General features: G+C 40.1%; 2 protein-coding genes across 3 annotated transcripts; one reads left to right on the plus strand and one right to left on the minus strand.

Moving 5' to 3' along the window:
• Positions 1 to 245: 245 nt before the first annotated feature.
• mgat2 (alpha-1,6-mannosyl-glycoprotein 2-beta-N-acetylglucosaminyltransferase) lies at positions 246 to 6981 on the minus strand. 2 transcript variants are annotated; one of them, XM_012854503.3, is made up of 2 exons: positions 6772 to 6981; positions 246 to 2066 (listed from the first exon to the last, which is right to left on the minus strand). In XM_012854503.3, exon 2 carries the CDS (start codon positions 1799 to 1801, stop codon positions 389 to 391), a length of 1413 nt encoding a protein of 470 aa, XP_012709957.2. In that variant the 5' UTR covers positions 1802 to 2066; positions 6772 to 6981; the 3' UTR covers positions 246 to 388. The 2 variants fall into 2 exon arrangements, with proteins under 2 accessions (XP_012709957.2, XP_012709958.2); XM_012854504.3 differs by lacking the exon at positions 6772 to 6981 and adding an exon at positions 6226 to 6343.
• A 2905-nt stretch (positions 6982 to 9886) lies between these two features.
• On the plus strand, positions 9887 to 10980 carry rps29 (ribosomal protein S29). Its single transcript, XM_012854505.3, has 3 exons — positions 9887 to 10028; positions 10448 to 10547; positions 10826 to 10980. The coding sequence occupies exons 1-3, from the start codon at positions 9967 to 9969 to the stop codon at positions 10832 to 10834; spliced, it is 171 nt and encodes a 56-aa protein (XP_012709959.1). The 5' UTR covers positions 9887 to 9966; the 3' UTR covers positions 10835 to 10980.
• The last annotated feature ends 61109 nt before the right edge of the window (positions 10981 to 72089 follow it).

The raw sequence follows: 72089 nt of genomic DNA on the forward strand, positions 1-72089 counted from the left end.
GGGTGCTACTTTTATGTTACTGTGCATTTTTTAAACATTTTAATGTGAACTGCAATGAAATTCTGACATTAAAAGTGTCATCTATAGAGGTGCAAGCGGCCCTTTTAATGACTTCATGATGGCAAAGTGGCCCAATATTGAAATGAGTTTGACACCCCTGGCCTTTGACCTGTCAGCCGAACCTCGTTAACGTTAACGCGGTTATCAAGAGGGGAGCCCCCGACGTCACGAAAAGAAGCCAAAAATTCAACATTCGTCTTTATTTGGAACAATCCAAGAAAACAGTCCAATGAAACAGGCAATATGGAGAATAGTCCATAAAGATTTAATCTTTTTTTTATATATAGGATGCAAAAGAGAAAAGAATACATAATAGTAGCAATTAAGGTCACTGTAATCGAACGTAACTCTTGCAGAGTTCATGGTCCCTGATATCTCCCCAGCCCCCGTTTTTCACATGCGGGGCCACTCCTCCGGCTCCGTTCGCCGGCAGTCTCTTTGTGATCAGGAGGTTCTTCGGGAACAGCTGGTTCCCGCTGGTCTGCAGGATGTTCTCGATCTTCGTCTTCTGGCTCACGGGCATGCAGGAGGCCTTCTTGTGGTGCATGCCGCAGTCGCCCGCGTGAAAGACCCTGGGCGCCTCGCTCACCATCACCTTCCAGTAGGAGGGCAAGCAGGCGACGGTCAGGTGTTGCAGGGACCAGTCCCAGTTGTAGTCGTCGTAAGTGCAGAACGTGTCGGTGCATCGGAGGAGCTTCTGGTACGTCTCCCTGCTCAGGGCCATGCCCATGTTGTGCTCCGTCGACTTCCAGGCCTTCACCTCCACCTTGTTGGCTTTGCTCGAGTAGCCGATGTGGCTGTAGGTCCCGAGCGAGAGGATGTCGCAGTCGGCGCACTGCTCCCTTCGGAGAGACCTCATCAGCTTCAGGAGGTGGATGAAGTCCGGCGACAGGTAGTGGTCTTCCTCTATGAGCAGGACCAGACCCTGGTGGTCTTTCAGGGCCCTGACTCTGTCCCAGACGAAGTGCAGCTTCCACCACCAGTGGTGCTTGGTCTGGGAGAACTTCGCCTCGCGGTAGTGGCCGAACGAGTCCGGATACTCTGCGTTGATACAGCCGAGCTTTAAGGCGTCTTTTTTGGGAATATCTCTGGGGCAGTCCCTGGGGTCGTTCCCGGGGAACTCTTGCGGGTAGAGCTGGATGCTGAAGGGGAAGAAGATCTGAAGGACTTGGCAGAAGTCGACAGAGGCCACCACTTTGTTAATCTCCGGGGACCAGTAATCATGGCTGAATATCAGCAGTATGTTCTCCACGCCTCTGGCCTTTCGCAGGCTGTCCACCAACAGCTTCAGGTAGTCGGGTCGGTTGTGGACCTGGACCACCACCACCAGGTCGTCTTTCTGCCGCGTCTTGTGCCTCTCCGCGTTTCTTATCGTCTGGTCGAAGTTCAGCTGGAAGACGATGCCGCGATAGACGAGCGTGGCGTTGTCCACCTCCGGCGGGTTCACTCTGGCTTTGTCCTTGGCATTCTCCAGGTGTGTGCCGTTGGCCTGGATGACGGGCAGAGGAACGGGCGCCCGGCTGACTGCAGGGGTGGCCTGCGCCTGGATGTGATTGTTGAGGCTGCCACTGCTGCTGCTGCTGCTGCTCTGGCTGCTGCTCCTCTTCACCGCCTCAAACTCCTTGGGGAACTGAAGACCGAGGTTCTTTTTTTGCCTCCCGCTGCTCCAGAAAGCCAGGCCACAGATAACAACCACCAGAGTCAGTATCACCACCTTCCTCTTGTAGATTCGGAATCTCATGATAGGGGATCGGCCTCTTGCAAAAGGGGATAGAAATTTTATAAAAATAAAAATAGAAACACAACCCAAAAAAAAAATAATATATATATGGTGGTGTGTGTTTCACGGGTGGAAAAATAAGTGACCTAAAGAGGTTTAGGGGGTGGCTAATTGTTGGCAAAAATAACTATTAGTGTAAACATTTATTCTTCTTGGAATGTCATAGGCGGTTCATAAATACTCCATAAGGCATGACGGCTTCAGGGAGGCAGTGTGCGTGAGCCACCTGGATGGAGAAAAAAAAAAATGGAAACCTGAGTTAAGGAAGCTAAAAAAAAAAAGAAAAAGATCACAATGGTAATTAGAAACAAAAATACCACTTTACAATAAGGCTCCACTTATAGAACATAGTTTATAGATATGTTATTAATTCATCTGTAAACACTTTACAGCTAATTCATAAGTGATAAGTAAATGCTAAAGCACGTTATAAGTCATTCATAAGTGTTTATTATGCATTAATTAAGGATGAGCAAAAGACACAACTGACCAGTTTGTGCTTACAAGGCAGACTTGGTCTGAAATGTTCAACATGAGCCATTCTAGACAAAATACAGTTTAGATTAGGCTCGCTATTTGGCAAGAAACCAGCAGGTTGTGTCTCTTGCTCACCATTAATTAATGCATAATAAACACTTATCAATGACTTATAAAGTGCTTTAGCATTTAAAAGCGGGTATTTTTGGGAGGATGGGTGGGAAGTTGTTGGAATAGCTGTTGGGCTATGAACAGCTGTGCTTTGCTGTTTTAATGTGAATCGGCACAGGAACTACAGATGTCAAATGGCTTTAGAGCAAGCTGGCTTATTTTCACGCAATTGTCCATTTGCGACGTCCCACAAGACGACAAATGTTAGATAAACAGTTCTGCACAGCAGTACACCTTTATACGTGCATAAAAAGACATAAAAAGAAGACCAAAACAAAGAAGTGTAAGTGATCAACAAAAATTGCTACCATAAACATGCCACCACCACACAGACTGTAATACAGTTAACCTTACAAGGGAAAAACATGGGTGTGTAAATATATTTTTAGCATTTTAATTAACTTCCCCCCCCCCCCCCCCCCTCCCCCAAGTTTGGGATTTTTAGAAGCACAATTTATGCCAGGGCCAATGGGATTAATGTTTATTTTAAGGCTCCTAGTTTTCAGCATATACTGCCCCAAAAGGTTTCTAGGGTGCAGACATTCTAGTGCCCCGTGGTTTATTATTAATATTAACGCAGCCATCTTCTGGGCTCGGTCATAGTATTAAGTAAATCACAATGATGGTTCTGAATCAAACAAGTCAAAGCATTCAAATTCTTTCAACTGCAGATGCAACAAGTGTCCGACATCAACTTCCTGATTCACCGGCCAAGCTGGCCGACAGATGCAAGAATCAACCAGCCAAGCATGTTTCTTACCGGCAAAAATATTAATTCTGACTGACACCAGCTAAATGTCTCCACGTATTCCCGCTACGTAATTAGCCTGAGCTAAACACTAGTTGTTAGCAAACATGACGTACTTGCTGTCGTTCCCGTGTAACATTTAAATCGTTTACATAAATTGCTGCTGCATCTGGATACCGTGAATATCATACTGTCTATTTCCCATGCATTGTTTGCATTGTTACATTGTTTTACATTTCAATTGTTTACATAAATCGCTGCTGCATCTTTATCCTGAAATAATTGCAATCTACTATGATTCTTCAAGCTGTATGCAAACGAAATTTAGTTCTGTACGCACATTGTGCATACAAAATGACAAATAAAGCTATCTATCTATCTATCTATCTATGTGAGTGCTGTTGTCATATGAGCTGAAAGCCGAGGAACATAAAGAAGCGTCCACCCAAATGATGAGTGAAAAACACGACTTATTTGGGGCCAGCATTTACTCGCCACGCGGCAGCTAGCCCTCTGACATTTACTCGCCAAACGGAAGATTCACTCACATTCGGCGTCTGTTCATGTCGGACCCTGGATGCAGCGTCATAACAGACGATACAAACCATTAGGGTCAACCGAAACGACTCTTGACTGTACTAGGGCTGGGTGATATGGATTAAAAAATAAATCTCCGATTTTATCATACCGAATCCGATTAATCGATGTTTTCCTCCTTTTTGTTTCATAAAAAGAAATTAAAGAAATTATTTTAAAACCTTGCATTTATGTCAACCATTTCGTCAGGGAGTTGACCTGAATTCAAAGTGCAACTAAAAACAAGCTGTGAAACATGCTTGTAAAACAAGATGGCAGCCGTGCCATTATAAACAATGATAATATAACAAAACATTTGCTGCTAGTGGTATTACACATTGAGCTAAGAACAGGCTTCACTGCACTTGTGAACTTCAAACTAAGTTTAAAAAAAAAAAGTAAATAAGTAAATGAAGTACCTCGTATTATGGTAAAAAAAAAAAAAAGTTTCCACTTAACAATATTTTGACAATATATTTGCCTAAACATATATTCAGCATCACATGCTGTTCTCTTCATGGAAACCCAATGAGTGTATTGGCAAAATAAAATCCAGATTTTCCAAAAATGAAATCTTAAAGAATTGTAAATTCAAATTAATCGATTAAATCGATTTATCGCCCAGCCCTAGACTGTACTAGATCATATTCGACGTTTTCAGCTTTCTAATCAGAGCACGTCATTTTTCAAAACACGCCTTCCGGACACATTGAGAGTTTTTGGAGGCGGTTACAAAGTGCCTCAACTCTTCAGAAACTTTCGGCTGCATGACAGCTGCTTCGTGCAGGCTCTCTTTCTTTTATACCATTGCTTTGGAATATTTATGACTTCGGACGTGAAAATGAAGCCAACAAGCCCGAACAACTCAAAACTGCAAGCTGCTGTAAAATCAAGACCCAGTACTTAAAAATCTGTACTGCTAAGATTACAACATAAATAGAATGGACAGGAATTGTCATTTATTGTCATTCAATGGGTGGAAATTCAAGATGAATTTGAAGAAAACTTCCTAAGCATATAAACTGTCCATAATGCCTCTCATGCAGGATTTCAACCCCCAACCACTTGAATGAACTCTAATTAGTTTAAGCGTCATAAATGGCAGATTCATTTGACCTTATCCCTAAACGTTTACTTCAAATGCACACACTGACCCAGTTCCATTTAAGAGGACAAACCCACTTCATGTCAAAGCACATCTGTACAACTAATTCACTTACGATCACAGAGTATGGATCACTTTTGACAACTGCTGGGCAGAGGTGTCAAGCAACTAAGTACAAATACTTTGTTGCCTTACTTAAGTAGAAATTTTGGTTATTAATACTTCAGTGGAGTAAATATTTTTCAGCCTACTTTTTACTTCTACTTCCTTACATTTTCATGCAATTATCTGGACTTTCTACTCCTTACATTTTGAAAATAGTCTTATTGCTTCTATTTTATTTCACCATGCTTTCGTTCTGGCTTGTCAATAAAAAAACAAACAAACAAAAAAATATTCAGATAAAGAAGTGATTTTGTTTGTGGTTGGAGGCAGTACGCTTTATTTGCACTGTACCAAATTGTTCGTTTTCAATGGACGTACAGGTGGGTGAAACAGCCAATCTAATTTTTGTCTATATTAACATCATACTATACAATTGTAGTAATGGGATGAATTATTGTACTTAAATTACTTCTACTTTAATACTTTAAGTAGTTTTATATCCGGTACTTTTATGCTTTTACTTGAGTAAAAGGTTTGAGTTGATACTTCTACTTCCACAGAAGTATGTGTAAACCCCAGTATCTATACTTCTACTGGAATATTAGATGTTAAAACTTTTGACTCTGCAGCTGGGGCAACTTCTGGTCCACGGTCATGAGCTGCGGCACATCCTCAGCATCCACCAAATTGCTTTAGGATTGCGTAAAAAAGACATAAACCGAGATCCAAATAAAACATGGAGAAAGTTCATCCACACTCACTATCCTCCCCCCACTGATTTCTGTTATTCCGCTGAAATTAAGATCCTACAGGGATTTATGGGCAGATATGGATGAGATCATTATGGCAACAGCAAAAAACAAAACAAAAAACAAAACAAAAACATTATCATAACCCATTAGTAGTTTTGCTGTAAAAGCAATTACTTAATTTCAAATAAACTAGGCTTCGTTTCTGCTAATTTATCCCCCCCTCCTCCCTTCGTCCATTCCCCGTTTTAATAACAGGCAATCTTTGCTTGGATTATTATCGAATAAGGCTAAAAAGCCTCCTGCATTCTAGTCTATCCTTAATCACATTATCAGTATCGATCGGCTCTCTCAGCTCAGACCTGCAGAACCGAACCTTCAGGTTTTTATTGATTATCAAATGGCTGATCTGTCATCCCCAAACCTTGGAGGATACGTGTCAGAGAGAACTTACTTCTAACGGGACGTCTCTGTCCATATTTGGATATCCGGAGCCTAATGCCAGCCATAATAATTGCCGTTTACCCCATTCTTATTTATTTGACAAATAAATTGATTAATTTCTCCCCCCCACACACACACACACACACACTTCCCTCTTTTCTGGCTTCTAAATGTAGCAGCCTTCTCCCCCAGCATCCAGCCTGTCCGTGCCTGTTGTTTAGCCGCTGGTTGGCAGCAGTAGCTCGGTTCGGTTCGGTTCGGCTGGGTCTAAGCGTTTATCGGCAGCCAGAGCTAACTCCGCTAGCCCGACCGTAAATTCTCCCAGACCTCCCCTCCAAAACAAGAGCGGCCGCAGCTTCCGCCGTGACAGCCAGCGTCCGAGAAATGCTACCGGGATGCTAGCGACGGGCTCCGGCTAAGCAACTTCCAGGCAGCCGGAGCCCAGAAGAGAGCTCTTCTCTCTTCTCTTTTCTCTCTTCTCTTTTCTCTCTTCGTCAACAACAACATCGTCGGCGGCGGAAAACCGAGCGCAGACCGCCGTGTTTGTCGCACTCACCGAAAAAAACTGGACCAGGACGCTCCTTCTTCCGCTGGGAGACATTAGAACGGAGGTTTCCCGTTCTCCTCCATTCCTTCCCGTGAGCTGCATGGAAAACGCAAATGACGGCTAGCTGTCTTTAAAATAAAATAAAAAAAATAAAAAAAAATCACAAATACAGAACCAACGCCTCCCACTGTCCCACAATGCACCGGTCCATCGGGGGGAGGGAGAGTGGGGGACGCTTCTTTTTTTTTGTTTTTTTTTTATGCACTATGTGGTTATGTCTTCATAGAGAGCAGCCGAAATGCTGACAGTTTTACTGAACTCCTCTTCATCTGGCTGCTCAGAATATCACTTAAAATCCTAATAAAGATGATGTTTCCACTGAGCCACCATGTATTCAAACAATTATAGTGACACACCTGGGTATCATATCCCAAAGCCCCATTAAAATAAATAAAATAAAAGTCACCCAGTATTGTGAATGAGGTTTCCCCCATACGCCTCCAACATTTAGTCTGGTGCACTCCTGAATGTGGAAGAAGGGTGAGAGTGCACAGCGCTGCGTGAAGGAGCTTGTCTGAGGTGTTCACAAAGAAGATAGCTGCACCGTAAAAGAGTCTGGTAAGTGAATTACCGTCCAGAATATAATCTACAACTTACAAGACATTCAAAAAGAAAATGCCCAGCTCTGGCCGTCCAGAATGCAGACCCCAATGGGTCTCCATAAACCCCTGAGATCTCCTTATGGCACCTACAGTGGGTTCTTGTGAATGTTAACGTGAAAGTCAGAGTATCGTGGGAAGTGTGCAAGGAGGAAACCCTTTAAAAAACTTGAGTCTAAAGTCAAAGTATTTGGACACTGGAACAGAGGACATGTTTGGTATAAAGCACGGGTGATGCATCCCTCCTGCTCCAACATTTTGTTTTGTTTTGTTACAAAAGCCTGGTTATTAAGCGTGTGCTTGATTCGGGTGTGTTGGAGTGGGGATGCATCCAAAAGTTGCAGGACAGCGGCACTCGAGGGCTGGTGTTGCAGACCCCTGGTCTGATGCAAGCACAGCATTCCGAGAATAGAACCTACTTCCTACTGTGAAGCGTAGAAGTGTTGTAGTTTGGGATGCTGTGGTGTCATAGGACCTGGCCAGCTCACAATCAATGAATATGAAAGAATCCCTCTTCAGTGTAAAGTCAGATTTCACTGGTGTACATTTTTTTTTCTTCTTCTTCTTCGATTTTTAAACTACAGATGATTTTTTTTTTTTTAAACGTCCAAAACTATAAAGTTAGTTTAGCACCATTTTGGGATCTCTGATCAGACACTAATTTCAGCGTATTACTCAGCCAAAATTCACGGCCATATTTACTAAGGCAATGAAACACTCATTGCTGACGGATGTTCCCGATGGAACGTTGCCCTGGACAGAAAGACATTTAACATGCATTAAAAAGCTTTTGGCTCTATACAAAAATATGTTAGTGAAAAAAAAAAGGAAGTAACCAGACTTGTGCTTATAACAAAAAGAAAAATACTTTGAATATATGGACACAATGCACGAAAGGAGTAAGTTTTGTTTTGGACATTGCATAGTCCCTTTTCACAAGCTGAATCCTCTTGGCAGTGGATCCAGTCTTAACATATGAAGCCACACAGACAATTCCTAAACATGCACACAATGCACACTTTGACAATAGCAAGCTGGTGCAACTGTCAGCTGAATGCTGTCCAGGTCTACCACCCTGGTCCAGAACTCCCCATGCGAGTGCAGTCATGTTTAATGAATTAGAATGGCATTAAAAAGTTCATCTATTTCAGTAAATCATTCGCTCTGTGAAAAACCTTACAAAGATTAATAACACACATAGCTGTCATGTCTTTCATTTTGTTAATTATGATTTTCTGCTGACAGCCAATGTAAACATAACATTTGAGATTAGAATATCTCACCAAGCAGTGAAAAAAAAACATTACGATAAATAAATGTCTCAAGAGGAAAAAACATTTTTAAAAGCTGCTAAAACGTTGGGATTTTTTATAAAAAGTACTTTTAATCAGAAAAATGAGTATCATGTGAACGGGTTCTCTAATCTATTGAATATGATTGTATGCTTTCACATATGGCTTGACGATAATTCAATAACAATATATATTGATTGGTAGACGTGTGGTTAAATAGAAAAAAGGGTCGATAAAATGTTCAATAGAAGGACGGTTTTCCTTTCTTTTGCATTCAGGCCTATCATGTAGCTTAATACTACATTACTCATTACATCCTCCCAGCCAAATACAAACGTAGACCTAGGAATGCTCCGTCACTAAGCTTCAAAGAATTCAGAGAGCATATGTTCTTTTTTCTTTTTTAAGACTTACAGCTTTGGTAAAAAGTTGGTTGAAAAAAGGGTTGTGTTTGAATTCAGTGTTCTGTCTTTGAAAATAAGTCATTAAGCAACAGCATAAAATGGCCAGGGCTGCACTTAATATATATATTTCTTAGTTTTTTGATAATTATTGATATTGATGAATATAATATTTCTTTCATTGAAAATACATTTATAGACATTTATTTATAACTTTTTAAGACCTACAGGAACTATTCCTCTCAATTCCTAAAGGAAACTAAGAAAAAACAACACCTTGCAGTTTTTACCTTTGTTTTGTTTCAGTCCCCGATAAATTATTATGGACATATTGCCCTGTGTCAAGGTTTTTGATGTCAAATTCATAATTCCTGTTTTAAAAAATGTTCAGTATTTAATAATTCTCCAGTTGTTATATTCACATGTCTTGAGATTAACTGCTCAGAGAATTATTGCATTGTGTTTTACAGTTTTATCAAATTACTGTGTGTCAAGAAAGATGCACATAGAGTTTAGACACAAGTGGCTATTGTAAAATATTATATATTTTTTTAGCCACCTTAGGTTACAAATAAAACTCTTCTATGTTTCTGATAATAATTTTCTCAAAACATTAACATGCCAAATAAGCAGATCATTTTTGAATCTAATAAAATAAAAACGTTATTTTGATTAATTTGTCTGTATTACCAAATGTCACACGGAATATACTGTAGTTTACTATAGTTTCCTGTACCAATAGATGGCGCTAAAGAACAAATGCATGAACGGAAATACGTCGTCTGAAAGCGTCTTTTTGCGCATGCGCATGTCTGATTCTTCCTTTCCGACACTCGAGCGAAAAGAGGCAAGATGGGCCATCAGCAGCTCTACTGGAGTCACCCGAGAAAATTCGGCCAGGGATCCCGCTCCTGGTCAGTAACAGCCTTGTTGGTTTTATTATGAACTAAACAAACATTTCCGGTGATATTTGTGGTTTCGCTCGTGACTTTGGCTGACTAAAATTGCTTGGAAGCCTGTACCGCATGGGGCTGAGGCTGAGCCAATATGGCGCTCGGGGATGTAGCTCCCTACCAGTGTAGCACCACTGCTACATGTTAGACAATTTCCCCGACTGTTTGCACCGAAAGCGTAGCTGTCGTGCTTCTAGTGTACACGGTTTCAAAATTGCTGTCCCCATCGTTATCGGGGCTTCTTTCATAAGATGCTAATTTGATACCTTGATTAACAAACGGAGATACTAACCGGCTACTACCGGGTTTCTCCCGCTTTTGTCAGATGGCTAGACAAGAAAATACCTTTTGACAGCTAATTATGTCTCATGTCGTTTCAGCCGAGTGTGTTCAAACAGACACGGCTTGATCCGTAAATACGGACTCAATATGTGCCGCCAGTGCTTCAGACAGTACGCCAAAGACATCGGCTTCGTGAAGGTGAGTAAACTGCTTTTGTTATCAAATGTGGGGTCCTGAGAGCCAATAATGGATATTATTTGTAGGTAAGGTAGGCTAAATGGTAGAAATAAAAAGTTACAACTCATAATAAAAATAATAGTAAAAATAATGGCTACTTTTTTTGTTCTGTCACTATAATAAGTTGAATTTTACTTTGCTAAACCAGTGCTTGTAAACCAGTTCTCTCACTGTTTAGTGCTTCACAACAGGGATGCTGACAATCACAATCTTTTTTTTCTCTCTCTCTCCCTCTCTAGCTGGATTAGATGTGCTGTGCTGACATCCACAGAGGATTATTGGAAGGCTGGCCAAGATGGAAGACATTCAACACTTCTAAATAAATGTTCCTTTTTTTTTTGTCTAACCACAATGAGCCGAGTTGTTATTCAGTGTCCAAACACGTGGTTCTCAATTTTCTTTTTTAAACGTTTGCTTAAGAATGGATAAATAAAAATTTGGAATAATTGCAGGTTCTTTGACAGGCATAGTACTTTTGGAGCCAACACAGAATAAAATGGAGGATCATGCATCAAAGCAAATGCCCCTTGAATTTTTAATTTTTGTTAAATTCAAGTGCATTAACATATTCTATGTAGATGCTAGTTCGATGTCTTGGTGGGGTGGGGGATAGCCTTAAAATTCAATTTTTACTTTGTACAGGAAGAAAAAAAATTAAACAGTTATAGTGAACTAAAATTGTAGGTTAAAGCTAGTGTTTTTGCTAAAATGCCATGGACTGGGTTAGTGTTGACCTGTGTAACAGATCGATTGAACAGGCCCACATGTTTAATACCATCAAACTGAGACGATGCTGACGGTTTGAGCAAAGATGCATCTGAAAATGTGAGCTGTAAAAATGGTTTTCTTTTGGCCTAAACGTCAAGATTTTGCTAACCTCTAAAACAATATTCAGCGATGGGCTTCTGATGTTGCTTTAACTATTTTAATATTTTGCCCAATGGTAAACACTAAAACTGTCCCAAGAGCTTCAGGACATTACATCAAAACTGTAACACTTCTAAATATTTGCTTTTATACTTTCAAAAATTTTCAGATTTTGCAATAATTGCATCATAATTGGGTGAATAGTGACGTGTTACAAAAAGTGTACCCATCTTCCAAAGACACATCCTATATTTTAGTTCTTGTGCTCGTTGCTTGTGAGCAACCCAAATTACACCATGAGGTTGCAGCAAGTCTCTTTTAAAAGATGTTAGGGGGCTATTAAGAAGTCATGTGGTGCAATTAATAATCCTGTCTGTACATCAACTTGAACGGCCCCTGCAGTATAAAACGACTCATTTTGAAGCCAGCGTGGAATCCCATTCAAGGACAGCTGACATACTGGGATTTTGTTCCGCCTCAGAGCTAATGCTGTCTGATTGGACCCCTGCATGGAGGGCTAATTAGGCGAGGCCTCATGACTTCATTGACCAAATCTCAATAAGGTCACCATCATCTCCAGTCAGGCGGGTGGGCTTTTATGCCAAGCTAAAAATCTACTTTAGAAAGCGAAGTATCTATTTTGTCTCCCTTTCTTAATAGGAGGTGAGACACTAGAGGGCACCAACACTGCATGCTGACTGTTGAGGGGTCTACACATACACCTCTGTTTGGAAAACCTTAGTGGATATATTAATAAATACAATTTTAGTTTTAAAGCACTTTATATTAAAATGTTTTTGAGATATTCCTTTTTGAGAATTGGGTCATGAGATGTGCAATAAAAAAATTAGAGTGAAGGAGATTTAGATCTTCAACATGGATACCCAAAAGTTATCCCAACGACCTTTAGCCCCAGGTTGCATGTCCCAGTTTTCAAAATGTAGGCAATATGTTGCTATTTAAACAATTAAGCTCTAGATTTTATAGTTTCTCAGTACTCTAAACATATCCCCAAGTCAACAGACAATAATCGAGAGAAATGAAAGATGCCTTTCACAGGGAGCCTCTTAAACAGAGTTTTAAGGCCTTTGCCTGACAAGAGAGCTAACATTGATGTTATACTTAGAACCTGCATCTCTCCATCAGTGAAGCTTTAAAGTCACTTTGTGGTTCAAAGAACCAGATTCTGTCAGGGGTGTCTGAACAGCTGGGTTAAATTTTCCCATGTGTGCCCAGTGAGCACCACCTCTACATCAAAATGTCGATTTCAAACAGTAGGAAACGCAATAAGTCGGTCACAACTATTAATTCAAACCGACAACAAAGGAGTCATCGCTCCATCAGATCAGAGTCTACAAATGGGACAGGGTGCACACTGAACTCTTCGACGCTCTGCCATGTTGACGGAATGACATTTTGCATCAAATCTGGCTCCGGCGTATGGATTTTATAAATGCTAAAATATGCATGAGGCAGAGTGTGGAGTCGGGGAAGTTCCTTTTAAAGTGTGGCTGCTGCAGGCAGGGCTGTTGGGACAGATGGAGCTGATCACACAAGTGCTGCATGTTGCATCACATCATGGAGGCGGATGGAAGGTGATTCTTTTGATGTGCGCTTCAGCTGTATTTTTTTATTTTATTTTTTTTATTACCAGTGCATTGATGCCCTAGTTAAGCTGCCATCTCAGTGCTGCCAGGACGACCAACTGATGGCGTTTTGAAAGGTCTGTTTCATCCAAACTGAGCTGTGAAGATTCTTTACGTCAGTTTGCTGAAGTAGTGGAGTAACAAGGCCTGCCTGATCCGCCGTTCTTATTGCATTTCCCAGCCTGTGGGATGCATCTCTGTTGCTGCTATGCTGCAGTATGGTTTGAGCTGTGACATTCCAGAAGGCACCGGGTAAGTTAGCCAAGTCTTTCATTTGAACAAATGAAACTAAATCGTGGTTGTGAGCCATTCTTCTTTTCTGCCGAGTTCCATGGACATGCACGCAAGCTCCACCTATGCTACTTCACCAAGTGAGGCGAAGAACAGGCACAAATGCAGAGCCTAACCTGCAAATTTGGCATTGCATCATTTAAGTTATGCACTATGCTTTTGTATAAGTGGACAGTAAGTAGGGACACTGGCCAATGCATCAAGTCTGAACCAAAGAAAGTGCAGCAGCACTTGCTGTTTTGTCATCAGAAATGTGTATCCAAGATGAATATTTGGCAGAAAAATATAGAGTGAGTTACCCCAAAGCTGGCTTGTTGAAAAAGAACAATAAATGTAAAAATTAACCAGACTTCCTAAGGAGTGCAGTGACAAGTTGTCTCTCCTTCAAAGAGCCTTCCTCTAAGTTTTGAACACCTAAAATAGTGGTCTAAATGAAGGAAATAGAAATGCTCAAGTCAGGTAAGGAAGTTCTTATGTCCTTAAACAACCTGGCCCAATAGCCTACATGGTAGAAAAACAGTACAAACTCAAGTTGAAAGCAAACTCCACACAGATGTAATTCAAGAAATAATTAAAAAAGGAAAAAAAAAATATATATATATATATATTAATAAAATAATCCTGGATAAGACCTTGCTTTGTCATATCCTTATAAAACTCCAAGGCCTGTATTTCTACCCAGACTAAATTATTTAAAGGCGGATCCCTTTTACTGATTGTGACACATCTAGACAACTGGTAGTACTGGATTTTATCCACGATTACCATAAAAAGGTGACTGTAAATGTACTTTTCATTATTCAGATGTTTAGTAAAGAAGGCTGAAACTAATACACACCCCTTTTTTTAGTCTCCAATTCACAAGTATCCACTACTTTGTGTTGATCCCTAAACTGCAGTTACAATAAAGGGCACTAAAGGGGGAGATTTTAACTTGACTAAATGTAGAAAAGTTCCAAGGGCTGGAATAGTTTTGCCAGGCATTGTACACATTACAGTTACACGAAAAACAACACATGGCATTTATAGAAATGATCATCGAGCATGGATATAAAACGCAGGTTAGGACTTTGTACAATTTGAATTTTTTAATCATATTAACTGAAAGGAGTGGTTTCCAGGCCTAGAGAACGTGTACTGTTTATTTAGTTTCTGCGCAGCTTTGTGGGATTTCTGTGTTTACTAACAATTATTTTTAAGAGCTGATGAGCCCAGGCATTCATTTTCCCTGCAGAGATTGCCCCCCCGATGGCCTGATTTGTCTAATGTTCATTTTTCTAATGAAATCTAGTTTTGCAGTTAGTTAATCAGAGTCTGTTTGGCGTAAACACAGACCTCCTGCTGAGTAAAAAGGAGACTCTCGAACAATTTCCTATTGCGTTTTCAAAATAGGACAAACTAAAATAGCTGAGATCGGCTCGGATTTACAAGTTAAGCTTCAAAGAACTGTGCCTTTAACGTCATACATGTTGATAAGATCTGTCTCCAGCCTATTTTGTCTTTTAACTACAGTGCAGTGAAAAAGTATTTGTCCTCTTGTGGATTTGTTCTTTTTAAAAAAAAAATGTATTCTTTGTGTGTTTATCAATCACACTTTAATCAGACAAGGACAGCTTTAAAATAATTAGCTAATTTCATAAGGAAAAAAAAAAAACAAAAACAAACAAACAAATAAAAAAAAAACTGCTTTTTGGCTATATCTGAAAATATAGGTTCTTCTTCAATAAACCATGAATTCATCTGGCAAGAACCCAGGCCTGGTCACTGGCCAGGCCCGTAGAGTCGTAAAATCTTTTCAGTGGAACCTGTCTGACACACGACAGTATCCGAAAAAGCAGCTAAATATTCCCAGATCCAAATTCTGTGGACTGAGGTGACAAAAATGGAACCATTGAAATTCTGTGGGGATGTGACCCTGAACAGGCCGTTAATGCTTGACACGCCTATAATATGGCTGAATTAAAACAATTATACAGAGAGGAGTGGGTCAAAATCTCTCCTCAGTCATGAAAAAAAAAATCTTGTCTTTTATTGAAAGTATTTTATGGCAACTGAGGCCACCAAGGGTTGGACAACTAGTTAGTAGTGTTTAGAGGGGCAATTACTTTTTTACGTTGGGCCAGGGTGCGTTGTAATCTTTTTTTTTTTTTTTCTTCATTATCTCCACATTTGTGTTTGACAATCTAAAACATTTGATTGACAAAAAAAGCAAAACACTGAATAAATCTTTAACAAGGGGGGCTTAGGAATATCTTTCAACAGCGCTCAAAATGGAATCACTAAAAATGAGCTTTTTACAACAAGGTTTGCGTGTATTGAGTAAGTTTTGTGCGGAGGGAATATGGAGGGAATTCATATACAGTTGTTAGGCATGAGATTTCAACGTGGCTGAAGGATTTAGAGAAATCCCATATTCTAACTTGTCTTTACTTCAGTGACACAGAGAGTGAGCTGCATCTTCACTGACAGTCAGAGCTTGTGTGTCATGGGAGCGCTTTAAGAGCAGACAGTTTGATGATGGCGGCAGGAAGATGCGCAGGAACTTTGTTATCTGTAAGTGACAAGTGCCGGGCAACAGTGGCGTGCATGTGTGTGTGTGTGTGGGGGGGGGGGGCTTTGTTTGTGGCATTGTTAGACTCTGTGAGCGCCCACGCTCTGGTAAGACAGAATTTAAAGAAGTATGTGGTCACAGCTCAACTCTAAAAGAAGACCTAAATAAGACACAAGGTCAAGCAAATCAGACGGCTCTGGCTGACTGAGTGCCAGGTACAATGGCCAGGTCTCCCGTCTCTGTCTCCTGGGCTATGGTGAGAAAAGCAGAACTGAAAATGTTACGGCGAGCTGTTGGCATGGAAACATTCCTCTGAGTTTTTTACCGGCTTTTGATTGTTAGAGCAAGAGGCACTTCTCGCTATAAGGTTCCCCCAGAAAGGCTCCGGGCAAACACGCCGCTCGGCCCGATCACTGAATTCTAACGGAGTGTGATTATTGTTGACCCAGTGTATCATTTTTTTTAATTTTTTTTTTTGGGAAAAAAAAGTTCAGTAGCTGGAGAATGGAAGAACAAACAGAATGTTTAATTGAAATCAAGGAACCAACAGTGTAGGCAGGAACAGTTCATTCTCACTGTGAAATTATGCAGTAACAGAGGGGCTTTGGGGCAAGCGGCAGAATTTAATAAGCACAGGGCTGACTGACTGACTGTCATGAAAGACTCCACAAAAAAAGGGGGACAAAGATGTCCTGCGTTCGTCGCTGACACCTGATCGCAACAGGAAAGCCACTGATTTATATCGGTAATGACAGCTAATTTTAATTTAGCTGAGATAATCCTGGCGTCTTACTGCTTTTTGCCTCGCAGGCATGCTTTACCAAGACTTTTATTAGAACTGAGCCATTGTCAGTGTTTTTATCTGTCGGGAAAAAGATCAGTTGCAGTAGGATGGTTTTTTTTTTGTAGTGTGCTGAAGGCCGATATCTATTCACTTTGTGGCTCACATGAATCAGCAGGTGCACCGGATCCACACAGTTCTGTTTGAAATGGTTTAGAAAGAGTACTTTTTTTTTTAAACTTTTGTCTTCAGGTTTTAGATCTGGACCAATCGGTTCTCTCTCTCGTTGGAGAGTATTGGGAGGTGCAGACACGTCCCACTCCTGGGCCATCTGTCGCACGGTCGTTTGCTCAAAATGGAACTTTTCATGTGACAACACCTTTCCTTTCATAGTGACAGCTCGACCATGTGAATTTAAAATGGCCTGCTGTCAAATGTTAATGAAGATATCCCCCCAGCAGCCACTGACGAGATGCGAGAAAATCCACAAATATAACCACATATATAGGATTTGCTGTCAAAGTTTGAAAGTAGAATTGATACACATTTTTTATACCTTACAAAAGACAGCTTTCTTTTACGAGAAAGATTCCTTCTAAGATTCCACGTTGTACCCGTCTATTAACCTTTTGCAATGGAGTTTTGCTTGACTTTTAGTTCAGTGTGGACAGAAGCTTCTTAAACAAAACTGTTTAATTATAAACCGGCAAAGCTGAGCCCTTCTCTGAGCTACCGCAGCTCGTTAAGAAATCACCAATCGAACTGGCAATGTCCAGCACACATGTGAGCGTTAGAACATCAAGCTGTCAGCATGAAACTGAAGGAGGCACAGAGTGGAATTCACCAGGGTCAATGTACAATAGAGAATTACACAGATTACACAGTGTGGTAAATAGCCTGCACTTTATCAAGTCCCGAGGAGCCCAAAGCGCTTTACATTACGTTCAGTCATTCCCCCAAACTCTGGCAGTGGTGAGCTACATTGTAGCCGAAGCTGCCCTGGGGCACACTGACAGAAGTGAGGCTGCCATACAATTGGCGCCACCGGGCCCTCTGAAAAGTAGACAAAGCGGCTGAAGTGTCTTTCCCAAGGACACGACGACTGAGACGTTGGAACGGCGGTTCAAACGGGAAAGGAGCTAGCGACAAGGACTGTCTGACATCTAAATAGTTAACCATTGGTGTGTGACACCTCCATTTTTTTTTAATTCAAGTATAACCTCCACTGAAAAAACTACACTTGGCTAAAGTGTCATGATCTATTCTTCTATTCTGTTTCAATGTACTTTGGTGCAACCAGTCTAATGTGTGTTAAAAGGTAACAAATGATCCAACCCAGTATCTTTTTTTGTTTGTTTAATTTGCCAGTCAGGTGGATGACGATACATTTGTAATCTATAGCTACGTTCACACAGCAGGTCTTGATCCTCAATTCCATTTTTAAATTTATTTTGCTGAAATCAGATTTTTTTTGCATGGTTGTTCATACTATTATTTAAATGCAACCACCATCAGACTCCTGTCTGAGTGGTTTGCAACCCAAAAGCGACCCACGTACGCAGAAGGAGAAAGTGGGTGTCACACACGGAAGTAGTAGCGGATGTAATAGTTACAAGAAACATAGTGGCGTCTGTGTGGATGTGTAGAGGGAGCTAGGCCAGTGACATAAAAGTCAGACGAAGTGTGCCGTGACCATTCAGACTGCAGACACTTAAAAATTATTGGATAAATACCTGATTCAGGACCTGTTATAGAAGTGGCACAAATCAGATTTTTTTTGGGGGGTGCAAAGATCAGAATTGGGTCTTTCACTTTGCCGAGAAAAGGTCAGATATGTTTCACATCTAGGCAAAAAGATCGGATTTGGGTTGCTTTTACCTGTAGTGTGAACGTAGCCTTAGGCTCACACCCTGAAGTTGCAAATATGGAGCTGTAGCTATAGTGCTGGGTTGACTTAAACCCTCCAATTTCACCTCAGTCCTTGTTTAAAACGATAGCAGACAGCAACAAGATGTCAAAACCCTGGCTTTGAGTATTTTATGAAAAGGGACTCATAAAATACTCGAAGGAAGATATGGGGGAAGAGGCAACTGTCCTACCAAAAAGATTCGTCAGCAAGTTCAGGCCCCTGCCCTTGGCTGTCAACTGGATTACATTTCACCCGGTGTTGACCCCCCATGTTTCCATGGGGTCCTTGCAACATAGCCCTAAGGGTCAATGGGTTACCCAAACCCCTCCACTATATGCTAAGGTGGCAATTCTTCCAGAGCTTCAAGCAGAACTGCTGTGTCTCTTCATCGAAAGGACTCAGTTCTTGAAGTAGTTCGGGCATCTGATCAACATGTCTGCTGGGTGTCTCCCTTTCAGAGATTGTGCAGGCACATCCCACTGAGACGTGACCCTGCAGCAGGACCATGGTTTGCTGGAGGCACTTGATATATCTCTCCTGGCCTGGGAATATGTTGGGTAGGAACTGGAGAGTGTAGCTGGGGAGAGACGTGTCTGGGTTTCCCTCCAGGACTCAGATATACAAAATGCAATGGATGGATGCACTGAACAAATCTTCTAACATGCAAAGTTGAGGGGACCAAAGCAACATTGACATTACCATGCAACTTTGTTACCTTGTGTATAAAATGCGGTGTTTTCGTTCAAGAGATAAACTGTTTAGTAGCACCTCCGTCAGTTTATATCTCCATAATTTCCTGAAATACATCCCATCTAACGTTATCTGTGAACACATTGCCATCATTAATGAGGGTACCTGGTCAGTGTTAGAACAGCACAAAGGCCAAAACATGCTGGTCGGCATCAATTCCAGCTTTCGGTTTAAACTTCCCTGGGTTAAGGAAGCATTTTAATAAAATTTCTTTACCAAAGTTAAAAGACTGAGACAATGGAACCCTACCAGGAACCGTATTACCAAAATGTTAGGCGTAATGAACTGGCAAGGAGTGGATGCGGGACAAGGGTGGATATGCAGCCGTTTTCTCGTGGATTGCTGTTCAGAGTGACCTCGGATCAGCAGACGATCGGGTTCCCGTGGCAAAGACGAATAAACTCTAAACAAAAGAAAGACAAACTGGAAACCTCAAAGGAAGCATAGCCTGTTTCTGACAGATGCAGCCAGAGCCACGTCTTTTCAGAACGGAGCGAGAGAGATGCTTCACGAAAACATTTAAAGGGACAAAATGGAAACACTACTATTACACCTTCCTAAAAACAACACAAAGAAACGGGGAAAACTGTCATGGGAAAATAACTGCAAAGACTTAAATTATGCAGCTGTAATACAAGTAGCAGAAAAGGTCAAACAAGTAAGGCTGTGAATTCAAATTACCTCTCTGTGTTTGGAGTTCTCGCCTTCAGCACAAAAGAGACTAGAGAGCAGCATATCGACCAGTGAAGCTCCAAAGGCTGTGTTGTGTAAACATGAAATGAAACACTGATCATTAACACCCAGGATGACTGGAGAGTTTCACACTTCTCACCTCCTTGCAGGTTTAGTGTGTCTGATCATTTAAGGCTCAGAGTCAGAAGAAAAAAAATGTTTTGCTCACTGGATGCGGAGGCTTGATCGTAAACTCCTATTTGTTCTCAGGCAGGCAGTAAGAAAAAAAGCAGAAGCCCAGAGCTACCTGTGGGGGCAGTGTTGCCCCACAGAAGCAGACAGAGCAGACCTGCAGAAAGCTTTCAGGCAGACTTGATCAGTGTCTGCCTGTGACTAATTGAACCCACTGTGCTACTGAAGCAGAGATTATGACTGGAGCAGAAAAGAGAAGCAGCACTGATGCAGGCGTGGCGGGAAAGCCGCTTTCATGTATCTGAAAGAGAAAGAAAACCAAAGAGTTAACACCGAAGGTGTTCTAACAGCTTTCCCTGGTCTTAGTTATCTCTTTACTCTTCATGTAACCGGTGTATGCATCAGTGTAGGATTTGCGTTAGCGAGGCTGTAAGTCTAAAAAAACAACAACACTTTCTAACGCATATGAGAACCATTGTGCTGCTGAAATTAATTTGATCCTTATGTAACCACACACGGACGGGCCGTAACAAGAACCTGTGTTGCCTGCTTTTGACTTGACGCCCTCTCCTATAAATGTTTGAGACTCTTATTTTGAAGTAAGATACTTCAGTTCTTCAGTTTCCTTGTTGTTGTTGAGAGTGGCTTCAGAAAGACTTTGTTTGGTGACGGTACTTGGTTACAGTGTCATTGGAGCAGCACCCAACTGTTTACATATTTTTGTGCAACAATACACAAAAAACATGGTTTAATATGTATCTTAATTTTAAAGTGACGATTTGATACGTTTCATGATGGCTGAAGCAAGATAAAGAAATGTAAATGTGTGTATTTCTTTTCAACAGAGAGCTAATTTTTTTCCCCCATTTGAATTTTTTTTTACTATTTCATGAAGGAGAAAGTATAGAATTTGTCGGTGTTTTGGTCAGATTTCATCAGACAGTAAAATCATACATCTCTAATACCACTTAAAATGGTAAAGACTGTTGTTTAGGAATTTTTTAAATGATGGTGCTGCTACTTGAATTTTAGAGTTGTGTACAAGTTGTACTTAAATAGAAGGAGTTCAAATGCAAGAAGCATACCCGGTGTAGAGACACCCTTCAAGGGAAAGACTCCTCTTGACACATTGCTGGTGTTTTTGCCGTTACAAGACTCCAATGGCATCTGATGTTGACTTGAATGACTTGTTTTACACTCCAGCCTTGTTTTATTTCTTCATGTAGGTGATGTTTACATTTTGTATAAGTTAGCAAATAGCTCCGTCCGTACCTTATCGTCGTTAAACGCTGCTGAGATAGAGCTCTGGTTTTGCTCCACCTTTCGTTTTCCAACATCATTTTAGTCGATTGAGAAACCATAATGTTCCCTAATGACACTTCAGGGACAGTCGGGGCTTCTCCAAACCTTGCTTTGTTTCGGTGCCACTGTTCAAAAGGGGCACATTGCAGAGTCCTGGACAGGAATATTCTGCAAACGGACAGCTTAGAAACAATGGTGTGATCTCTCCAAAAAGGCCTGTGCTGAAAATTGTTCTGTGTGAATACATGTGCTGTTACAGATGACAGTGACAAAGTGACAGACAAGGTACAATGGATTTCAAATTCTAGTGAGAATACCATGACTGGCCATAGCCCCTTGCAATCAACAACGGTGAACTTGTCTGGTTACAGCTTGTCAAGAGGGTTTTTTTTTTGATTTGCAAATGACCCAGGCCTTGGAAAGCGTTGAACACTGCACTCCTGTTGTTTAGACCATTTTACTGCCATTCACACATACCGACACAATTCGTTTAAGCTGAACTGGCGGATCACTGATGGCAGGGCTTTTATACTATTACAACACTAAAATACTTCTCATCAAATGAAAGTCTGTCCCGTTGTCTGATGTATCTATCAAGTGCTATCCGTTCACTGTTTGCATGTGACTAAAGGTCTGAATGATGCTTATTTGGAATTAGCAAAGGAAGTTTTACTTGACATTTCCTAGTTGTTTTGACAGATGCAGTTGATAAAGACTGGTCATAGAGTTGGCCCACAACACTCGGATAGATTAGCAAGGGAGAAGCCCATCTGGAAAACTTGGTTACAGTCATCAAAAACATGAGGGGTTAAAGAAAAAGACGAGACACGACTAATTTGTGATCACTGATTATTTTGCAGCTGGCTAGATAGCTATTCGCGATGCTCAAATTAGCATCTGCTTCAGAAATTCCTAACCAAAGAACCATTTCACAAATTGTTTTACTCAGATCTGGACTACATGCTATCATCCATTTCTGCAAAAAATTGAAATACCAAATCTTTTCCTTTTTCCCATTTGATCTGCGTAGTCTGCTTTGTTTTCAAGGTAATCCTTTGAATAACTACTTTAAGATTTTTTTCCCTGATAAGTTTACAGTTTGCTTGCCCCTCCAGCAGCATGGAGGATAACCCTAACAGGTTACATCCGGATGCGCCCTCTTGTCTTGTAAGTTGAAAGTCTTTTTACGGCCCCTAACAGACAATGGCAAAAAGGAAAAATGGATTTGTTCCAACTCTGAGAGAAAGTAGAAACTTCGGACTGCTGTGGTGATTTGCAGGAAACTTGCAGAGGTCAGTATCTGTTGCAGCGTTTGACCGGCTTGAGATTTGTAGCCGAGCGGGGCGCAGTGCTCAGGGGCAGCTAGGGGAAAAAAAAGAAAAAAGAAAAAGTACCGCTCATAAATGGAAAAAAGACCAAATAGTGGCACTTAACAGTCTGCAGAGGAATGGTGTCACACAGAACCTCATCTTTCAGTCCTCCTCGGGCTAAGGGAATGTGATGTTCTCTCTGTATTGTAATTTATTTCTCACACAGGTCACCGCTCTGCAGCCGCACCACATACTTTGTTTTACAGGGTGGTCTCTCGCTATCATCTCCTGTCACAGTCGTGCACCGACGCAATATAAATTTTACCTGGCTCCACGGGCACATTCGCACGTAATGCCCCTAAGTGAGCAGACGTAACTGCTGGTCTTTATGAAAATACTTGCCAATAAACGGGTCTCGCCGTCTCCGTAACATACTGGTTTAAATACTGACCTTCAAATTCCCAATACTTTTGCCTCAGCTTGATTCATGCACACACTTATATACGTATACCCAAATATATTAATCTCTGTAACTGGCGGCTTGGATTGACCGGCACACACTTGATGACGTTGCAGGGGAAGAAGAAACAAGACGCTATCAGGTTATTTGACTTCAATTTTGTGTGATTTATTTAGTTATCTTTTTTTTCACGCAACGTGTAAACATTTGGTGAGTGCTTCTCCGCGGAGATGCTCCCCCTGAGTTGTTGTGAATTCCTGAAAATGTTTGAAGAGATAAACAGATGTTTGAGAGGATGAGGGAACAGCTGCCTCCCGCTGATCTGATTAGCAGCTTCTAATTCTTTCTACTGCGCCTCCAGCCGCGACGTGTCTGTCTTCTCCAAGCAGCCGTCACACCCTGCAGCCGCCCCGGCCTCGTCGTCGCAGTTGCCCGTCGTATGGCGGGATAGGGGAAATGGATTGCCGCGAGTGTTTGATTGATCGGTAAAGGTGGCTGGTAGGAGTTGCTGATCTCCACCTTGGTTATATTTCTCTCATTTTAAATATTTGGTTGGGGGGATTCAGGGAGAGAACTGCGTGACAGACTAATGGACCTACTTTTTCAGGAGCAAGGCAAGAAACGGCCCAACTCTGCAGGATCACAAAGAGAGAGAGAGAGAGAGAGAGAGCTGTGGGGGGAAAACAGCAGGTTAGAGGCAGGAATGGTCTTTCCTGCTCGCCCCAGTTCCAGACGCTCTTACTTATTTTTTCATTAACCCCCGCGCCTCGCATAACCATTTTGCCCCTGGCTATTACACGAAGAATCTCTGCAGGCAAACCGACATGTCACAAAATGACTGGCATTAAATATGACACACAGTCCTTACGCCGCCATTGCAGGCAGAGACGGTTTTTTTTTTCTTTTTCTTCCAAGAGCCAGATTAAGGCTGGTGCAGTGCGGATGTATGCATTTTGTACGTTTGAGTCACTCAGCCTCCACCGTTTCCCACTTGCTCGACAATCAGAAGACAACAACAAACCCGCTGCCTCTTGACATGAAGAGGCTCACTTGAGGATGACTGCACATTTTAAAAGTTGATAATCTTTGTCCTGGGAAAGAGAGGCGGGTAGTTGGCACTCTGAGGCGCATTTGAAATGCAGATCTGCAATTACTCGCCATGGGGGGATGTTTTATAGAGCAAAAACATTTACATATACATTTCCTTGCTATCGTACTCATACCCACACACTTTATTTGCCTTTCCTTTTGTCGCGATTTTATTTAATAGACCAACACATGCTGGTACATCTCTGTGAAGCAGAATAAAAATGACACATGTTTTTTTTTTTTTACATTTTGTTCACAAATGAAAATCGGAAAACTGTACAGTGCCTTTGTATTCAAATCCAATTCAACCAATTTTCTTCAGTATGTCTAGTTCAGCTGTTTATCGCTTGCTCTCAGTATAGATACAAATGTTCTTTGAAGGCCTCAGAGGTTTAGTAGAGATCAAACATGAACAAACAACAATATGAAGACTAAGTATGATTATGTTATTATTAAAGTTTAAGCAGAGTTAGGCTATGAAACTTTATATTAGCCGTTGGATATCTCACGGAACACCATTCAGATAAAAACAGAAAGTATTCTGCCTATAATAATTAATATAATATAATTTCTTATTCTGATTCTGTAACTCCAGACACACCAACCCCACTGGGAGAAAGGATGGTGGCAGCATCACGCCATGAGGAGGATTTCCTGTAGAAAAGAAGTTGGTCTGAGGTGATTTGAAAAGAGGATCATTGATCTCCATGACAAACCTGTCAGAAGCTGCAAACAACCTGAATACCAAATGCAGGCCACACTTTTCAGATTTCTACACGTAAAAAATATTTTTTAAAATGTATTTTTTTTCTCAGTTCATGTCACAATGAACAACTCTTTGGTATATTAGATTAAATCCCAACAAGTTTGTGGTTGTAATGTGAAAATATGTGGAAAAGTTTGAGCAACGTTAATACTTTTGCACAGCGCTGTAGATACCTGACCTTAGTACTTATCATGTTAGCTGTAAGCTTAGCAGGAGGGATAATCAAGCCTTTCTTGAACTGTCATTTCTTTTGTATGGATTTGTTGAAAAGAATTTTCAACAATACATAATATTTCACACCAGACAAGTACATTGGGTGGTCTGCAGTTCATATTCTGCCCAACTTTTTAAGCCTTGACTCACTTTTTCTCTCTACTAGTAAAAGTTCCTATACAGTTATGCTGTTCAGGGCTATACAGTATCTCTCTCCATTAAGTTCACTGTCTGTCACTTTATCCAGCCTGCCCACTCCCAACTCCGTGCTATCTGCTGTCCTGCGATCCTCTCCAGATTAATTGTTTCCAGCCTGTCCGCCCACCAGAGGATCCGATACCAGTTAACATGATGCAGAGTCCACATATTTACAGGCCACAGGCTATCAGCAGGTCGTACTCTGAATGTGAGCGACTGAAAGTGATAGAGATCAGTTAGAGCCAGGCTACGATTGATTAGGTTTGTGTGTATAAACAGATAGTGAGATCGATGGAGACAGGTCAATGGAGAGTCCACGCCTTTATATAAGAACCAGCGAGTGACGGCAAAAGTTAAGAGGTGTTATAGATTAATGCTGAAGCCTTTCTTTAGCCCTTGTGATTTGTTTATTTATTTTTTTAAAGTGTTGCATCCAGAGTTTGTAACATTTAATAAATGTATCACGATAAAGTATAAAACACAAACATGGAAAATAAAGATTCACTCAAAGTTAGTTAGAGTTTACACAAATCCATTCCTGCTATGGACATTTTCCCTTTGTTTTAATTTTCGGTCAAATAAGAGGGAGGCTCACATAATCGCCATACCAAAGTCACGTTAACCCTTGACAGCCAACAACTGCTAAAAGTAATGTTAGCACGTTCTCACTGATGTTTCTGATAATCCAGGTACTGGCCGTTACGGATCAGGGTGACATGGCTCAGTGCTCAGAACAGCGGGACATAGGGGATGTTGCAAGCACTCAAAAAAAAAAGATTTCGGTTTACTCCACAACTGACTGACTGTGAAGTTTGTATATGGTTTATAGCTTTTATGATAAATTAATAATTCAAGTTTCTATTAGGGATCCTGGATTGTATTTGGTCATCTGTAGTTTAAAATCCAAAGTCCTAATATTGATTAAACTTAGGCACCTGAGCTCTCACATTAAATGCTAATTGGAACGTGGGGCAGGCTGCTGATCATGGGTTGCACTGTGAATTGAGTGGATAGTAGAGCCTGCGCTGGAGTGGACAGCACCCTGGCATTCTGGGAGCATGCTTCAGGGTCCATCAGCATCTGTCATGTTTACTCCTAAGGGTAGCTTGCTACTGGCTGACTGCACCATCGAGGCCTCCGTATCATTACCACCTTTCTGTTTCTTCCTCTCGGTGTTGCTCTGTTTAGCATTCCTCTTTTTCTTACCCTTGAAACATTTTGATACGCTATTCAACTTTCTCAGAGAAAACGATGGATACCAACAGCGATGATCAACACAGTCAATTAGAAATTAGAATTTACAAAGAGACTGATTTGCCACACTGTACATTTTGTATGTTATTCAGAAGCAAGGTAATGCTGCCTTTTCTACATCTGTGCCCATACAGATGGCACCACCAGATGTGTATTAGAACAATAATCACATTCGATTTCATGCTAAAACTCACCATAATCCTCTATTTGAATGCAAAGGGATTACACTCTGAAATATGTCATTATTGCATATATGGTGTGTGTGAGTGTGTGTGTGTGTGTGGAGAGGTGCGATGAAGTCCAAGGAAGGTGGACAAGAGATTTGAGAGAGATTCTTAAAATGTCGCAGGTGAAAATGTCAGCTGCGAGGTGGAGAGGAGTCAAACTCAGCCAGAGCAGAAGGTCCAAACTTTAATATATTAGTGTCTGTAAGTCACTGCTAGTGGCCTCGTGTGATGTCACCAGATGCCTGTCCTCTGTATCCGCCCGCTGAGGACGAGCATAGAGAGTAACACACCGTGGCCTCTGGCCTATGCGAGGAATATGCTGTACTCGCCCCTGTTTCACTGCTGCACATCCTCCAGCTCTGGCTGCGATGACCTGAACACTATTTGTGGGGTCACGCTCATGCCTGCTGCGACTGTTAATGAATAGGTGTGTGTGTGTGTGTGTGTGTGTGTGTGTGTAAGAAAGAGAGTCCTGCTTTCCGGTGCAAATCTCCCTTATCTGTGTTAGCAATGGCTGCTGCTCCATGACTGACCGTGGAAGCAAACGGCTGTAGCAAATGCCGTCTGCCTTGACCATCTTGTTGGCAAATCAAAGCAACGTTGGAGCAAATCGGAGCAACATATGAGAAGTGGCTGCTGCGCGTTGCTTTTCTGTTGGGCAGATGACCATAGCCTGTTTCACGCTGTTTTCTCCTCACTGTGGGTATCGCGGGGAGACAGGCAGCCAACCACTGTGAAGGAGTGTGCCTGGGAATGACAAACACCCACTTGATCTCGTGAACCTGCATAACAAATGATTCTCAGAGCCATGGATGTGGCCAGTCCTATGAGAGATAAGAAGTCTTGGGCATTCAGGCAGTTCACACGGACAAAGCTGAGCCAAATTCTCAAGTTCTGACTTCCACAATGTTATGTGTATGTAACTTAACAGAAGGCATTTTAAAGAAAATGTTTTGGTAACTGAAATTTTATTTCAATAAAGGGAGCTGTCGCTAAACCTCGACTTGCTGCTGTTCAGCACAGCAGCTCAGCTAGCTGCTGCAGGACATTAGCAAAGCAGCTGTTATATTCATAAGATAGGAAAGTCTTTCAAAAGCTCTAGCACGACATGGCCTGTTACTGAAATGGAAAGAGGCTTTTTTGCCAGAACTAATTATGAGAACGCTGGTGGGAATTTTATCCTCAGCCCTCCCTGGACAAAAAGGAAAATAGTGAATGTGTTAACACCTGTTGTATGTAAATATGACAAACCATAGAAGAGGTCTGTTTGAAATGTTTCAACACCTTACTGCCTAGAACCTATTCACAATTACAAAAATGTTTAAATAACATTTAAACAGATCCAAAATAATAAAATGATGATAACTTGAGTATAACACGTACAGTAGACCTAAATTTAGTAATCAAACTGATATAATTAGGCAGACAAGTCCCTTTTCCTGCTCCCTGATTCAGAGGATCACCACAGCAAATCATTCCAACTTGCAGACAATCTTGGCAGAGTTTTTACGCTGGATGGCCTTCCTGATGCAACCGAGATTCAAAGCTGGGTCCCCTGTTTTAAAGATGCAGACTTAGCCCGCCACACCACCACAGATTATGCTGCCTTAATTAGGCATAATTTATCACATTCTCAACACACAGGTGCCAGCAAAGTGCCTGACCAAACCAGCAGGCATTTGTGGGAAAGTCTATGTCACTTTGGCTGTGTAGAACAGATGGTGCAGAAAATAGTCTACAAAGGGTTATTAAGTTGAATTTATTTTAGATTCTGTTTCCCAAAGAGCCCTGCTCTTAGAAGATGACCATTGTCACTCCGCCACCTTACACTTCACTCCAGCATAACCTTTCTAGGCACTTTAATCCATAGCAATGGGACCCCAACATCAGTGTCTGACCTCATAAATGCACTTCTGGAAGCATGGTTTAATACACTTCTAAACCTTATGGAAAACCTTTCCAGAAGAGGCAAACCTGTCATGGTTCTAAAGAGAGGGATGACAAACTAAACCCTGTGGATTAGGAATGGGATGGCACTCAAGCTCAAACTGTATGTGTGTAAAAGTGAATACTTTTAACCACATTGTAGATGGGGCACATTTTAATCACGCCACATATTTTACATGAATGACATTTGTAGAGATACGCCAACACTTGGCAAGATAGGAAACATTGTTACGGGAGCTTTAGAGCGGGAGAATTTCTTGAGTCTTCAAACTGAGATAACTCAGACTGCTGTCTGCATTAATGATATATAGCACACGCATAATTACCACAGAACTCATCCTCATAAGAACCATGCTATTATGTAAAGTACCTATCATTCATATGCAAATATTTCCAGGCCAAAGAAAATTAATTTTTAAAATCATGGCGAGGTGTAAAATATTTCTGATCATTGGCAAACTAAAACGTGACTATAAACGTGAATATAAACATATACAATTTCCACCAGGCTGTTGAAGAGGGATGTCCCCGGTAGTCTGAGAGGTCTGGTGAATTTGTGGATGACAGATGTTGTTGTCGCTCGGTAAAAATGATAATTCTACCCCCTTTGACAGAGGAGTGTATTGAAATAAAATGCTAGTTAAAATACGGACTGGCAGTTGTTCCACTCGCGTTTGGCACACGCCACCTCGGGATCCGTTGATGGTGTCAGTAATGTGTCATGTAAAACAGATGGGACAAAATGGAGGAAATAGCATACCGGTGTTTGTGGTTCTGACCTTGTGATGCAAAAACAAAACATTTAAAAACGAGAGAGAAAGAGACAAAGAAAAGCAGCTAGACAATTTGAGCATGAATTCCACCCCACTGGTACTAAAAAAAAAAGGCCTCTGTTTCTTGGCTGCTCCAAGTGTCAAAATCCAGCTTCTCATGAAATCCGAGTCCAAAATCGTTTAGGGGTTCCTTCTGCTCAGGCGAGCACAACATGATGTATGATGGTCTCGGAGCTCATCTGTCATTTAAAGGAGTCGCAGTCTGATTCCACCTGGCTGGTAAATGCACACACTCTTTACCTCATTCGTCTGCTCCACGTCCAGGTCTGTGCACGCACACTTCGACACACACCTGAATGAACAGAAATAAATGAAAAAAGATTACATTGTGCTTTAAGTAAATGTTACACAGGGGGCTTGGCTGTCACACCAAACCACAAAAAACCTCTGCTGCGAAGAAAACAGTACGCCCGTGTCCTTTCTGAAGCATCGCAAAGGAGATGAAAAATTGAACAGTCACACTGAATTCACAGTTGTATGTTTTTCATTATGCATCTGGTAGATATCATGTAGTGACCTTATTTGGAGCAGCTGACGTTACGTTGCCAGGGGCTAGTGAGCGTGTGTGCATGTGTCAGGGAGAAAGTGCTAACCATGTGTCTTTCGACTCTGAAAGTGTGTGAATGCATGCACCTGTGTGTTTTTCGAAAATGTTATAGATGAAACCTCCTCGTGTTTGCACAGAGCACAAATGTTCCCTGGATGAACCAAAAACAGAAAAAAAAAAAAATAGATACTTCAGGGAATTAGAGGGTCTGGCTGTGTTTGGGAATGATACATGGTGCAACTCGAACTATCAAAGAGACGCTCTGTGGTAAGGATATTGAGCCGCTAGCTTTCAGCATTATCTACTGTGGGAGTTTACACGTCTTATCGTGATGATGAGGTATATTCCTCCCTCTGCTATTTTCAATAAATGCACAGTGTATTTTCTTGTGTTGTAAATTTTCCCTTACTGTACAGTCTAATATTATTACGTCTTTGTCTTTATTATTATTATTATTTTTTTTACCTTTCTGTGAATATACATGCTTACATTTGCCTCTCACTCTTCTGCTGGTACACATGAATCTCCCTGCTGTGGGGCAATAAAGGACATTTTGATTCTGTTCTAATGTTTCAGCAGCCTGCGATGTTATCCACCCTGTTAGCATCAGACTCCAAACACAGCATCCCCGGGCCCTTTTACTGATCTCGGTGGACTTTAATCATGTCTCTCCTTCCTCCTCTCTCTCCCCATCTGCACCCAGCATGTTGCCTGTCGCACAAGAGACAATAAAAAGCTGGGCTTATTGCTTGCTAACACCAAGGAGGCATAAAGCTCATCCCCTCTTCCACCCCTGGGGGGGAGGGGGGGGGGGGGTGGCTCAGATCAATCCCTAGTTCATCTCCTGCCTGTGTATTAACCCTTTGTACACAGAGAACCAGCTGTGAGATGCACAGTGAAGAGCTGGTCTGAGGTGACCGAAAAGACCACGAGGGACTGTTTCAGCTCCACTATGTGGCAAGAGCTCTGTTCTCCTTATGGGGAGGACATTGGCAGCATCACAGACTGCATCATGCACTGCATTAATTTCTGTGTGGACAACACTGTCCCCCACATAAATTTACTATTGTTTCTCCAATAGTAAGCACTGGATCAATTATGAAATAAAGGCTCTCCTCAAGGAGATGATAAGAGCCTTTAGGTCAGAAAACAAGGAGGAACTGAGAAGGAAGATCATGGATGGGAAAAATAGCATCTGCAGTAAGAAGGTGGAGAGTGAGTTGCAGGAGAACAACAATGGTGGGGTTTGGAAGAGCCTGAAAACAATTTCAGATCACAAACCAAAACATCCAGGGTGTAGGAGTTTAGGGTTGGTGAATGATCTATACGGGTTTTTCAATTGGTTTGATACAACATTCACTTTTCTCCCAGCCTAGTCTCATTTGCTGTAAACCCACTTATTTTTGACAACTGCCTGCTTTTTTCCTCCTGAACTTCATACATCTCAGCTATTGCCCATCCCTCCTCTGAAGAGGACTCCATCCCACAGCCCCCCACCACCTTGTCCCTTTCAATACTTCAGGTGAAGAACGAGCTTCAAAAGATCAAGGTGCAAAAGGCATCAGCTTCAGGCTCCTGAGGTGCTACACAGATCAACTTTGTGGCACCATGGGATACATGACCAATGTGAGCCTGAATCTGGGGAAAGTACAACAGCTGTTGAAGATCTCCTGTGTGGTACCAGTGCTGAAGACCCCTTATCAGAAAGACCTCAGTAGGTACAGACCGGTAGCACTGATCTCACATCTGATGATGAGTCTCAAGAGGTCGGTCCGCAACCATCTTCACCCCCTGGCGGGGACTTTGTTGGATCGGCTGCAGTTTGCCTACCAGCCTGGCACCGGGGCAGATGATGGCATCATCTACCTCCTGCACTGAGCTCTGGACCACCTGGAGAAACCTGGAAGCACTATGAGGATCTTGTTCTTTGATTTCTCCACTGCTTTTAATACCATCGAGCTGGAACTTCTGAGGGACAAGCTGGAACTGTCAGGAGTGGACCATCAACCATTTTACAGGGGATGCTTTGACTACCTCATGGGCTGCCCGCAGTATGTTAGGACATGGGGCTGCGGTCTGACTGGCTGGTGTGCAGTACAGGAGCACCACAGGGAACAGTGCTTAAAACAATTCCTGTTCACCATATACACTGCAGACTTCTCTACCAACTCCCCAGACTGCCATCTTTAGAGGTTCTCCCATGACTCTGTCATAGTCAACCTCACCACAGGATGATTTAGAGTACAGACAGTAGACATAGGGCTCTGTGGAACAGTGCCAGTGGATCCATCTCTTAATCAGCCCAGGGAAAACCAAGAAGCTGGTGGTGGATTTCCATGGGCGCAGCCCCACCACACCATCAATGATGAACATCCAGGGAACTGATATTGAGATAGTGGACCCCTGGGTGTTCATTAAGAGCAATAAACTAGACTGTAATCCCAACACTGATGCTCTTGCAGGAATGGTCAGCACAAAGTCTAACTACAAAGAACTAAAGCCTAAGATCTTTGGGAGTGCAGGGGGCGCCCCTGAAGACCTTTCATGACACTGCGGTAGGATCAACCATCTTCTATGGTGTAGTTAATTTGTTTTGCTCAGCTCATCAGGAAGACCAGCTCTATCCGAGGATGCTCCTCGACATGTGAGTGTAGAGGGAGACAGAAAGACTCTGGAAAATATAACATCACTGTTAGACATTGTCTCTCACCCCATGCAAGAAGCTGGGAGTTATTTCAAGTTCTTCCTCCCAACAGCTGTTACACTTTATAACCAACTCTGCTCCCAACCAACCCATACTCAATAAGGTGTCGACATCCCTATATTTTCCTTTAATGTAAATACAGTTCTTCATGCTGAAGAATTACACATTTTGTAAATGTACTTATAATATAAGTATGCTATTTATCGTAACTGTACACTATTATTTTCTTATGTTGCAAATTTGCTGTTAATGTACAGTACATTTCTTAGTTATTTAATTAGAAATAATTTTTAGCCTAGTGGGAAGCTGCATGCTTCGCTTTGCCTTTCTCTTTGCTGCCCTTGCACCTGTATTTCCATCACTGACGCACAATAAAGGATATTTTTATTTTGTTCTATTACAAAAAAAAAAAGCTTTAAAATCCAAGCATCTTGTGGAGGGGCCATCTTCCCCCTCATTTGTACCCACCTTTTGCTCTATTTCACCCGTTTCAATGCAATCCTTGTTTTATACATAATTCATTAAATCTGCTTGCAGGCAAAATAGCCACAAACCCTCTTCAGAGCCTGGGCTTTGATTTCTGACATGGATCTGAACCAAATGGGAGCGTCTTGTTTTACTTCTTAGAACAATCTACATTAATCCTGCCGCCTTCGGGAAATGTAGCTGGGATGAAGAGTGCTGTTCCACTCCATGAGTTGTTGGAGAAAGGAAAGCAGCCAGCAACAGTCTTTATAATAGCTGGGGTTAAAGTAGTTTTCTTTCTTTTCTTTTCTTTTTTTTTTATAATTCTAGCCAAATATTGTTTTAATATTTCCTTCAACGTGCTGTTTTCTTTCCATGTCTGCCTAATTTCTTCATGGATTTGTATTCACCACCCCCTATATTTTTCTTTTCTTAATTTTATGAAACGTAGCTATCAACAACATATATTCGGATTTCTTCTTAATTGGATTTAGGTGTATTACAGCTCTGGCTGTAAGTTTAGGTGAACCTTTTCCCCAGTCTAAAATCTGAAATTTTTGCAGCCTCTAGTCCTTCCCATCAATTCTGACCATCTTCATCTGACCAGAAGCTTCTCACACGTTTACTGTGGCAGCCTACATTGCCTATGGAAAACTAGCACAGGCCTTCTACCTGTGCTTTTGATGTCTGCAGCTCCTCCAGAGTTACCTTCGGCCTTTTGGCTGCTTCTCTTATTGGTGTTCTCCTTGCCCAGTCTGTCCAGATGATGGACTGGACCGTGCTCTATGTGATCTTCAAACCTTGGGGAATATGTGTTTTTCAGACCATAAGGTGCACTAGATGAAAAGACATACTTTGATCACTCTGTCCCTCCTGTAGGGCGACTAGACGTACCTGATTTCAGGGACAGACCCCGTTTTGGATGACCTGTCCCCGGAAATGTCCCCGATTTCAGTGTATCTTGATGGAATAAACAACTTTAGCGCAACAAGAGGTGTTTACTTGGTCCTGCCGCTGTCCCGACGTAGAACAGCTTTGTCGGATGCGCCTTCCCCGCCCCATTGGTGTTTTGCTCAGACGTCCCCAGTTTTCATTAGAGAAATCAAATCTGGTCACCTTACAGAGCTCTCTCCTGAGAGGGAGAGCTATCTGTCTGTGTCGGGAGGGCAGAGTAGTTAGACTACTCTGCCCTATTTCTAACATTAGGCCAAAATAAACATAACTTTTATATTGAATTAACTTACTAGGTTTATTGTTGGTTGTGCGTACTCCAGACGCTGGCTGCCTTACATGACTGCACTTCTAGTTTCGACATTACAGTCAGGCAGTCTTGTAGACAGCTCAGGGGTCTGATCAGGTAGTGACACAGTGTACCGTAATGCTCTGAACAGATTTTTGACCGCATTGTACTGCATAAAATCAGTCAGTAAGCACAAGTACGGTAATTGTATATAAGACGCACTGGATTATAAAGCACACCATCGATTTTTGAGAAAATTTAAGGATTTTAGGTGCGCCTTACAGTCCGGAAAATACAGTAGTTTTATAACCGAACCTAGCTTTAAATGTCTCTAAAACGTTATCCCTGACCTGTCTGGTGTGTTTCTATGTTTTATATATTTTCATTATAGTGTTTTTCACTAATGTGGACCCTTTTGGTTAATTATGAGATTTCTGAAGCTAGTAGGTTGAACTGGATTTGTTTATATATATATATATATATATATATATATATATATATATATATATATATATATATATATATATATATATATATATACTACAAAAATAATTACACCTTGCTCTTTTTGCCAGCCCTTATAGCTTGTATTATACAACATGTATAATACATACAACATGTATTATACAAACTCTATTTAGCTGTATATTATACAACAAGAGGAACAGAGTTAGCCATGCAGCTTTTGTAATTGGCAGATATTTATCCAAAATATCAGTTAGCCCAGTTTCTACTTAGCCTAACTAAATGTAATTATTTTTATTTCTGTTCAGGGTTACTGCATCTAAATAATGACGCATGGGGATGTTAAACGCTAAAATACCCCGCACATATAAAAAGGTGTTTTGACTCTGAGGTAATGATGTCAGCTAGACTTTAAAAGAAAGCCCATTGCAGTCTCTGGAGGTCTAGACATTAATCAGTGTTGTTATCTCATGTTTTTCCTTTGCTTTGATTACAATGTATGCCTTTCTTCTTTTTTTGGGGAACTCTTTATGACATGATGCAGTTTTTGAATTGTGACTTTTATTAATCTAACCTTTAACCATCTGACCTAAAAACACGGTGATTAAATTAAACTTATATTGCTTTGCAAAGAATGTGTAAAACTTGTAAAACCATACAGAACTTTAACGGTTCTGTATAGGTAAAAGCAAAAATATGCTGAACTAGGATGATGCCACAAACATGGTAACAAAAATATCCAGAAATTCAGAGAACGGGGAAGGAAAAAAGCAAATGTATATGTGAGAACATAGCTGTAAAGAAATAAAAATAACAAAAAAAAAACAACAACAAAAAAACGGTATGCTTGTGCTTATCCTGTGTTCTTGGCATAATGAAGACCTCGGTTGTGAGGTTTACACAGTTTCAAAGCGACAGAGAAATAATATGGATATCACTTTCTGGATTACTTGACTTTATTTATTTATTCAATTTCCCTTTGTGGATCAATAAAGTATATTTGAATTTGACTTAATAATTTAGGAAAGCAATTCAGTCTTAATGTTTTTGAAAAAACAAAAAAAAAACAAAAACAACTGTTGATTTATCAAGAGAGATTCCTCTCAATTTAATCTGAGTGTAGAATGGAATATAATGGAAATATCCTTTATTGTCCCTGTGTGGGGAAATTCAGGTGTTTCTGCAGCAATGTGATGGGCAAATGGACACAAGCAGACACACGCAGGTAAAAATAATAATTTTAAAACAGAAAATAAGAATATGAGACTGTAAAGTGAGGGCAAATTTACTATCTAAAAAAAATACAGTACAAATAATAAAAACAGCATACTCAGATTAAAGGAATTTGCAACTAAATATGTACAAAAACATATATGTATATTTATGCGTTAAAACAACATACTATTTACAAGAATGAAAAAAAACCCAGTGCAAAAACAGCAGGGATGTAAACACTTATTGAGGGATAGGGCTGTGGAAACGCTGAAAGCTATAGAACAGCATTTCAAGATCTGAACACCTTCAAGATGACTGGTGAAGACATCATCCCATAATAGAAAGTGTGTGGTACAACTGGAAACATCCCCATCCACCGCAACTGAAATGCTGGAAAAGGAGTGTCGATTAGAAATGCAGCCAAGGGGAAAATCTTATCTCTAGATGAGCTGCAGAGATCCATAGCTCAGGTGAGGGAATCTGCTGAAACGCAATTCTCAAATCTGGCTTGTATAGAAGTGTGGCAAGGGAAAAGCCACAAAATGTCCCATTTACAGTTTACCTCATGGGACACAGCAAATATGTGAAAGACGGACACCAGACTGCATACCTTTTTGGCATACATGTAAAACAGTGTGGGGGGAAATCTAACATTGTACATCACCCTGTACAAGCCATCCCCACAGTGGCCTCTTATAGATTGTCCTTCTATGATGTGACACACATGTGATTTTTACAACTAGAAGTCAACTAGACACAACTGTAAAATAAGCATGCTCATCTAGGGTGCTTCTGATCCATACATGTAAGTTTCTCTGCAGAATCCGATGGAGAAATGAACATGTTGGGTTTCATCCAAACCACTTGACCTGTTTTACAAAGAAAAATGGGCAAGACGTTGTTATCTCTGTACGACTCTGGTAGAGACTTGCAGCTGTAATTGGCGACTAAGAGGTGCTGAATGCAAATATAGCCACAGTATTCAGACGTTTGTGCCATTGTCCCTTAACTCAACAGTTATCCACTGCTTTGTGTTGGTCTATTGCATTAAAATCTCAACAAAACACATGGGCTTATGTGGTTGAAACGTGGCAAAATCTGATAAACTTCATTAGGTAGATGGTAAATGAAATGCCTCGTACCCTATTGCTGCTTCTGTGAGATGCTTAGAGCTTACATTGTACATCTGACAGCACAATAGGATATCTTTAAATTACTCTATTAGTAAATAGTGTATAATTAACCCTCTCCAAACCTAATGGTGCTTTTTATAATCAGGTTTGAAGCAACAAGATGAAGGTTATGATTTATGAGTGTCAGGCTAAAGGGTATACTGTCATTGCATTTCTCCTCATCTCAGATGTGACGACCCAAACTATGCTAATGACACAGCCTAAACACGAGCAGGCGCCCGCTGGCCAAGCTAAGCTTAAGGGAGGTCGCAGCTTCATTACGATGACTGAGATCAGTGTGAGAGCCCGCTAAACAAGCTAGGACCAATTATTTAGATTAATTTGATCCACCCTTCCCAACCTCATTCTGCTAGGAGCATCTGCTCAGGCTCAAGGAAATTATGATGTACGAGGCGTAATTTAGCCTTGAGGAAGGGAAAAGGGGAAGAGAAATCACCACGGCTGATTGTGGCCAAATGGAATTCAGATGAACTAAGCTTATTAAGACATAGCAGGGATGGAAGTGTCGAGGTAAGAAGTTTATCAGTGTTAATAAAAACTACAGCCGTCTTTTCCTGGTGAGCTTTCTCAGAGGGAATCCGTCTTAGGTTGTACTTCACGTCACTGATGCATGAAAATGGTCAGAGTAGCAAAATGTCCTCTTTTTCTGAGTTAAAGCAGCTTTTGCGGACACATTTCTCGGCTTTAGATGATGATCATTTTTGAGCCTTGTTTTAATTTGCTGGTAAGATCCAGACTTACCAGTGTGGCCTCAAAGCCAGTTTGTGGGCTCCTCTTGTTGAGCTCAGCCAGAAAAAAAATACAGCAGATCTTTGGAAGACAGGGAAAATATGTTGACAAAGTGATGCAAAAGTCCATATGAATTATGAAATTACTCTCCTCTGGCGGAGAAAGCTGCCTATTTGTTTTCTGTGTAGATGTACAGTAGTTACACCTTTAAGACGTATGTGTACTCCAAGGATTTTGGATAGTCGGACTGATTTGGCAACAATAATCAGTTGCTAGGTGCAAACTGGAATGGTTACATTTCATCAGCAAAGATACGAACCCGAATCAATGCATTCAATGCATTCCATTAAGAAGCCGGAAAATCTAAGTTCTGGTATTGTGTCTATAAGTTTTGCAATGAGGTAATTTTTTTCCTTTTTTTTAACTGAATGGCCACCTGAACGTCTTGGGCTGAAGGTATGATGTTATAGGTACAGTCTGTGATTTACCCATGTGGTTAAATTAACATTTGCTGAAACAACCACAAAATGAGCACCATTGCCCAAGTCTTTGTAGCCACTTCAACAATTTAATATGCCAAAGGTGAGTGAACTTTCATTAATGCAGACAGAGTATCAGCACATTGTAGCATGAGATCAACTAATTTTCTTAGCAGGGTATTGCTGCGACCTATCCATGCATTTCAAAAACGATGGCACACGTGATATAATATGACATCTTTGAATAAAGAAGCACATGCCACGTTTTTTTTTTTTTTTTGTGTGTGGCATGCCTCGCTTAACAGATCGGATCAGAGATTTATTAAAAAGATCAAACGCAAAGAAATGCAGCAAAGCATTATTGACTTAACGCTGTGTATCTTCATTGAAACAAATAGAAATTAGCCCCACTATACCAGCACCTGAGTTGAAAGCTATGCCGTCACTCCACTCAATAGCAGGAGTAAGAAAAAAATCTCACAAGTTAAATTGGCAACCTGTGTTATCATGACGTCAGAGCGGCTCGGGACCGAGTTGGCCAAACGACCCTAAACGAAACAAAAAAATAAAAATAAAAATAAAATAACACAAGGTGTAGGGCTGCCGCTGTCAAATATTTTAGTAGTTGAGTAATCTATTGAATAATCTTTCAATTAATGGAGTGATCGGATGGACACTCCTTTCATTTAACACTTACATCCCTTCCTCCCTGCATCAGAGCCTTACGCACTCTCGTGCTTGAGCATGCTCCGGCTCGACATTTAGATTCAACGTAACACTTCCTATGTTGTAAATTTGAAACACTTTTCAGAATATTTTCTATCCTAAAATGCTAACCATCAGATTTCACTTAGATATGTTTGTTCAGAAATGAGTTGTCAGGATGTCTGGATCAAGTAACTGGCTTAATTTCATTCTCCAGATCTACTGCAGCCAGAACAAGTGTAATGAGAGAGAATAACTAGATACCAAGTGTTTATCATGCCTGAGTGCAACAGCTGCCGTTTGCTAATCCAAGACCTTTTCTCTGTGCGTAAAAAATATTTTTTCAGCACTGACCCCATTAAAAGGTGAGCTTCTCATAGATAAGCTGTAAAATGCAAAAACATTTTACGGGTGTGTCGGGATTAAAACAGAACTTCCTTTTATCTCTAAAGTTGTTGGAAATCTGTGAGTGCAGACGCTCAGCACCAGACTATTATCTGTGGGAGTGGGTAACCACAGGTACTCTGATGTTTGTGCTGCACTACTGTGCTATTAGGCGAAGCTAACTCAGTTTACTGCAAAGAAGGCTGGGTTGGTAACTCTTTTGTTTAATAGAGAGCAGAAATTTTTGCACTTTGTTTTTCCTCTCAGATTTTCCTCTTACTATCTCCCATCTTCCTCCATCTCATCCTCATGCAAACAGTAGAATGTGGGGCATCCACAACAACCTTCTCCAAAAACATGACCGCTTGGAAAGAGCCCATGAATCCCTTTTCTCTGAAAGTGACCTGTTGTAGTAGAATGTGGAATTAGTGTCTTCATTTTATTTTATTTGTCTTGTTACTTTGACTGAAGTAAACCAGTTGATAATCGAGTTTCGCCTGATAATACATTTCAGTCTTGATTATGAATAATTACATTTATTGTTGGGATAAATCTTAATTTTGATAAAATTCCAAAATGTCCTCGCTTCTTTGAGTTCTTCATGATGATTTATCATCTAGAAGGAAAGAAATGTTTTTAAAAAAAAAAACAAAAACTGATTTCTGACTTACTGAGACGGATTATTTATCTACCATGACAAAGTTCAACACAGCCCATCAATATACAGAATCTGTGTGAATTGCTACAAGAAGGTGAAAATTGGCGAAATGAAGAGTCGTTGAGTAAAAATATAATATAATCTTTTTTTTTTTTTTGAAGACGACTGCAAGAGCGCTGGCTTTTAGTTAGAATGGCTGAGAAAGAAGATATCTGAGACTGAAAGCATTTTATAAATTATATAAACTGCCTGTTTTATTATTAATCATTTCCGTGGTGGTGATCCAACCAGTGGATCTGATGATTACAACAGAAGCTCGTCATTCCTTTTCATGCTTTTCAAATCCCAAGTGCCTGCGTTGATAAGTTCACGAGTTGGCTTTGTTCCCCACATTCAGGCTTCTTTTGTTCTTATCTGCTTGTGCACTTCTTTGATGAAGGGTGAGAAGGAGGAAGGAAATCACAATCAAAGCTATAAGCGATACATATATTATTTTTCTCCCAACGCACTAAATTTCCTTTCTTGTGATAAAAAAAACTAAAAACTTTGCAGCTGGGACTGAGAGACCCCTCAACCCCTTCATGTTTAAATTAAATGAGATTTTTACATCCAGAGGTAAGTAAAATTGAGGTAGGCAAACAAGCGGCTGCTGATGCAGAAATTGAGCACTACCCCAGGATAATTACCGCTTTTAAAGCCCTTCTTTAAACTCGCAAAGCCCCCGCCTGTGTCTATGCCTCCCCAAGTCTGAGCGCAACGGTTTCAACTCCCAGCTATAGATTTGTGCCTTTGTGGGGACCCGAACGCAGCCATGTGTTATGCTTGCTAATGAAGCCGAGAGTTGAGAAGAAAGAATCCTTGTTTACTCAATGGAGATAACAACAGCTCAATCACCAGCCTGACCTGAATCCTTAATTGGGATCATTATTAAACTGAGGACAACTAAACGAAGATAAGTTTCCAATTTGCATAGCAGACCGGCGATAACTGGCACTGCATGTCACCCGCAGACAAGAAGTTCAATCACAGTATGAGCTAGATTTATCATTTACTTGCCTCATGACATGGGACAAACAGAGCATTTAATCAAATTAGTTTCCTTTTATTTGCAGAGGTGCATAAAACCCACACTGAATATGTGATGTCATTTTAACCACATTGCGATCAATCTGCTGCTCCAGGCAGAAAGCAGAGGAATATCAGGACGCCCCTGCTGGGGCTCTACAAATCAGGTAATTCTCAATGGAAGCTGCCGTAGCGGACGACAGCTAATCCTAACGGATCCATTCTTCAGAACACATCAGAACCTGCCATATTGCTTTCTGCCGAACACCGACAGGTGCCGTCTCATATTCAGTGCTTGTATTTGCCAGAGGCACGACGCTGAGCTTAAGTGAAATGCCACTTTTTTACAGTGTGCGTGATTGCACAGGTCTTTCTGAATGACCCACCCCCAGCTGGAACCCACGGGAGGTTTCTCTGGGCCTGGATATTAATTTCACTCAGATCTGGCTGCAGAGGGCCTGAGTGCATGAGTGGATGAATGCACACAATCATACATAGAGTCGCAAAACCTTCGCTCAAGCCATTGCCGGAGATTTCTTTATTGTTAGGACCTCATTTTGCAGCACTGCTCTGCTGGAACCCAATTTGAAAATGAAATGTCACTTTCAGCGGCTATTTAGATGGTGATTAAAGCACGGCTCCATGTCTGTACATTTCATCTATACCTTCAAAAACATGAAAACTCATGCACTGACCTAACTGCTCTAGCCAGGGAGCGTCATGCTGAGAGGCAGGAGTTTAATTGTAAAGCTTTATAACAATGTGCGTGATTCATGCATGTCTGAATATATTCTTTGTGAATTCTACTCTCTGAGCAGCAACTCCTCTCTGGCCTGGAAAACGAATTGCCGTCGCTGGTCTACATAGAACAGTAATTACCCTCCCCCTCCAGGAATTAGCTACCATGACCGTGCCACCCCTGCCCATTAAACAACACGCCTACTTTCTCCTTTAAACGAGCGGGGAAGTGAGGAAGAGCGTGGTCGTTTCTGCCCAAAGTTGAGATGAAGAGGCTCTTTTAGCACCTAATCTACACAGTGACAACAACTGCTCTTGTTCTCTGGGAACTTTGTGTGGTAGTTTTCTTCATCCTCCACTAGATGGCGTCCAGTGATCATGGTGACTCGGTGACCATCAAGACCTCATTAGCAGGAGGATAGGAGGAGCCAGCTGCCAGCAAGCTTCTGCAACGTCTCTCTTGCAGCGATTCTTGCCTGCGCACTCCTGATCCTGTTCCGGCTCAGCTTTCCAGCGCCTGAACCCACCTGCAAATCTACCAGAAGACTCCCTGGTTCTCAAGTCCCAGCTGGCAGCCTCCAGGATTTTTCAGGCCTCTTGCGATCGCGCCCTGCTCACCCTTCAGTGTGCTTCCCTTCTCAAGATCCATTTGTAAACTCATCTGCCTCCTGGTATAGACCCCGCTCATTCCTCCCTGGCGGAATGAGCCACCCCATTAGGCCTTCAATCATTCTTCTTTGCAATGTTCCTCTTCATCCTGTCCCTAACTGTCCATTCCTCTCTAGAACCTCTGCTGCCCCCGGTCCGAGCTCCCATTTCCGGATTCCTGATAACTTGCATCATTTGTCTCAATGAACCTTTAAAAACCGAGTTAATCTCCTGTGTGTGTTCTGCATGTGGGTTAGATCAAAACCTATGACAGATATGTCTCGAAAATGTGTTTACTGTGTCTCGGACTTTTTTCAGAGTCATAATCTATCTATCTATCTATCTATCTATCTATCTATCTATCTATCTATCTATCTATCTATCTATCTATCTATCTATCTATCTATCTATCTATCTATCTATCTATCTATCTATCTATCTATCTATCTATAATATTTCATAACAAAAGAATACTCTGTAGTGCCAGATCCAATATTTTATCATGTTCATAACCTATAGTTGACTTTGGAAGGCTTAAAGCATTATATAGAACCTTTAAATATGAAATTCAATCCTACTTCTAATCAGTAGATTCTACAAAATGTTTTTTGTAAGATTGTTGGAAAAAATCAAATATGTGCAGAGAAAATAACTAGTATTTGTATAAATGTCTTAGCTATTTTTTATTCCACACACATTTTTGTACCTATTAATATACTTCTAGCAAAATTTGGATTATGACCATTCCCATAGTCAGAAATGGTAGATTTCCTGTAAATTAGCTGGGTTTCTGGCAAGGACTAAACTCTTAAGCATAGAGTATACATTACCAGTAAGGCTACGGTCAGGACTACTCCAGAAGCTCAATGCCAGCTCGTTTAATCTATTTTATAGCCGGTTTTGATGTGTGTTTATGATTATTGTCCTATTGGAACACCCATCTGTGTCCAACTTTCAACAGCCCAGCTGTTGATTTGAGGTAAAGCTTATAAATGAGGATTCTTCCCACCAATTTGTTTGATGCGCCAGTACCACTTGGCAGTGAAACAACTTGGCAGCGAAACAACCTGCAGCAAAACCGGCTAGATGCCGTTCTCTTAGGTCGGAAATGTTCACCTTGACTGCTTCAAACGTACTTCTAATCAGTAGGTCACATAAATTAATCTTTGCTTGTCTCGTCGAATGCTAAAACCTTTTCCAGGGGGCTTTTGGCTTGTCTATGTGAAAATATCCACTTAGCTTAAAAGTGATTGGAACAGGAGCTTCTTTTTTGTTGTGCAGCCTCTCAGTCCGTGGCTTCAATTATCCCAATCACACATCAACACTTGTTTTTGGATAGATAAAGCATGTTAACATTAAGTTTGTGGAACTTCCTAGGAGACTTTCAATCATAATAGTGGGATGTATACTTGTATTTAATAATAAAATGTTAATTAAAAAAATATTATTACTAATAATATATTATCCTAAGGAAACATAATAAATAAAAGCATCTTATTTAAAAATAAATAAATAAATAAATAAATAATAATATATTATAATACTATTTTATTATTATTAAGTCTGACCGTTCATTAGCTTCTGCAACAAGAACATTTAGATTGATCTTTAAATGAAATTAATTAAACTATTCTTTCAACGCTAATTGCAATGCAGAGTGTCCTGTCGTTACACTAAACGTTGTGGACTATTTCTAGAAATAGCTGTGAAAAAAGGCACGGGAAGGTGTTTCGACCTTAAAACACACTATCAAACAAAAAGCTGTCTAACAGGTTAGACAAAGTGCATTACACTATAATGTCAATCTCTAAGGAAATAATCTGAAAGTAAAAATTGCTGTTTTTTTAATACAAAATTGGGGGATGAGTGACCTGCTCATCGACGGGATGCTGTTGTTTGGTGTTCATCTCGACAAGCTTGCACATTAGGCCAAAGACGGCCTGACGAGAAGAGCAGAGCGCAAACTTTGAAGGATGGAGGTGGAGTAGTGTTGATGGTGGGCTATGTTGGAGCGAATGTTTTCTGGGAATGGGATGTTGAAAATCAAGATAAATATGAGGTGATTGTCACGATCGATGTAAAATCTGAAAGCTACTCAACATGGCTGACGTTCATAAAGCTAAAACACCGTAAAGCATTTAAAAGAGACGTTACGAGAACAGCTGAGGGGATAGTGCCAGTATGTTGCTGATGCATATGAACCCTATGATAAAGATTAGGGGTTATAGTGATAACATTTTCTAATTCTTGGATATCATTTCCAATAATATATGATTGAGCATAGTTTTCTTTTTAAAAAAATGACCTAACATGTGTGTTTAACAAAAATAATGCTGACAGCTCTCTTGTGAGACTTCTGTGCAGTGGGTTGACTGAGATCTCTTAACGTGTTTAGTTATTTTTCAACTTATGGAATTCATCAAATTCATAAGAAAATTTTGATATATTTGGGAAACCATTCTTTTTAACTTGACTCCATTTTAAAAGAATAGTCACGTCACCTCAGAAATGTTTACATTTACTTTCAGGATGAAAGCCAAATTGTCATTCACTCTCCTACAATAAACTATGGGACACTTCTAGCCAATCACAATACGCTTTACTGGGTTAGTGTCCACTTTACTGTGAAATATCCCTTTAGAGTAGCGCCAACAGGGAGCTATCCAGCTTCCTGTTGGTGTAGAGTTTCATGACAACTTCCGCATCATTGATGGTCTGTTAAGGTGTTTTTCCAGTGTCCCACAGTAACATTAAAGTAGCACTCTTAGGCTGAGTTTATACAGTTTATCTGCAAAAAAAAGTTGATTTCAGGGTGAGTTACTCTTTAAGAAGTTTTTCCATTTTCAAAATAAAATCTTCATACAGTATGCAGATAGATGGTGTCAAGCCTAAAGCACTCATCTTCAGATTCATGGTCCATAATATAACATCTTCAGCTTCGCAGGGCAGACTTCACTTTGATGAGAGATACCTTTTGAGATTGTGTTGCGACCCAGCTTATTAAATATCAGACAAAGTTACGTTTTGCAGATCACAGAGTGTTCATTCATAACATAGTGGAGGCTAAATCAGTAAATGGGAGCTGTTGGTGGAAACGAGGAAGATCCATGTATTCATGCATGTTTTTTTTTTTTTTTTACAATTAAACTCTTTTAATGCATTTTGATTAACTTTGAATTCTGTCTCTGTGAATTATTAACGTCAATCTGTGTCCTTAATTTCCAGAATAAACGAACACGCAGCAGTGAGGTGGTACATTTTTCCAACCAGGGCAAGGCAAAACGAAGAAAACGGTATACATGTTTCCATTTCCTCATTCGTTAACCAGCATTCCTCTCAGCACAAGTCGGAACCAGAATAAGAGCCATAAATTAGCCAGGATGTGAGTGTCTTTGAAAACCTTAATTCATTAGGAGGTCGGGTGAGGAGGGCTGAGGGGGCAGATCTTTGAATTCTCATTGATGTGCTCATTAATGTCATATACACAGAGCTCAGATAGTTCCAGTCGAGTGGGCTCTCAACAGCAACTCCAAATTGGCATGTATGAAACAAGATAAAATAGATTTTATCCATTACCTTGCCTCCGCATTCTGCATGTCATTACCTAGCCTCTATGAATCAGACATCAGACACCATTACAGCAAGGAGTGGGAGGATAACTACACACTCAAACTCTATCTTTTATACAAAGTAATATGTGGCCCTGGTGGTTTAGTCCTCCAACAATGGCCTGGAATACTGAAGAGCTTGTGTCAGTCAGTTTTGTGCCTGTGTTTGTGCATGTATGAGAACTTCTGCCCGCTTGAATACAGATGATCTATTATGGAAACAGAAAGCTCTGAATGATGACATTTGGTATTCCTGCAGCTCAACAGCTAACACTTACTTATGCACTGGCTGAACTGAGATGTCTAAGATGGAACAAAAGGCGGTTCTCAAGCAGTTTGAAAAGTATCCAGTGCATAGTTTAGCAAGTGCTTAGCAAGGACAAAATTGATTGAACATTTCACCCCAAAAGTACCGCCGCTTAAAGTCCTTGCATCATGACTAATTGGCTGGCAAATGATCTATCTGCAAACCGTGGCAGTTGCTATCGAGTCTGTTCACCACGGTGCATAATTATTTAACAGTATTAAGTCAAATACACTCTGGTTGGTTTCCCCAAAAAGGGAACATTTTGATTATGCCCCAATTGCTCTTATTAGTGGTGAGTCGGATTTGTTGGCCAGAGTAAAGAAAATGCAGTTAGGACCAGAGTAGAAAGGCCATCTAAATGCAGCAAACTCAGAGGGTTCATTAGTCCGTGTCTAATTAAAAATCCTGTGGCTCCACAAGGGAAATCATTATTGATAACATTTTTGATTCATTTACTGAAACTTTACAATCAAAGTGTATTGGACCGGAAGATCCAAAACCAAATTTCACCTTTGAGGAGTCTGAAATGTGCTGTATAATTAATTCTAACACTTACAAATCTTAGAGGTCTTTCTTTCTGAATGTTTCTCTCAATCTGTCATGCATTTATTTTTCATGACATGCTAGGCAAGTAGAAACTAGACTTAAGTGGAATAGTGCTGGTTTTTGATACTAGTGATTTGGCTTTCTGTGCTGAATGGCACATCCCATGGACCCTTTATAGTAGTTGAGCCCTGAAGAACTTGTTTCATTGCTTACATGCATATCCAGTCAATCTGAATGAGGTTTCCTTTGTGTTTTGCACTTGATAAGAAAAAACACTATCCCCGTGGGTGCTTAGTGTTAGTGTCTCTGCTCAGAAAACATATAAGGAAAAAAAGTAGGGTATGTATATATATATATATATATATATATATATATATATATATATATATATATATATATGTATATATATGTATATATATATATATATATATATATATATATATATATATATATATATAGATATATATATACAGGGGTTGGACAATGAAACTGAAACACCTCTCATTTTAGTGTAGGAGGTTTCTTGGCAAAATTGGACCAGCCTGGTGGCCAATCTTCATTAATTGCACATTGAACCAATAAGAGCAGAGTGTGAAGGTCCAGTTAGTAGGGTAAGAGCACAGTTTTGCTCAAAATATTGCAATGCACACAACATTATGGGTGACATACCAGAGTTCAAAAGAGGACAAATTGTTGGTGCACGTCTTGCTGGTGCATCTGTGACCAAGACAGCAAGTTTTTGTGATGTGTCAAGAGCCACGGGGTCCAGGGTAATGTCAGCAAACCACCAAGAAGGACGAACCACATCCAACAGGATTAAATGTGGACGCAAGAGGAAGCTGTCTGAAAGGGATGTTCAGGTGCTAACCTGGATTGTATCCAAAAAACATAAAACCACGGCTCCCCAAATCACGGCAGAATTAAATGTGCACCTCATCTCTCCTGTTTCCACCAAAACTGTCCATCCGGAGCTCCACAGGGTCAATATCCACGGCCGGGCTGCTATAGCCAAACCTTTGGTCACTCGTGCCAATGCCAAACGTTGGTTTCAATGGTGCACGGAGTGCAAATCTTGGGCTGTGGACAATTTGAAACATGTATTGTTCTCTGATGAGTCCACCTTTACTGTTTTCCCCACATCCGGGAAAGTTACGGTGTGGAGAAGCCCCAAAGAAGCGTACCACCCTGACTGTTGCATGCCCAGAGTGAAGCATGGGGGTGGATCAGTGATGGTTTGGGCTGCCATATCATGGCATTCCCTTGGCCCCATACTTGTGCTAGATGGGCGCGTCACTGCCAAGAACTACCGAACCATTCTGAAGGACCATGTGCATCCAATGGTTCAAACACTGTATCCTGAAGGAGGTGCTGTGTATCAGGATGACAATGCACCAATACACACAGCAAGACTGGTGAAAGATTGGTTTGATGAACATAAAAGTGAAGTTGAACATCTCCCATGGCCTGCACAGTCACTAGATCTAAATATTATTGAGCCACTTTGGGGTGTTTTGGAGGAGCGAGTCAGGAAACATTTTCCTCCACCAGCATCACGTCGTGACCTGGCCACTATCCTGCAAGAAGAATGGCTTAAAATCCCTCTGACCGCTGTGCAGGACTTGTATATGTCATTCCCAAGACGAATTGAGGCTGTATTGGCCGCAAAAGGAGGCCCTACCATACTAATAAATTATTGTGGTCTAAAACCAGGTGTTTCGGTTTCATTGTCCAACCCCTGTATATACCAATTGCTCCCTAGGCGCCGCACAGTGGCAGCCCACTGCTCCCCAAGGGGATGGGTTAAGATGCAGAAGTGAATTTCTCCATTGTGAGATCAATAAAGTTCAATTATATATATATATATATATATATATATATATATATATATATATATATATATATATATATATATATATATATATATATATATGTGATTTTGAACAAAAGATATTAAAGTTTAGTCCAGAGTCCTTAGAAACCTCTCAAACACCCCAAATCCAGTATCCACAGTTTATACACTAAGGGCAAAGAAGGAGGCAGAGGTCTAGTGAGCATCAGAGCCACTATTGAAGATCCAAGCTCCAAGAATATATCAGGAAGATGGCTTTAAGGGTGTGAAGCGCTCATTAGCTATGTTTTTTATGTATTTTCTGCATCTCAGTTTCTATGCTTTCATGCAGTTGAAATACTTGGCCTTGTTTCCATGTCAGGGGTGTGGCTTTTTTGGCTGCAGCTGTTAAAACCACTCCTGACCTGACTTCTCTGGACAGTAGGTGTGTGTACCTGGGTTCCACTGATTTCTGCCAGTTGTGAACTGATGGCGCTGCTGGACATCTTCTGATTTTAAAGGAATTATGTGTGGTTTTTTTTTAATCTGCTACAATAAGTTTCCCACGATCCTCAACTTAGCCCTTTCTTTGAGCTTCTTCAAACAAGCTTGAACAGTAAATCTGGAAAACCAGTCTGCTTTGAAATAATTGTCTGAGACCTTGCTGATGGAGATTGACATCCGTCTGTCTTGTTGCTGTACTCAGCCTTGCCTTAAGGTATGACCAATTGACCTGACACGGTCTTCTCCATCCGGACCTTGGTTGCTGAGTTTGGTTGCTCCTCATCAGGTTTTAACCCTCCTACACATCTGTTTTTGTTAAAGACCGTTTCAACGTGCAGGTAACACTGGCAAGCATTAGGGCCAGCGTGGTGTAATTAGTTGATCACAAGCTTGGCTACAATCCTGCAGAATCACTGACTTTTCACAAATGTACCGATAAGAACAGAAGCTTGTTTGAAGACAAAGGGTAGTAACACCAAATACTGATCTGATGCAGATTTTTATTATCACTATCACTATTTATATATTTTCAAATCATTCGTAGTCTACGGCATTTTTACACAGAGCTGTATGTGTCTGTATAGCCCATTTGGGCTACAAGCTCTTCTTCTCGTTGGCTCATAGGAGTTGGTTTAAACTTGAGTAGCCTGAAGGCAAATCAGGAGTATTTTAAAATGGAAAACTGCAATGGTGTAAACTACTCTAGGATTCCACGTACAGCAGCATTTTCACAGTTAAAGCTTTCATTGAAATGACAATTTTTTTTTTTTTTTACTTTTGCCTACACCCACATGGTCACATTGTGAGGGTCATACAGACATCTTCTGAATTAAAAGGTTCATAAACCTATCTGTCCACACCATATAATAACGGTGCTTAACATTGTTAAACGACAATTGTGCTAATCTCCCAAATGAAATAAAACTCACATCACTCTGCATGATAAGTTGACACTCAAGGACTCACTATTCTGTCGCAGTTCTGATCTTTATACATAACAGGGTGCAGTTTTCAAATCTGTTCACTTACAATCTTTCTGAAGGGAAACAAGGAGCTGCAGAGAGTTTGAATCCTACTGATTTCCATGCAGAAATGCTGAGCATCACAGACATCCAAGAGCTAAAACTGTATACATTCCCACAGAGGTTTGACTAGATTAGAATAGTTATGATTTGCTTTTGTTTATTAGTCTGAATTTAATAGGAAGAAGGAAGGAGCTATCAGATAACAATGGTTCTTTTCTCAGTGTCCTGGCTTTTAGTACGTAAGTTACATGTGCTTTGCTTCCACTTGTGTCTAGTAAAATAAAAATGTTTGCTTATTTTATACTACTTTCAAATAGGCCATCTGCTCTAAATGTTCCAACAGCAGCTCATTTGTTGTAAGTACCTTTCAGGACAATTGATATTATGAAATAATTATTTTCAGAAGCACATCAAACACACTAATCACAAGGGAATCCATGATTACTTGAGAGTGGTAATTATGATCTTTGTTTGAGAATGATGTTAATGTTTTTAAATGCTTGTTTAATGAAGCCAACAATTGCATTACTTCCCAACTCCCTCCACCCCACCCCCATCTGATAAATGAAGAATATACTTTAATTTCCTTTGCTTTGGAAAGGATAGCTGTCAAACTGGTTGCAATCTGCAGATTTGTCACTAGATGTCAATATAGCCCACATATTATCATCAGCAAGGGCAAGCCACAGCGGCTCAATAATCAAACAATTATTTCTGAGTCAAGCTGCTCTACATATACAAGAATAGAAAAGAGGATTATGAAGTTACTATTTAAAAGAAACGGCTCAAATGTACAACCTCTGAATTGTAATTAAACACCCGGTCTGGCGTTCGGTTAGCTGTGACACCATCCAGGGGAGACAGCTCATCCACTATTACCATTACATGTCTCTTTTTTATTGTGTCTCTGCTCTGTCTCCTCTAACTCCCAGTGGGTCGAGGCAGATGACCGTTCACACTGAGACTGGTTCTGTTGGAGGTTTGTCCTTCCTGTTAAAGGGGAGTTTTCCTCTCCACTGTTGCCTCATGCATGCTCAGTATGAGGGATTGCTGCAGAGCCATCGACAATGCAGATGACTGTCCACTGTGGCTCTACGCTCTTTCAGGAGGAGTGAATGCTGCAATCTACTGGGTTTCCTTAGATAGGAAACTTTTTGACCAATCTGTATGATATGATTGATTTTGACTTTGTAAAGTGCCTTGAGATGACGTGTGTTGTGAATTGGTGCTATATAAATAACTTTTTATTTAATTAAAATGCATGCAAACGATTCTTTGAAAATATCTGGAAATTGTGTTCACGATTATCTTTTTTTGACAAGAAAACATGTCAAACCTCTGTTTGATTTTAGTCATAATGAAATCTTGTTGCCCTGTGACCTCTGTGATTACCAGACACAGTGAACGTGTGACGTCCAGCAACGAGTTTTGTTCTCACTCCGTTGTGTTCAAACAGAATAAAGAGAATTTTGTAGTGCGCTATAAAAAAGGTTATACCTCAGGAAGCTTGACGTCAGACTTGTAAAAGAACTGATGTGTTTTGACTTTAGGGGATGGATTCATCTCTATCACTTTGTTTTTGTTTCACTGGTGAAACCTATTCCTGACCTGAATAAAAACAATAATTCACATTCTTTTACATTTGTTCAGGAAAGATAAATCCGTGATTATTTCCCAGCATTTAGTTATAAACGTAGATGCATACATTTACAGATATAACTATAAAAATTTGTTAAAATGCAAAACTAACAAAAATATCTATCTATCTATCTATCTATCTATCTATCTATCTATCTATCTATCTATCTATCTATCTATCTATCTATCTATCTATCTATCTATCTATCTATCTATCTATCTATCTATCTATCTATCTATCTATCTATCTATCTATCTATCGCATATTATAATCATTGCATTGCCCTCGTAGTGGTCCACCATTTTTTTGTATTTCATAGCAAGAGCCACCACCATTTTTAGAAAACACGTTATTTTGCTATGAGTACCACACTGTCCCGGTTTCATCTCAGCATGTCTTCCTTTTTATTATCTTAAAAGAAATAAGTTTTTTTTTGTTTATGTTTGTCCCACAGCTATTTGAGTAATTTGGTTTTTATTGTATCTTTTAAAATGTGCCTTGACTTTCTCTTTATGAGCTTCACTTGGAGTTGAAAGCTAGTGGCTGGGATTGTGAGCTTTTTTTCCCCCTTTCTCTTTCTCTTTTCTGCCATGCTGCTCCACACTGTGTGAGGAAAGTCTAGACTTACATAAACTGCATTTACAAGTGATTATAACTGTATAATGCTGCATCAATTTGCCTTCTGAAATCAGATCCCAGATTTGGAAATTAAGTCACTGCTGATTTGAATCTGTTTTAACTCGAAGTCTCAAAACCAGTGGGATTTGCTACGTTTTTTTGGTGAATCGAATAAATTAGAAATAGCCTTTATTTTCTCTGAGTGGGGAAATTCAGGCATACCAGCTTCGGAGTGAAAGGTAAGTCGAAGCATATAGATTCACATAAATGTAAAAATATAAAAACAGAGATGGTACAGTAAGTGCAAATTTACTGCACAAGACAAAAAACAGTGTTTATTAAGATAAGTTATTAAGAAAAAGCATACAGGGGTGATAACCACTATTAGCAACACAAGCCGATAAGGGCATAATGCTTTCTACATACCCTCAAATTGAGATTTTAGAGCTGCCTGAGAGCTATGTTTGCTGTAAACAGTAAATAAACACTGCATCTGTGCAGCTATTACTATGTTTTATTTGCACAGAGAAGATAATTGATTTGAACTCAGTGTATTACAAAGGCTACCAACTTTACAGGTAATAATTCACATTTCAAAAGATGTTGTCTTTAAGTTTTTAAACTTGGAAATTCGTTTTTTTTTTTTTACTTCTTAGTATAATTTTGTTCAACCATGCATTTTTCACCTTTCATTATTATTGTCAAGCCTTTTCCGCTACTTAACCAACACCCTTTTGCATTTTTATCTAAACCTTGGAAGAACTAGGAGCATTTGTTTTACTGGCCTAATGGATTTTCTGAGTGTAAATTATTATTGTGCTGTGATGCGATTGCTCATTTAAAGAGTTTGAAAATGCAAGAAAATGTTCAAATAAAATTAATGACACAGCCAATAAAAAGGTGTTATGTAAGTAATGTGGTGTTGCTTGCATGGGTAAATAAAAAGCAAGCTACGGCATTTTGGACCTTCTGCAGTCGACCAATCTGTGATTTCCCTATGCCAACATATAGATTATTACAATAGTCTAAGCTGGTTGAAATAAAGGCATCAAATACTATTATTTCAATTACTTTAAAGTTAAAAAAGTAAACCTTTAAGGCAGCGTTTATTTGTTTCCTGAAATATTTGCACCCATTTAAAAAAAAAAAAAGAGGCACTGAAGTTGAAGGTTTCAAAATGTCTTCTGACTTGGCCATATCGTTTTTTAAAATGTTGAGTGCCATCCATGCATAAATATATTCTAAAAATTAAAAGGACCTTTCAAATAAGTCCTTGCATCACACTTCAGTATCAGGTAAACCCGTGGGTCATCTGCATAGCAGTGAAATGGGTCTCCATGGCCTTTTTGGTCCAAGTACGGAACCATGAGGCACACATCAAGAGATATATTTTTTAAAAGAAATAAACCATGACGGAGTTTGACTGAGAGCCATTGCAATTTCTAATACCGACAGTATGCACTAACAACACGTAAGACATAATAATGCTGTAGTCCAGCCCATCAAAAGCAGCTCTGACACCAAAAAGAACTAAGATGGCAAAATTCATATTATGTTTTTTTTAATCATGGAGTACGCTTAAGTGCAACACAACACAAACAATAAACATCAGAAACCATTAAATGTTAGCCTGCGTTTTAGGGGTTTAAAGGACTTGTGTGGGTTAGTCAGAGGAGGGTGGTGGTTCAGATATGTTCCATAAATGGTAAACATTGCATTGTGGCCCTTTGAATTTCTGGCTTGTTGGCTAGCATTGATCATGTTTACATGTGGAGTTGATGTGATCCAGAAATCCAGTCATTCTGAGTAATTCTGGTTAGAGCTGTAAAGATATTATGACATCCCGAGCCTTTAAATCTAAAAGTCTAACTACAGTTACTGAGCAAGTCATTGTCACCCAGAGATATAGAGACTCACAAAGCAGATTGTCATCTGCTGTGTGAAGACTTGCTGTGCCTCTTTAATTAGCTCTGAGCCATGCGTGCGCTCTTTTGTTCATAAACTGACATTGAAGAGACACGTCTGCTCACGTTAACTACCAGAAGTCTCCCATTTCGTACCAATGTGTGAAAAGCTCTGTATCCCCCTCACAGTTTCTCTGAATACTGAGAAAAGACTATTCATACCTAATGCTGAGTCACAGCATCTGGCAATGTTACTTGCTTTTGTTGTGAAGGAAGTCCTTTTACAGTTTTTATTGATTGCTTTGACCTGTTTGAAGAAACTGACAACCTCTCAGTTTTCAGCATCACCATCTCTGCAGAGCAAAAGACATCTCTTGAAAATGAGTTAACCCATTCTCATTGGTTTGACTCATTTTCCCCACCCTTTTGCAAAACAGTTAACGCAGATGTCATTCATGCAGTCCAAACTCCATTGCTTTAGCTGTGGTAGTAAAACAGAAACTATATGTTCCAAGCTCTTAGAAACTTCTTGATCAGAATGAAATCCCTGAAGCACCTGATTGACACTTCTTTACACAATTTTTCAATTTGCAGTCAGTTTACAGGCTTTACGTAAAATGTGTCAACGTAAGGCAGATGAGAGTCAGAGTAAGAGGTAGATGGGTCAGGGGAAGAAGATTATGAGGAAGAGGAATCCATGTGCGAGGTGGCGGTGTAGCTGGAAGGACTCAAGTTACAGATGAAATTTGGGAAACTTTGATTGATCATGTGGTAAATCATGGACTTTCACTTAGCGGGGCTGGACAAAGAGTCCAAACTTTTCTCAATAGAAACAAGGTTGCATCCATGGTAAGAGTTTTTCGACGGGACAGCAGGTATTGCTGCTATACAGTATGCACATCTCTATCTATTCCTATAGAGGAATTCTTCAGTGCATGGAGATGGAAGGTATATGATCACCGCCCCTATAAGCAGATGCCCTTGCTCAATGCAATGACTGCTGCTGCACAAGATGTAGATGCAGAGGCATGTCAAGGAAGGATCAGGCATGCAAGAAGATTTTTACCTAGGTGCATTGCAAGGGAAAATATTGAGTGTGACGTAGATGAGGCCATGTGGCCTATTCGTCAGGACAGAATGGACTAGAAGGAACAAACAGCCCTAGTATTTTCTGTTGGAATCTTTCATTTTTTGGAATATTTCATTTGTTTATCTGGAAAAAAAGAATGAAGAATCAATAAAATTTGCATCACAACATATTTGCTTCAGGATCCATTTTTTGCAAAAAGGCAAATTTCATTACAAATGACACTGCCATGTAAGCTGCGTACAGTCTTTGGCTACAATGAACCAGCAATGCTGCACTGATTCACATTGAGTGTGGTGTTTTGTATTTTGTTGCCCCTTGTGTAACGAATGATTGGAAGGGCTCAAACATTTGTGTGCAAGTTGTGTTGTTTGAGGGCAAAATCTGCTTTTGGATCATATGTTAAATGTTTTGGCAGAGTTGGAGCCTTTTGCAAACAAAATGTTTAATTTTGACCATTGGTGCCATTGTTTAGACCTCTGCGTTAACTGTTTTGAAAAATGTGGATTTTGAGTTGACTGCTGCGTCAAAGCAACCCATAAAAACTGTAAAATACTTAAATAATTACTGCACAGTCCTGTGAGTAAAGGTTTTGGCCATTTACAGCTTGAATCTGTTTTTGCTTGTTTGTCACGCCTAAATGTTTCAGGTGATGAAACAAAATCTTACATCAGACAGTTTGAGCAAATAAAAATGCAGTTTTTTGGTATGATTACATTTATTAAGAGAAAAACGTTACAAAGCAACTTGGACCAGTGTGAAAAAGTAATTTCCCCCTAAACCTTGTAAATGATTGCGTCACCTTCAGTGGCATTAAATATAATCAAACAGTTGTGATAGCTTGTAGGGAATCTTCATCAGTGTAGAGTTTAGCCCAATGTTCTTTACAGAGTTGTTTTAATTCTGCCATATTTGTGGGGTTTTGAGCATTAACGGGCCTTTAGAGTTCATATCTCTAAATCTTAATCTGACAAAAGGCTACGTCTTAATTTTGTTTTTTTTTAGCTGTGCAGTCGTGGAGTTGCAGGTACAGTTCAATTCAATGTCCTGCAGGATTTATCATGTGTGCTTAAAGGTAATGTGAAAAACTGATCTCTTATCCACCTTATTCCTAGCCCTCATGAGCCCTCGTGTGAAATATGCCACTAACTTCCGGTTTGACTGGAACTGGCGTTTATTTACATGCAAAACATTCGTGTGTTCGACGATGTTACAATCCCTGACATAGTCTCCAAGAGGATGATATAAAAATCTGGACAATAGTAACATACAGTAGCATTTTTAGCTACTTTCTTAACTCTGTCGCGTATTGAAGCAAAGAACAATCTCAAAAGCTCCGAGGCTTATCGGTACCTACATAGTACGTAACAAAGTTGGTCATGTTTTTTAGAAAGACGTGGGACACAATCTTACTTACTTAAAAGCAGACATAGAGCCAAGCCAAAATCTTAAAACCCCATCATCACTAAGCCTGGGCTTTAGTTTCTACATCAGGTGAAATTCAAACAGCAGGGTGTTAATGTATTGCAGGTAAAGGCAGATCTTGCATGCTATCTAAATCTCAAGCTAGCTTTTGAATAGTTTCAATGCATATAATAATATTTGTGCTACATAATTTGAATTATTTCACTGCTTGTTAAAAGCACAATTCAGTTGAATCATTTTTATGGTGGGTTTTTGTGTTTTATTTATTTTTAATTCAGGTTGAGAATGATGTAAGATGGGGAAAAACTGGGTCCTCGTGTACTGATGTACACTGAAGGTGGACTGCAGCCTGCAGGCACAAGAAAGAATACTGAGCTGAAAAGGATGAAGCACATAAAGTTCAAATGCCACAAAAGCAGAACACACTCATGAGGGATCATCCACATCAGGTACCACTGGTGTGTCATCAACAGAGGGTGTGCCTAAACTTTTGAAGGACCTATATCACTTCTTCTGATATGGCCCACTATATCAGCTGCTGACTAATGGTCCCCTCCAAAAGTGCTACAGACTAGATGTAGATAATGAGTCTTCTCAGTCTTCTCACAGCCAGTGTGATCTGCAGATGCCTCACACAGAGCACAGCACAACGCCGACCTGCAGGAAGTGTCTCTCTTTGTATCAAACATATGTTCAACTAAGCCCAGCACGATTGGAAAAGTTAAGCAAAGAGACCCGAATACAAAGTGCATCACAAATGTGGCATGATGCTAGGGAAGCTGCGACTGACTGCAGGTACAGCAAAGAGAGTGCCTAAACAATGAACACTTACACCCCACTGGCAATACTGCTACTGAATATGGAAAGGAAAGTGAGGACAAAGCCGTTGAGCTCATGGAGATTCAAGGCTGCACAGTTGATAGGAAAGGTCTGGTGGAAAGGCTACTACCTCCTGGTGGGCAATCATTGCTGATTGTAATCTATGAACTAAGAGAAAGGAGCCGTAATTAAAACAGACATATTGTACACATGTTCGTCCAAGTCCAGCTGACGATGATGTGCCTGAGGCTGCAAATCTGTAAGCTAGTCACCTGGACCCCATCTCAGCACTTGGAGTTGGACATTTCTATTTGACAACGCCTTAACAGACACATCCATGAAACACCTCCAGAATTTCTATTTGTTTACATATGCTTACCACATCAGTGGACGCATTTGTTGCAAAGAAGGTTCCGCTCTGCCCCAAATATCTGGATCTCTTGATAGTGCAGTAAGCACTTAGGTGTATTGTCATTCAAGAGACTTAAGTCACAGTTACGACAAAGCAAACAACTCAAACTGGAGGGTAAACTCAGAGCGCTGCAGGCAGACGGCAAGCAGACGGGCAAATCGTATACATACATATATATACATAAATCAAAAGCACTGTATGAAAGAACATTAGGAAGGTAAATAAGATAGTTCAGTTGTTTATTTTGTATTGTTACAAGTTCAATAATACAGTTATAAATTCAGTAAGATCGAAACAAAAAATTCTTGAACCTAAACAATCCTGTTCAGTCAAATCATTAAAGCATACAGGGAATACAGAAACATCCACATGCAAGAGCCACATTAAAAGTATGTTACTAGGTTAGTTGTCCAACAACATATACTGCTCTGAAAAAATAGACCAGTTATGCATTTAAGTTATGTTAAAAATAATGTGAAGTTGTGTACAGCTGTAGTTTCATGATAACATTCAGGGAAGATCATGTGGCCAAATACAAAAAAGAAGAAAATACAAAAAAATATGGTACATTCATCTGTGTAAGTGAACCAGTTAATAGCTTCTCAGCATTCACTTGAAATAAGCTCAGCTCTTAAATTTTGATAATCTTGTCAATTCTGGGTACCAAGTTCACTGGCACAGTTTGTAAGTGAATCCCGTAGACGTTCAAACGCCTCATTGCCCGTTCAACTTGAATGCAGGTGTGAGTAATGCGGCGCGTACGTGTGACCCCCCCCCCGTTGGTCAGCTGGTACCCTTCACGAGTGAATGCTGGAGTGATGAGGTTTAGCCTATGCTCCTCTAACAGGTCCCTCACTGTGAACCCACGATCACCCATCACCTCACCTCCAGGTAGTCAAGAAAACCTTAGTTCAGCCTTATGTACCTGTCACTGCATTTCCCCCCATAAGCGTCAGAAATACACATGATTACTCAAGAGGGAGAAACAGCCACTAAATACTTTATTGTGTTAGGGTTAGCTTTTTGTAAAACTGTCTCTGTGCAGGTTGGGTTAGAAGTGTGCTCTTTAAAAGGCTTTGGCAGTGTTGTTTTGATTGTTTTACTAGGCAGCCACACAATAAGATCCTTCATGTGTTCAGACATAATATCTATCCACATTCTCACTATGTTGCTGAATTGACCATGAGATATTTGAAATCGCCGCGCTGGATCTGCCATGACAAAGTTTTGTCTAAGTTTCAGCAAAGTCATTAGAATTTGGTCCACGGCTGGCATTGATAGTTTACTTGGAGCAAACGGTTGTAAGCAGGTCACTAGTGTTTGAAATTATGTGAGTGCAATCCCTGTATACAGAAGAGAGTCTGCGTCACTCTTTAATATGCTGTCAGCATTGAGGTTTGACCAGTGGCAGCTGGCCCATAGGGGGCGCTCGGGCGCTGCCCTCCCTAAATGTGGAGGGGAAAAGTCAAAATATAGATTTTAAAAGTATTACAGTTTTTATTGGTTGCTTTGACGCAGCAGTCAACTCAAAACCCACATTTTTCAAAACAGTTAACGCAGAGGCCTAAACAGTGGCACCAATGGTCGAAATGACACATTTTGTTTGCAAAAGGCTCCAACTCTGCCAAAACATTTAACATATGATCCAAAAGCACATTTTGCCCTCAAACAACACAACTTGCACACACATGTTTGAGCCCTTCCAATCATTCGTTACACATGGGGCAACAAAACACAAAATACCACACTCAATGTGAATCAGTGCAGCATTGCTGGTTTGTTGTAGCCAAAGACTGTACGCAGCTTACATGGCAGTGTCATTTGTAATCAAATTTTTTAGACTTAGACTTAGACTTAGACTTTCTTTATTGTCATTTTGTATACACAGAGTGCATACAGAACGAAATTTCGTTTTCACACAGCTCAGAAATATTGCAGTAACTCTACAGGATACCTTGCAGTGAATTACAGTACAGGATAAAGTGCAGTGATCAATCGCAGTCACTTACAGGATAAATTTCAATTTACTTCCAGAAATTTGCCTTTTTGCAAAAAATTGATCCAGAAGCAAATATGTTGTGATGCAAATTTTATTGATTCTTCATTCTTTTTTTCCAGATAAACAAATGAAATATTCCAAAAAATGAAAGATTCCAACAGAAAATACTAGGGCTGTTTGTTCCTTCTAGTCCATTCTGTCCTGAAGAATAGGCCACATGGCCTCATCTACATCACATTCAATATTTTCCCTTGTGATGCACCTAGGGAAAAATCTTCTTGCATGCCTGATCCATCCTTGACATGCCTCTACATCTACATCTTGTGCAGCAGCAGACATTGCATTGAGCAAGAGCATCTGCTCATAGGGGCAGTGATCATATACCTTCCAGCTCCATGCACTGAAGAATTCCTCTATAGGAATAGATAGAGATGTGTATACTGTATAGCAGCAATACCTGCTGTCCCGTCGAAAAACTCTTACAGTGGATGCAACCGTGTTTCTATTGAGAAAAGGTTTTACCACATGATCAATCATAGTTGCCGAAATTTCATCTGTAACTTCAGCCCTTCCAGCTACACTGCCACCTCGCACATGGATTCCTCTTCCTCATAATCTTCTTCCCCTGACCCATCTACCTCTTACTCTGACTCTCATCTGCCTTACGTTGACCATTCATGCTTGCAAAGAACAACACACAACATGGCACCTTTCACGTAAAGCCTGCAAACTGACTGCAAATTGAAAAATTGTGTAAAGAAGTGTCAATCAGGTGCTTCAGTGATTTCATTCTGATCAAGAAGTTTCTAAGAGCTTGGAACATATGGTTTCTGTTTTACTACCACAGCTAAAGCAATGGAGTTTGGACTGCATGAATGACATCTGTGTTAACTGTTTTGCAAAAGGGTGGGGAAAATGAGTCAAACCAATGAAAATGGGTTAACTCATTTGCAAGAGGAGTCTTTTGCTCTGCAGAGATGGTGATGCTGAAAACTGAGAGGTTGCCAGTTTCTTCAAACAGGTCAAAGCAACCAATAAAAACTGTATTAATGTCAGTCTTTACTTAATAGTACTTGGCTACATGTAATAAGAATTATTAAAACACTTCTACTAATTGACTCTATCAATTGACTCTCATTTAACAGTGCATTTCCACCAACAGAACGTATCATTTCTCTTCTTCTACACTTTTGGGGCTGTCACTCAAAGAGCCCCACAAGTGTAGCGAAATAACCAATTGTATACTGTTGCCAGGGAAAATTTACAAATATTTGGCCAATCAGCATCGCCAAAACGAATGGCTTTGGGGCTCCTGGAATCTTTGCCCCTGCTACACAGTGATAGGTGTATAGACCATTTCACGCGTGAAGTCACGCGCTACATCCGGGTAACGGTGGTCGGCAAAAACAGTACTGTGTTCGCTTACCACCATGACAAAACAGGTGAATTAGAGCGTATTTTTAGTTTATTTTTGGAATCTAAACAATGCCTACGACTTGTTGTGCTCCCGGTTGCACACAGAGGCATTCCAAATCGTCGGATGTACGTTTCTTTCGTTTACCGAAGGACGAAGAAAGAAATGGATAATAATGGACTGTGGGAGCCATCATACCATGACAGAATTTGCAGTCTACACTTCATCTCCGTAAAATACAACTTAATTTTGCACTAGTCATTGTTCTACTCAAATCATTATATAAATAAAAAATTAGGATATATATTTAAGTCAAGACGTAAACGTTTGTTTCGTAATAATATACGTACATGTACAATGTATGCAAACCCTCTGGCATGAGTCTGTGAAAAGGATTAATAAGACCACCAAAATAATCCTTTGTGAACAATGTTTTTTTATTAATTAAATGCTTATTGTGGAATCATAGTAATTTTCCGACTTTTAATTTAAATGCATGTACTGGGTTAGGCAGGGAAATCTATTGGCCAGCCAAGATTTTTTTTCACCAGCTGCCACTGGGTCTGACAATGCTGGTGGTGGCGTATTCATTACACCCGGGAGGGCGGTCCCTTTTGAATAGCTGTGATCCTCCATCCATGGGTCTGACCAGTGTGTTCGGGCATCGCGAGATGATTTAGCTGCATTGCAAACACCGTTAGCCTGATTCATCTCATCTTGCTCATGTGTGAGTTGTAATACAGTACATAATTACCAAAATGTAATGAAATAAACATTCACGTGTTCATTTGACAATTAATCACAGCCTTAACTTCAGAATAAAATACTGTATTGTTGAACATTTTGCCATGTTTGTGGCCAAATTACATCACTTTTAGCAAACACTATGTTAACACCAGCAGTCTAAATACACATTAAATATTAAGTTATTTAATGCATGTTTAATATTACATGTTGTTGCAAGACTAACAGTGGTGTGTCCTCTATACACATACAATCATACCTGTCTAGCCTCCTTAGCACCCGACGCCTCTTCTCCGGAGGTTTGTCATCTCCCAGCCTCAAATTAGGATGTGGGTGTTCCTCTTTGTGCTTTTATCAACAAAATGGAAGAAACACACATACAAAGTTTGCAGTAGTCTCTTCAAGTTGAGGTTTTTCAGCCACATCCTTCAGGGTTCCTCAGCTCCAGGTAGGCGGAGAAAACTGTACCTTCTCTCGCAGCAGCACTACTTCTTCGTCTGAGGTAGATGTTCTGAACAACAACAACAAATTTAACTTCCTCTGCTTGTTAGTACTACTGCGAAGAGCACAACTTCCCAAGACGCGGGAGTACATTCTACATCCTAGGAATAAATATTCAAATAAACCGCTACCACACACTTAAACTTATCCTGTAAGCTAATGGCTAAGTGCTTGCGGTATCGCATAGGAATTTGATCGCATAATCATTCCTACATTTGTCGGCTCTGGAATAAGGTAGATAGAGAGCAGAATTCCTGGATCTATAGAGGAGCTAAGTCAAGAACAATACAAACCACGTTTTGCAGGTGCATACCTTCCGAAAAGGAAGGTATGCACCTGTGAGTCCAAGGAATATCCCCCAATCTTGAAACTCTGCTTTCTTATTGTTAATTCGTAAACACTGACTTTAACTGACGTGGGACCTGTACGGTTTAAGATGTTGTTACTGGTTCTTATGTGACCACCTAGGTAAGACATCGATGTGCTGTTAGAGTTATTTTGGAAGGCCAGCCACTTCTGGCGAGTTTTCACCACTCTTTCATGTTTTCTCCATTAGTGGGTCATGGTTTATACTGTGGTTTGGAGTCCTAAAGCATTACAAACAGCTTTATAACCATGGTAGAAGTCAATGACTTTGTCCCTGGACTGTTCTTGGACTTAATTCTGGGTCATGGTGTTTTCCTTTTTGAGATTTTTTAGCCTTCTTGATGTCAGACAGGTTCAGTTGAAAAATGTTCTTGATTTTACAGGTCTGGTAATAATCTGGCCCGGGTGTGGCTACTGTGCCTGACCAAAATAAACAACAACAAAAAAAATAAAATACAATAAAATCGGTTAATCACAGTTAATGTATGTGTTACAAGGACCAGGCTGGTTTGATCTAAAATATTCCTGTGTGACCAAAAAGCAGAAGTCTGTAAGGGGGCAAGTACTTTCTCCCAGCACTGTTTCTGTATGGGGGGGCTTTGAAGAATTTAACTTAAATATGGTGTGGATGCGACTGCATGTGTATCAGCACGACTCTAATCTATGTGTGTAGACCCAGAAATCTCAGAAGTATTTAGGTAGGCATTCCTCTTTTTTATTTCCCCTTGCAGCTGAGCACTCTTATGAATAAACTAATTATCTTTTTGCATTAATCGATGTGTAAAGAAGCAATGAACCACACTACCTGCACTCAGATATTCAGAGGGATGAACACACCTCAACATTTACATGCACTCAGAGAAATATTCACAACACACACTCACTCATATGCACTATTCTTTCTCGTGCACCCCATCCTTTCTCTCCAATCTGTCATGTTGCTTGGAGGTCCAGATGAATACAAATCAGCTCTCTCTTGTCTGTTCGGGTTTAAGGGATTGTAGCTCGGTAAATATCCAGAAACAATGTGCGAACAAATCGAAGAAGAAATGAAACAAAAGACCAACAGATAGGGGGATGAACAGTTGGGCGGATCCCATGACAGTATTAGTCATAAGAGGGAAGATGATGTACTAAAAATCCTACTTCAGCCAACGGGGGGGGGGGAAAAAAGCAATGAATTTCTTGGATGAGGGTTCTTATTAAACTTTTATTACATTGTGTCTTTGTGTGAATCCCGGAAATCATGATAACCGTTTCAGTGTCCTCAGTTTCCGTCGAGCTTTATCAACCAAACGTTTTGACATGAAATTTGTTTCACATTAATATTTGTGGTAACTTTGCTGTTTCACATTACAAAGTCATAAAAACTGTGTTTTACTGACAATTTGGTTAAAATTAAGAAATGTTATTTTTTTTTTCCCAGAAGAGGAAATCCCTAGAGGTCTGATCTAAAAATGTCAAAGCACCATCCCCAACTTCCAACAATCTTTTTTTTTTTTTTGTTAATAGGGTGACGCTTTGTCTTTTATAATGTTTCATGAGGTTGGATCACACAGAGAGTGATCTTTGACCGTTCCTCTGTACAACATTTCTATTGTCCCGAGTCCTCTTTTATACCCCATTTTCTTCAGCTCACCCCTCCGTTTTTCTACAGGATTAAGAGATCCGGACTGTGATTGCTACGAAAGAAGGGTCTATTTACTGCCTGGTTAAACATTTCTGTGAGGATTTGGCCAAATGCTTCGGATCATTGTCCTGCTGTGAGACCCAATGGCAACCCATTCTCAGTTTACCGGCAGAGTCCACTAGATTTTTAATTGAAAATGTCCTTATATTTCAAAGAGTTTATCATATTATGCACCCTAACAGGGTTTCCAGGGCCTTTAGAAGAGAAAAGGGCACACATTATCACATACTTTCCACTTTAGTTTTGTTCACAACAAAACATATAACTTATATACAGTCATATTCAATAAATTAGAATATGCATTCCTTGTTTGCCACATTAAAAGTACCTGATAAAACAACTTTTAAACTGGTATTAAACATACTTTTCTTTAAACCCCATTTTTGCGAGAATATTGTTGCTCTTTTAATGTTCTGATGCAATGTTATAATCATAAATGCTGTGTTTTTCTTAAATGGAGATGGAAATTTTTTTTACCAGAAATAAAGGCTTTAAAACAACAAATATGTTGATTGATATACATAATGTGTTTTTCTTTGAGAATTGAGTTAATGACATATATAAACTTTTCAATAAAATTTTAATTTATTGAATATGATTGTATGTGCATGTGTATTTAAAAGTACACATTTTAAAGTATATTTGTAATTATAGTCAGGTACTATGACTTTACAGTAACTTTGGTTGCATACAAAGGTTTTCTGATTAAATTATCTCGTCTTGTTGACTTCTAATATTTTATATCTGTGTTTTACACTTTGTTTTTGTTGTATTTGTTAGTAAACAAAGCGCTTCTGTGCATACTTACCATAACAAGACCACTTGACCAGGGGTCCGTTCTTCGTACGTTGCTTAAAACATCCAAGATCAAATGACACATCCAAGATGAGTTCATCCGGCTAATCATGATCCGGCTAATTGGGTTCTTCGACCACACCTGTTGTTTATGATTAGTATGGCTGGATTGAGTTATCTGAGACAACTGCGCGTTCATGCGTTTGTTTAAAAGGGGAAATGTATCGATAGTAGAAACAATGATCAGCAGCGCTGCTATTGGCTGTTCAGCAAAGAGCGCGCACAGTTTTTCTTCCAAGCAGAACACGAGCTTGGAAGGTTATGCCGAATTTGAGTCATTAATTAAAACACCTCAAAATCTGTTAAAGCCAGGAGAGAGGGCCGGCAAAAAGCAGCAGACAAATTAATGCGTAAATACTGTCCATGGTAGATGTTTCTATCACTTTCTACAGTATGAATTTTTGCATTTTAATAATTTGATATTATTTGTTCTTTTATATCAGAGCCTCCACGGGACCCACTAGAACATGGGGACAAGTAAAAGTGAAATACAAGAATATTCTACAAAATGGTAGCCTTTAATTATTACACTTTATTTTAAAAAGGCACTTGTTATGTCAAGAGATCCAAATTTCAGTGTCATTCCTTAGACACGGGAAGTCAAGGACATGTGCAAACTGGGAATTTTAACAAAAAAAAATCTTTATCCATAAAAAATGAAAATCTTCCTTTTCCAAGTCATCCACAGTTTACATATAAAACTGTATTGCTCCGTGTCTAGATAATCCATCCATAGTTTTTTCTAATACAATATACGGCTCAACAGGAAGCAAACCTTTCAAAGTAAAACTAAACTTCACAATAAAATGGCCCGAACAACTCTTCTTACTGAATATGATAAAAATAAAAAGCAAACTATCATACAAATAACTTAAATATTTTAGATTTATGGCTCTAACATCACGTTTTCCTCTTTAAAAGCCACTGTTAAATGATGTGTTTGTCTGTTTATAACAGCCACCAAGAAAAATCTCTACACTGTCGCGCTGCTCTAAAGGATCCTGTCTATTGCGCAATACGCGATTAATTCGAAAAACTCTGCAAATTATTCTTGCACCTTCCGCAACAGGTTGCAGTCGTAAAAATGGACATGGCTATGGCAGACTTCCCTATCTCCTCCGCTTATACAGCCGTGATCTAATCTTGTTTACATGAAATAAGCCTGCTCTGGAGCAGGCTCAAGCTGGCGCACATGTTGCTATGACAACAAGTGCAGGATGTCTTTCGAAGAACCAAACGATCCAAGATAATGCCAAATCGTCAACAATGAAATCCTGCTAACTGAGTTAGCGACGTACGAAGAACGGACCCCTGAAGTACAATACTGCACAATATTGCAAAGCGTAAACAAGAAATAGCATTGTATATATATATATATATATATATATATATAGATAGATAGATAGATAGATACATATACAATGTTCTAATCCTATTCAAATGAATAAATACAATCATAAGTATATGTTAATTTTTTACCCGTGAAAGGTAATGCTGGTAGGTCTGTTTAATTTCTACTAATTACTGTGAATTGATTGCTACAATTCCACGCAGCACATGAATGAGGCATCTTCTCTGCTCCACTATGCCACTTCCAACATGGCGTTGACCTGCCATTCACCACTCAAAGAAGCATCTACATATATAGGCCTGTGTCTGTGATGCAGCTGAGTGAGTTGTGAGAAGAAAGAAGTTAAGTGATCCTAAACCTGCAGATCGGGTTGGTCTTCGACCCTGCCGAGCTGACCCTTACTGTGAGGCATTGCAGGACGGTCTACTGACTCTTACAGTAGCTGCATCAATTGTCGCTATCTTGCTTTCTGACAGTTCAGCGGTGCTGCTGGCAGATGGCACAACAATGCTTATGTCTGCTGTTTGTATGCGACGCCAGGCTCTTTTCAGGCTCAAAAAGGACAAATTAAACACTATCATGGGGAATGCTTGCCGTATATTGTTTTATTCGAAGATGAATGTGTGGTTAATTTTCTCCCCTTTAATTATATTTATTTTAAACAGATTTTTTTTTAAAGAATTATTGTGATTTTATTCCCCTCGGTGAAATAATGTACTAAAAAATGGTTAGTTTTGTTTTTTTAAATGTCCAGCGTGAGATATCACTGCAAAAGAAGATTAATGTATCTTAAGGCTGTTTACACTTCCTTACCACACATGCCAATAAATATGCCTGGCACTGCAATAAGAAGGTTTATGAATGAATCAATTTGCTGTTAAATGCTTTGTGAGGAATAATTGAGGTTAGAAGGGCACTGTGCAAGGATGGGCTGTTTGTAGGCCTAATGTACATCTGTATCAAAAACAGCATGCTTTCAGGTGAACCCTGCTTTACATTTGACAAGTGGGACGCTATAGTGATGTCAGCTGTGAGAACGCGGCTATCTCAACAACTGATACTGACACCCATATTGCTAGGGAGAAACAAAGGAAAGAATCAAGGAAGAGTAACGAGTAATGACGCCACTACGATCCAGAAATAAGTGTGTGGATTGTTGAAGAAGCTCTGCTTTATCATTTTAATGTTGGTCGGTTATTGTCAGCTGGGTTGGGAGTAGTTAGAATGATCTTTGGCTGCGGCTCAGAGTCATGATCGCAGATTTTCCAACAGTGCTGTATTTGTGCATTGCTCAGAACAGCACAAAACTACTGTTGCATGCTTCATGCAATACAAATCGATGGGCTTCAGAGCACCGCAGTATCTTTTATATATATAAAAGAAATCTGTGTAAGCTACTGTCACACTATTTTTCTCTTTAAGCCAAGAAAGTTTGCTTGTTCAAAAAGGCACGTTATTTGGGTTTATACGTGTGAAAATTAATTGACCCCGTTTTTTTAAAGATGTTTATTAAACAGGATTTTTCAATATGAAACACGGATGCAATACATACAGATTTGTAGCCAAGGCTAATTTGCAATGCCTGTTAGGCGTTTACTAATAAAACATACAGACGAACAACGGCAAAGTAAAGACAGAACTAAAAATTATAAACTGAAAGACAAAAAGGTGCAAAAGAGCAAAAACACAAATATTGTTTAGTTTGTATGAACTGTACTGGCATGGGTGTAGACTTTGACGTGTTTACATCTGAAGTGATGTCACCATGTCATTTTATTTTTTTCCCCACTTCAGTATTAACTAACTGACTGGTCAAATACTTATGAGCTGATTTAATCAGAAACTAGGTTTGTTGGTGTCAACAGCCCTACGTATGAAGTAGAATACTCTTCTTTAGGACAGACAGAGCAAATGCATAGAATAGCATTAGATTACATGATGTTTTATTGTGTTTTTGCTGCGAACTTGTGCAGCCCTTTCAAAAGTGTTGTGCTAGAATGTTTTATATAGGAGTATATGGGGGACCTGGGCTTGAATCCTGGTTTCATCAGGATAGGCATTTGGCGTGAAAGCTCTACCAGTTCCGTGTGCGAGTTTTAATGACTTGCTTCGGCAACCCTTTAACAAGAGAGCAGCCGAAAAGACACACACATGGTGTTTGTGAGTTGCAATGATCATGCCTAAAGACCTTTGCGACATGTCGAAAAATCCAGAGTGTCCTGGCTTAGATGGAGAACAACATGTGTGTGGAGGATGGTGCCTATCTCTAGCTGTCATTGGGTGAGAGGAGGGGTACGCCCTGGATGACTGCTTTAATATCGACTGAATGATTGTTTTCTATATTTTCTTTTCTATTACCGTGTATCTCATGGCTGCATGATGCAGCTGTATAAAGTCGCTTTCTGAGTCTTCTATACGGGTACTAGATAATGACTGTATGTTCCCATATGACTTTGTTTTTCCCTCCTCAGCAAATTGCTTCCTCCAAATCTACTGAAAGCTCCAAAAACAACTTCCCGCCTTCCTCTGGGAAACAGATATTAAACAAAAAGCCAATCTATTGCTCCTGCCTTGACAGAAATCATATACATTATTTTAGGGACAGCAGAGAAAGAGTGAGAATTGGGGCTGAAATAATCCATTTTAATGGAGCTGTTTCTGTATTATTGGCAACTTTACCTCGGTGCACCTTTTTAGTTTTATATAAGACACCACATGCGGCCAGGATTTGTGTGTCAGCACAATACTGTAAATAATAAAGGAGCCACAGTAGTGATTGGAGTCGGCAAGTCTTGAAATAGCTTTGAGGGGGAGAGAATATTTATTCACTTTAATGATCAAGCCCTTTATTGACTTTTTAGAAAATCCAATATTCAGCCTGCAAGGCAGAAAGAATCTTTCTCATTGCGCTGCAATTTCGTGATGGTCTCTGGGACAATAAGCATTTATAACCCTCAAACTGACATCAAATGCAGGCACAGGCAGACATCTCTGTGGACATATTTGTGCCGAGAAAGATATATTGTATATGTACGTCTGAATCTATGTAACTTATCCTGATTTAAAGTTATGTTCTACATTTTAATGTATATTTGGAAACACTCAACACTAAACACACTCAGTGATCACGTTTTCAGGAGGAGGCACATTCCCACACATTGGTAAAATGCTCACACACGGACGGCTGTACAAAAGAACACATATGGCAATGCAAATCCATTCTCACCTTCAACTGTGGTATCACCTGGCTTTCTTTCTCTCCCACACCCAATGTCACGCTCTGCTGGGCCTCCTCGCACCGCCATTGCCAAGAACGAGACAAAACATGATTTTGTTTGGCAGGCGGCTTCTGGCACTGCATTGATACATGGTAATCCAGCTGCCGATGGGGAACTGCGGGAGGAGTGAAAGCTGTGAGTCGGGGGGGGGGGAAAAGAGAAGTGACAGGAAAACTCAAAACAAAGAAGGAAAGATAAAGTGAAAGCCAGAGAAGCGGGCAGGACATACAGCGTGATATAGATGGCTTGCAGATATTACGGTCCTGCTGAGAGCCATCTTGAAAAGCAATAGAAAGTTGTCTCCAGAAAGAAAAAAAAAAGAGAAAAGGTCCAAACTGAAGCACAACAAAACAACACATTTTGGGAAGATTGCAGTTTATGTGGAAAGAAAACTATTTTTCTCTGGTGGTAATGATAAATCTCTGATGTGGTTCATAGACTGCCTGTGTGTTAAGGCTGGGTAGCAGCACACTGGTTTAGGTAATAATCAGCATCCACACAAAATAAAGTAAAAACCTTAAACATGCATTCTAAACGAATCATAGCAAAGCTAATCAATAACGGCGATCATTGAAACAAACAGTCCAGCGTGTTTTAGATGCATCTGTGCTTCAATGCACTTCAGAAAAAATTAATTCCATGTGCAGTGCTTTACAAATGTTCGTCTACTCCTCAAACCTTTGTCAGGTTAAACTGGAGTTCCTTGTATTTTACAGCGATTTTAGATGACCAATGCAAAATAAATTTTTGTGGAAGGAAAATCATACATTCTTTTCAAACATTTACAAATAAAAGTGTTAAAAGTGTATTTGTATTTGCCCCAATTTTACATTGATACCCCTACTCAGAAAAATCCAGCTGTTTTGTGTCAGCAGGTATTTCCAGTATATCAGTTTTAGTAGATAATTTTAATATTTGATTAACGATGATATGTTCAGCGTCCATGTTCCTTTACCCTGCTAATAAAATATCAATCCCCGATTAGGATCTAAAGTCATAACACCCTGTCCTACAAATACAGAGAAGCTATCAGGAGAATTAGAAATTAGAGAATTATAAATACTTTAATAATCCCAGAGGGAGATTACAG

This window comes from Fundulus heteroclitus, chromosome 15, assembly GCF_011125445.2.
Source record: "Fundulus heteroclitus isolate FHET01 chromosome 15, MU-UCD_Fhet_4.1, whole genome shotgun sequence".
In the NCBI taxonomy this organism is placed as follows: Eukaryota; Metazoa; Chordata; class Actinopteri; order Cyprinodontiformes; family Fundulidae; genus Fundulus; species Fundulus heteroclitus.

Coding starts and splice junctions, on each gene's coding strand:
- mgat2 (XM_012854503.3), bottom strand. CDS start 1,801: ATGAGATTCCGAATCTACAAGAGGAAGGTGGTGATACTGACTCTGGTG.
- rps29 (XM_012854505.3), top strand. CDS start 9,967: ATGGGCCATCAGCAGCTCTACTGGAGTCACCCGAGAAAATTCGGCCAG. Junction 10,029..10,447: donor GGCCAGGGATCCCGCTCCTG/GTCAGTAACAGC, acceptor ATGTCGTTTCAG/CCGAGTGTGTTCAAACAGAC.